Source organism: Prunus avium, chromosome 2, assembly GCF_965620075.1.
Source record: "Prunus avium chromosome 2, drPruAviu1.hap1.1, whole genome shotgun sequence".
NCBI lineage: Eukaryota > Viridiplantae > Streptophyta > Magnoliopsida > Rosales > Rosaceae > Prunus > Prunus avium.
In genome coordinates this window covers 29451106-29512231 of record NC_142285.1, presented here as the reverse complement: position 1 = coordinate 29512231, position 61126 = coordinate 29451106, and the positions used below count along the sequence as shown (strand labels likewise).

At 36.8% G+C, this 61126-nt stretch overlaps 7 protein-coding genes and 2 pseudogenes across 13 annotated transcripts in view; 3 read left to right on the top strand and 6 right to left on the bottom strand.

The window, feature by feature from the left end:
* The first annotated feature begins 1898 nt into the window (after positions 1 to 1898).
* LOC110764163 (uncharacterized) lies at positions 1899 to 8755 on the top strand. 5 transcript variants are annotated; one of them, XR_015833685.1, is made up of 12 exons: positions 1902 to 2188; positions 2300 to 2560; positions 2685 to 2762; positions 3595 to 3747; positions 4148 to 4260; positions 4482 to 4560; positions 5236 to 5264; positions 5763 to 5856; positions 6391 to 6480; positions 6590 to 6767; positions 7712 to 8064; positions 8229 to 8755. XR_015833685.1 is itself a non-coding variant. In XM_088248430.1 (10 exons), the coding sequence occupies exons 2-10, from the start codon at positions 2730 to 2732 to the stop codon at positions 7816 to 7818; spliced, it is 876 nt and encodes a 291-aa protein (XP_088104556.1). In that variant the 5' UTR covers positions 1902 to 2560; positions 2685 to 2729; the 3' UTR covers positions 7819 to 8755. The 5 variants fall into 5 exon arrangements, 1 of the variants encoding a protein (XP_088104556.1); XR_015833687.1 differs by having other exon boundaries at positions 1899 to 2560; positions 6391 to 6513; positions 6654 to 6767; XR_015833686.1 differs by having other exon boundaries at positions 1902 to 2560; positions 7712 to 8059.
* LOC110764164 (cytochrome P450 714C2-like) lies at positions 8168 to 10617 on the bottom strand. Of its 2 annotated transcripts, none has more exons than XM_088248428.1 (4): positions 9823 to 10617; positions 9319 to 9527; positions 8759 to 9000; positions 8168 to 8559 (listed from the first exon to the last, which is right to left on the bottom strand). In XM_088248428.1, exons 1-4 carry the CDS (start codon positions 10151 to 10153, stop codon positions 8181 to 8183), a joined length of 1161 nt encoding a protein of 386 aa, XP_088104554.1. In that variant the 5' UTR covers positions 10154 to 10617; the 3' UTR covers positions 8168 to 8180. The 2 variants fall into 2 exon arrangements, with proteins under 2 accessions (XP_088104554.1, XP_088104555.1); XM_088248429.1 differs by having other exon boundaries at positions 9325 to 9527.
* Positions 10618 to 15450: 4833 nt separating this feature from the next.
* On the bottom strand, positions 15451 to 16217 carry LOC110764182 (sphinganine C4-monooxygenase 1 pseudogene; annotated as a pseudogene).
* Positions 16218 to 17480: 1263 nt separating this feature from the next.
* On the bottom strand, positions 17481 to 19873 carry LOC110764181 (cytochrome P450 714C2-like; annotated as a pseudogene). Its single transcript, XR_002527866.2, has 5 exons — positions 19597 to 19873; positions 19125 to 19315; positions 18732 to 18972; positions 18194 to 18566; positions 17481 to 18014 (listed from the first exon to the last, which is right to left on the bottom strand). The product of XR_002527866.2 is annotated as a cytochrome P450 714C2-like (transcript).
* Positions 19874 to 22916: 3043 nt separating this feature from the next.
* On the bottom strand, positions 22917 to 26304 carry LOC110764154 (cytochrome P450 714C2-like). The gene is made up of 5 exons (XM_021967070.2): positions 25850 to 26304; positions 25025 to 25254; positions 24656 to 24897; positions 24112 to 24484; positions 22917 to 23511 (listed from the first exon to the last, which is right to left on the bottom strand). Exons 1-5 carry the CDS (start codon positions 26163 to 26165, stop codon positions 22984 to 22986), a joined length of 1689 nt encoding a protein of 562 aa, XP_021822762.2. The 5' UTR covers positions 26166 to 26304; the 3' UTR covers positions 22917 to 22983.
* Positions 26305 to 35957: 9653 nt separating this feature from the next.
* On the bottom strand, positions 35958 to 40336 carry LOC110764152 (cytochrome P450 714C2-like). Its single transcript, XM_021967068.2, has 5 exons — positions 38697 to 40336; positions 38188 to 38414; positions 37689 to 37933; positions 37068 to 37443; positions 35958 to 36636 (listed from the first exon to the last, which is right to left on the bottom strand). Exons 1-5 carry the CDS (start codon positions 39004 to 39006, stop codon positions 36211 to 36213), a joined length of 1584 nt encoding a protein of 527 aa, XP_021822760.1. The 5' UTR covers positions 39007 to 40336; the 3' UTR covers positions 35958 to 36210.
* A 5000-nt stretch (positions 40337 to 45336) lies between these two features.
* On the top strand, positions 45337 to 49154 carry LOC110764165 (putative casein kinase II subunit beta-4). The gene is made up of 5 exons (XM_021967081.2): positions 45337 to 45943; positions 46358 to 46576; positions 47732 to 47841; positions 47931 to 48096; positions 48741 to 49154. The coding sequence occupies exons 1-5, from the start codon at positions 45685 to 45687 to the stop codon at positions 48869 to 48871; spliced, it is 885 nt and encodes a 294-aa protein (XP_021822773.2). The 5' UTR covers positions 45337 to 45684; the 3' UTR covers positions 48872 to 49154.
* Positions 49155 to 53743: 4589 nt separating this feature from the next.
* Positions 53744 to 57442, top strand: LOC110764166 (uncharacterized). Its single transcript, XM_021967082.2, has 3 exons — positions 53744 to 55155; positions 56079 to 56340; positions 56823 to 57442. The coding sequence occupies exons 1-3, from the start codon at positions 54149 to 54151 to the stop codon at positions 57000 to 57002; spliced, it is 1449 nt and encodes a 482-aa protein (XP_021822774.1). The 5' UTR covers positions 53744 to 54148; the 3' UTR covers positions 57003 to 57442.
* A 2453-nt stretch (positions 57443 to 59895) lies between these two features.
* LOC110764188 (large ribosomal subunit protein eL43) overlaps positions 59896 to 61126 on the bottom strand; it is a 2066-nt gene continuing 835 nt past the window's right edge. Inside the window, exons 2-5 of the mRNA XM_021967101.2 lie at positions 60900 to 60939; positions 60474 to 60562; positions 60237 to 60319; positions 59896 to 60142 (exon numbers count right to left, since the gene is read on the bottom strand). Of these exons, the coding sequence (XP_021822793.1) occupies positions 60079 to 60142; positions 60237 to 60319; positions 60474 to 60562; positions 60900 to 60939 (276 nt within the window). The 3' untranslated portion in view covers positions 59896 to 60078. The remainder of the gene's footprint in view (positions 60143 to 60236; positions 60320 to 60473; positions 60563 to 60899; positions 60940 to 61126) is intronic.

Genomic DNA, 61126 nt, shown 5'->3' with positions numbered 1-61126 from the left:
TTCCGGAGAAAAAATTAAGATATTGGAGGATGCTAAAAGGTTAGTGTCTGGGGATATTGCAGCTTGTTGTATTAATTATTATCATGATAGTTACAAGATTAGCAAGTAACTATTGAAGTGGTAATTGTCCAGTTTCTGTGTTGCACTTCCTAGTGTACAAAGTATACATGAACGTAGCATACCCTCCAACAAGAAACAAACTAATTTCTATTGGTTTCTCCAACACACATTACTCCCCATTTTGTTCAATGATGATTACATTTCACTTGATAATATATGCTTCGCGCGGTCGCACTAGCTATTTTTGTCCATTTCGTTCTTCTGGTTTGTGTAAAAAACATGAACATAGCTCTTAGATTTTCCTCAAAATCTCAAAATTGGCGTGCATGAGTCGGTTTGTTAAGTGTATTGGTTAGATTTCCAATCATGTAATTTAATAATTTAATCCAAATATAAGGGCCGTCCCTACATATACTGACAAATATATTAGACAATCATATTCATATGTGACATATAAGATCATCCATACATTTTGCTCTTTTGCATTTCACGAACATCGTTTTATACTCTTTCAAGACAAAAAAAAAATTAGAAGTGAATTAATATTTGCACGTATTTGCGCGCAACTTGGTTGATGATCATTTTGCAAGAGAAAAAGTTTCAAAGCACTGTGGTCATGTAAAGTCTTGAATAATCGCAAGGTTTCTCATCCACACATTGTGGCCAAAGTGATCTTGATATTTTCCTTTCCTCACCTTCTAATTTATTACTTCATAAATGTCCCCAACCCAATCGTTTAGGTATATACTATGAACTTTTCATTAATTTATAGATATTAATTAATAACAGTATTTGATTAATTTTGAATTAAATTACGTTGCATATAAAACCGTTTGATATTTGACAGTTGATGATATATGCAATGGATGCAAAAGAGGTTATTACAAGCTTTCAAACTTCTGAGCAAATGTGGTCGGTGGAGGGTGCTTTAGTAGATAAAGCCAGGGGCCTTTTTAATCTTTTTGCTCGCATTTTTTGTCGATTTGCTCCTTGGGCGGATCCACAGAGGCGCAACCCTTGCTGGAAAAAGCTTTGAAGTCACCGGAGTTTGCCCCTCAACTCTACCTTGGAGGTGCCCACCACCTGTTCGAATAAATGCCTCAGCAACCCAGCGACCTTTCTTTTCTTTGTTGCGATGCTGCGCTGAGTGCAGCGCGAGTTCAGTTTTTTAAGTCCTGGGCAAACGATGTTGTTTGGGTCAGGCAAATTTTTTTATTTTATTTAATAGCAAACCTGAAGCCTTATTTCCACAGAACTAGGGATGGCAAAAATTCCCGCGTGGGCGGGTCCCCATCGGGTCCCCGACCCTAACGGGGGGAGATTTTGGGGCCAAACGGGTATCGGGTACGGGGATCCCCGAACTTGAAAAATCCTCGACGGGTATGGGGAGGGGATGGTATTGGCGTCCCCATCCCCGAACCCAACCCGAAAATATATATGTTTATATTTAAATAAATAAATATATAATTATAATATTTATGTTTAACCCTAAGTTAACCTCCCTCTCCTAATTCTTCCTAATCTTCCCTGGATTTTCATATTGATGTGATTTTGAATAGTTGAGTTGAACTTTATAGTTAATTTGAATGTGTTGAATGATAATTGAATATGAAACTTAATGTTAAAATGTATGATAAGTATTTTTTATGCAAAAAAATCGGGGATTCGGGGCGGGTATGGGGGATAGTCTCCCGATCGGGACGGGGACGGGGATTTCTCGAAACCTATTAAACGGGGATTGGTTCGGGGATGGAGAGTGGGGACGGGGATGGTATTGTCATACCCGGCCCCTACCCGGCCCGTTGCCATCCCTACATAGAACAGAGGAGCGTGTTCTTGGAGTCCAAGTTGGAATTAAATGGACCAAGGGATGCTTTGCTTTGAAGTCTTGATTCTTCACGAAGCTTTGCGTGCTCCTGAGTCTTGCTGCAGATCCATCCCTCTTCTCCAAGTTTGAATGTTTTTTTTTCCCATTTTTGTTTCTTCTGGTTTTTTTTCCTTCTGTTTTTAAAAATATTTTTTAATATGTATTTTAATATTGTTGTTTTTTTAGAGATATTATTTTTGTTTTCTGATTTGGTTATCTTTGTGTAACCATAAACCCTAAATCCTTTTTTGAATAATTCAGGTATTTCTTTTGAGTTTTTAACCTTTTAAATGTTGCCCTTCCCAGGAAAATTCCTGGATCCGCTGCTCGACCTAACTCACATCACCACTGACCTCACCATCTCTATTTCAGGCGTCTCTATCTCGACCTCACACTCTGTTTCAGTCGCATCTCTCTGTCGACCTCACCCTCTCTGTTTCAGTCGCGACTCGCCTCTCTGTCGACCTCACGATCTATGTTTCAGTCGCCTCTCTCTCTCTCTCTCTCTCTCTCTCTCTCTCTCGACCTCACCCTATCTCTTTCCCCAGAACCCTAACCTAACACAATCGAATTTCATCCAAAACTTCTTTGAATTTTTAAGGTTTTTTGAGAGCTCTGGGTATTTCAATGGAGGTACGATACCCCTATTTTTGATCTGTTGATTAACCATATTTGTTTCTGGTTTTTATTTATGTTCTTGTATCTTATTTGAATAACGATTTGTTGATGGCGGAACTGTGTTAATTTTGTTATGCAGGTTTCGACTGTGTTAATTTTGTTGATGGTGGAACTGTGTTAATCTATGGAAGGTTTTGAATTTTTGGCTTCAATGAAGGTAAATATTTGTTGCTAACCTTATTTTTGTTTTGTTTTGAGTGTGTGTAATATGTTGATTTCTGCTGCTAGCTTTGAATCTGTTTCTGATTATTTAGTTTAATTTCTGATTTCTGATTTCTTGTTATTTAGTTTAATTTCTGATTTTTAACTCTGTATTTTGGGTTTGATTGTTAGCGTTGAATCTGTTTCAATTTATTTAATTGAGCTGTCTTGAATCTGTTTTTTTTTTTGGCTTGGAATCAGCCTTTATCTATATAGGATCCATATGATAAAAATATAAATTTCATCGTTTACCTTTCTAATAGATACTTTTTGCTTAGGTCTCTTCCCAGTGATACTTTGAAAACAGCAACCCAAAATATCCTCCAGTTTAGCGGATTGTAAAAGCTTCAAATCCCTCCTTACCTGACATTAAAAGAAAAGAAAAAAAAGTGAGCCAAACCACGTACGTACATACATAGCAGTAAAGTAAAACATAGAATAGATAATTAAATTGTAAGATTTAATTGACCCTAATAAGCTAAGCAACCCAAAATTAGTCAATTAACTGCTACTTTGCCTGAATGTATATCGAAATTCAGTTTTTCCTTCATCCATGGAGAGTTCTGTCACTTGGTTTGAACCTATTTATTCTATTCCTATGACTGTTCAGTGATGGGTTTGCTCCTTTTAGGTTTAGGTTTCTATCTCATATCGTGTTGTGGGTATTGTACAATTTGCACATAAACTGTTTGTTAAAATGCCTGAATAGCGTTTGTTGAATTTTATTTTCACGCACGGATATGATAGAAGTTTCCGATCATACTTTCTCTAACAATAATAATCTGCAGTTTGACTCAATGGATTCAGAAGCAGAAGCTCTTGAGGAGAAGTTGACATCTTTACTTGGACAGCTCCAAGCAGAGAGTGCCATTCTGGAAAGAATGGTTTACAAGAACAAGAACCAGCATAGGCGTGGCTCGTATTTCCAGTACCTTATGAAGGTTTCAAATTCCACACCTTGTTTATAATCACAAAGCCTTTACTCAGTTGTTTGGTTCCTGAGAGAATTGATGAAATAGAAGGAAAATAAAATACTTTTTACTCTCATTGAGTATGCTTGATAGCAGTGAATGCTTAATTAGCGAATTTGGGTGGCGGGTTTTTGTTGCATAACGTCTTACTCTATTGTTTGCTTGTCGAGAAAAATTGATGGATGAAGGAAAAACTGAATTTCAATATACATTCAGGCAAAGTAGCAGTTATTTGACTAATTTTGGGTTGCTTAGCTTATTAGGGTCAATTAAATCTTACAATTTAATTATCTATTCTATGTTTTACTTTACTGCTATGTATGTATGTACGTGGTTTGGCTCACTTTTTTTTCTTTTCTTTTAATGTCAGGTAAGGAGGGATTTGAAGCTTTTACAATCCACTAAACTGGAGGAGATTTTGGGTTGCTGTTTTCAAAGTATCACTGGGAAGAGACCTAAGCAAAAAGTACATCTATTAGAAAGGTAAACAATGAAATTTATATTTTCATCATACGGATCCTATATGGATAAAGGCTGATGCTGCATCCCCTTTTTTCTTAGTTATGGATTTATTCAGTATGTTATATAAATGTGTATATATATATGCTCCATTAATTTTCCCTTTTGTTATGGATCTGGACCTTTGTCCCCAATTTGAGTACGTAGTTTATATTATGATCACTTACCAAATCATTACTTCACAGCTTGAAGAGAAGGAAATGTGAGAGTGGAAAATATAATTTCATGGACCGACTTCTGGGAGCTGTACGCCTTCTGTCACAGGTGTGTTCTTGTTTTCCTAATGATTTGTTAATTTTGCCTCATTTCCTTAAACTTCATAGTGGTGGTTAACATTGTTTTGTTCTGCTTTATGGTTATGCCTGACTGGATTTGAGGATGTGGGTATCTGACGTACTAACTTTCAAAAGTTCAAACATGAGGTCACGTAATCTCATATGTTTCCTTTAGATTCATATAGATGTCTGTATCTATATTTCAAGATATCTTTACTTGTAAAAGAAGTAAATGTCCACATATGTCAACATATTGCAAAAATAATGATGAAGTACAATTTTCTTGACAAAACTGTCCAAGACATTATTAATTTCCCACTCTTCTAAACCAATGAAACTGCATCCAAAGAAACTGCATCCAAAGAAATGTATGCTTATTGGTTAGCAATCAACTGATTTATCTATTCGTTTATTTTTGTCTGTGTGTGGGTGTGGATGTTGTCTGTCATAGGACAAGTTCTTTACTGTAGATTTGTCTACTAGGTAAACATCCTTCTTGATGAGCTGATAATCCAAGATGGAATTCTGTAATAAAGTAGGCTTTAGTTGTACTTAGATCTTGCAACTAATTATATGTTTGTGATGAGGACTTCATTAGGTGGTCCAGCTTGAAGTACTTGCTTTAATTCTAACGTGTTAAAAATGTGTTTTGTTTCTGCTGCAGATGGTTGAGCCAATGTTGAAGGCAGCCATGTATCCTTTGCTTACTGGTTACATATAGGAACTTTCTTGTAACGTTTATAAGATCAGAAGTAAAATTTGAAATTTGATGGTTTTGATGTCGTATATATGGTTGCCCGATTGACTATCATGAATTACCGTATTTCTAAGGCATCCGAGTCTAACCTTTAACAGTAGTTTATGTACTCTTATGATATACTTGGAACTGGAAGTCTTAGTAAAAAAATTTGTATAACAGAATTGCATGGTTTTACAAGTAAGCTGTTAAGTAATTTTACGTGGTATTAGATTTGTGATGTATCTTTTTATATTGACAAAAGATATATTTGTTTCTTATTGAGGCATGATTATTTTTACTGTTGCTAGGGTGTTTATATTCTACTTTTCATCTGTAGAGAAAATTCAAAAACAGGTCTTTGCCATTATGTATACAGTAGTTTAGTGCTTGGATCACCAAGCATAAATTGAAATATGCATCCTGTGAATTTGTTACCCTTGACTATTCTACAGAGAGATATCTACACTGCTCGCTCGATCATTTTTCATGGGATTTTCTCTGACTATTTTAGCTCTGCTTGCACGACTTCGAGTTTTGGTTCAACAAGTAAGTTCAAGTCTTTTTTTCCCCCAATACATTTAAAATTGAAATGTACAGATTATTTATTAAATGTGGGTAGTTTATGGAAAATGTGCTCATGTCCTTATCATTTCAGATGGGTTCAAGTGCTGAACCTGTTCATAAATTCGCATAAACCTGGAGAGCACTGTACATGGAATTGAGTTATCCAACAAAACAGTAATTTCCTTGTATTCAACATGGAATACAAGGCAAGCTAGCCAAGTGGGTAGTTTGTGTGGATTTATCATGAGTAAAAACAAAAAAGAAATGTAGATGCTGCAGCAGCATTTGGCTAGTGATACAGTGAGAAACCTAGGTGACTAGGTCTTGGTATTAAACATGGAGTTCAGCTATTGAGCGAATTAATCATGTCTAGGATGTGAAACTTGTCCATGTGGCTAGCCCTCATGAATGCGTCACTTACAAATTTTGGACATTTCAAACTTTGAGTTCTTCCTTAATAGACTGCTAGTAGTTGGACTGATTTGATGAACTTTTCTTTTGCTATATGTTCTACAGATTTTACTTGATGTTGTTTCCGTATTCAACATGGTTTCTTCTCTCTCCCAAAAGAAGCAATCCGTAAAGATAAATCAAGGAGGACTTGAGGTCACCCCCTCTTTTGTTCTGAAAATTACTCTGGTAACATATTGTTGTTAAATGCATTCTAGCTTCTATGTTATTTACTGCTTTTTTTTTTTATGCACAATTGATACAGGTCTTTAGGGAGTTTTACCCAACAAATGAGGAATTTATCATTCTTGAGTGTGTGTTGAAATCAGATAAGTTTGAATTGCTCGAGAGCACACATAAGAGTGAGATTGCAAGTCATGATGGGGATCTTGCTGTAGGGGCATCATCTGTACTATATCAAAGTGTTGAGTCTTTCCTTGGAGGTCAGTATGTTCATGGTGTTTTCTTAGTTTATCTCTCTTAAATAATGGTATAAGCAGCAAATATTGTACTTTATATTTACATCATTCTTACACAATGATATCCTTGTGTGCATATCTCAGTTTTCCCCCATTTGCTCTGTTTATTATTTTGATGTGACATAATCGACTTTACTGCTTTTTTAATGTTTGTTGCTTATGATATTATCACTGCCACATGGATAAGGACATTCGGGGGGGCTGGCTAATTATTTTCTATCATCAACATGACCTTTTTATATGACAGAGTAGAGGCTGTTAATAGGCATCATTGTGGGTTTTCGATTTCATCTGATTTTTGGTATATACCATTCTTCCTTATTCATTTTGATTGGAAGGAAAAGATTAGTTAAGCTTTCTATTATGTAGTTTTCAAATGTTATATTGTTATTTTGCTGTTCCTTTGACTTTTTTGATGTCTTTAGCAACTGGTAGGTTAGAGGTTCTGCACATTTTTAGATGAAGAACCCCTGCTTGTATCTTTCGTTGTATCCCATCAATAAAATCTGTGTGGTCATAAAATAAGACCTTTTGGATTTCTGTGTCTCTGCACAAAAGTGCTTATGCATCTGTCTTGGAGCGATAGGAATACATCATATGTTTCCCAACACATTTTCCTAAAAGATGTAATTCTAGTTGTATGAATTTCTCCTTAGGTTCGTTTGTTCAAGTTCTTGAAAAGTCGACAAGAAGTCATAAAGAATTTGGTTAAACAAGGGTCCACACTCAATCCACTTGGTTTACTCGTGATACCAGATAGAACAAAAGATAAAGTAGTACATAGTAACTTTCTTCTGAAATTTTGTTTTTACTCCTCGTATATTTTGTTGTTTTGGTTTCCTGTAGTTTAATGTGATTATGGAGATATTACTTGTTGAGATTCTTGTTAAACTTTTGGTTTGTGCCAGATGATGAAAATATTCCCCAGACGGCAGAAGCAAGAAGCACCTTAAGTTCCGTCATAACTAAATGTTGGCCAACACAGATACGAGGACCTGTTCCGAATGGCATGTAAGCCTGCGGAGACCGACAAGCCTGAAAAGTTCCATTGGCAAATCTTTCTGGGTTGAACTCATGCGCATCGGGCCCCCATATGTCAGGGTTGTGCTGTAAAAAGGGGATTGGTATTTGAAGGATCACACCCTTTGGAATCACAATGTTCTTGAGTGTGACAGTTTCAAAGGCCTAGTTACAAAGAATGCAGGCGGGTAAAGACGCAACACCTCCTGAATCACCATTTTCAGCTGCAGACAATTGTAAGGTGGCAATCAAATTCCTTGTGTCCATAAAATTTATAGCATTAATTTGAGGCCATTTGATCAATTCTTCATTTCTTTATGCTATGCATTTTTCCTTAATTAGTATACAAGTTTATCTTTATAAGAGATAATTTCTTATGTGACATACCACTTTCATGCTTCGAAGCATATCTCCGTCTAGAGGTTTATCCCCGCAGATTTCGAGCACCTCAGCGCGAGCACGAGCTTGCCAATATGGATGTGCAGCTAGTAACATCAAGCTCCATGATGCTGCAATGGAAGTGGTCTCATGGCCAGCAAAGAATATAGTCTTGCAGTTATCGACAATGAACTTCTTCTGCGATAAGCCTTTGGAATCCCCAGCACCGGCAAGAAGCATTTGGAATAAATCTTCCTCACCTGAAGCTTCAATACGTTGTTTTACCAGCTTTAATATCATTGACTCAGCTTCCTTCTCTAATCTCCATGTTTCTCTATTGTCATTTGTAGGCAGCAATCTGTCACCATGGTGCAAGAGCAGACATTCATATCAGATGTATGTTTGTATGCTAAGGCTACAAATTTTAGATATCAATTTATTTGACAGAAATAATTTGAAGTGAAACCACTTATGAGCAAAAAATTATACTGTCACACTAATTGGTATCCAAACTCTTAGAAATAAAATGTCATGAAGATCTTTTTGTAATATCATACCTCAAATCCGGAAGCGACATGATTCCCTTTCTCAAAACTTTTTGCAGAGCCCTAAGTTTATTGAATATTTCTGCTACTTGATCATATCTGTTATTAAAACAAGCTCTTGAAATTATATCTGCAGCTAAGTTTCTCAAATACTTATCAACTTTAATTTCTGCAATTCCGCCCTTGCTGTCGATTTCATCTTCCCAACTTCTTAGCATTGAGGTTGTGGAGTCCACTATTAGGTCCACCATGCCCTTAGAAAAGAGTTGAACAAATGATTTATAAATGAATTGAAAGCATAAAGAGTTAGTGTCTTAATGCTGTATTTTATTAGAACGTGAGCATCCAAACCAAAACCAATTAGTTAAGAGTAGAGATGTCCAAAATCATTTAAGATGTTACACAAAGCTTTAATTTCCGGACTTGGGATTCGCACTATCAACAAATTTAGCTCATTGGAATTATTTTCAAAACAGGTTAACGCACAATCTATCGAAGATATTATGTTGTTAAACCATCAATATATGGTGCACATTCAAATAAGAATTTACCTAATGAAGAACAAAACAAACCTTAACCTTATCAAGATATTGCTCGGGAGCAATAATTCCCCTTTGATGGGCCCAAATTAAGCCATTCGATGATAAAAGGCCTTCGCCCAATAGTGGCCCAACAACCTTGGAAGTTAAAGAAGCCTTCCCTAAGTTTAGAGACTCGCATAGGCCAATTTCCTTCGCCCATAATTGTTTTACGTGTGCACTTGCATACATAAATATTTGCCCTGCAACAAATACCTACTAAATCAAGATGTTTGACCCCCAAAAAATAAAATAAAAAGGAAATTGGGAGCTCAAATTGAATTTGTTTTTAACACGAAGGATATGAATGAAGCATACATGTCACTGAATGGATTGGTTTGGTTTGATTATTTTACTATTTTGAGCATGAATCGAACTAATTGGAACTGTGATGTTACACCAGTTCGGTGTGCGGTTAGAGACTCGAATCAAACCGGACCACATCTAGCCCTGAGCAATCCAATTAATTATGCTATATGTGCAAGAGAGTGAACCTACCATATTCATTTCGCCACTGCTCTATGTAGGGGAAGATTTTTGAATGCCATTCATGATCAATAGAAGCTACATCACCATCATGATGGAGTTTTGTTGGATCAGCAGTCTTTGTTGCTGTTGACTGGCCCTTGCTTTGCAGCCTCTTTATTGCAGAGAGGTTCCCTAAGAGAAATGAAGGAGGAGGCCCTCTAATTCCTTGCTTCCCAAGCTTTGATCTTAGCCCTCTAGGCCTCAATAACACAAGTTCACAAAGGTATAAAAACAAGACCAAAAACCCACCCAACAATACTGACACTATGACCTTTGCTGCTACTGCTGCCTCAGCTTCCATTTTTCTACTAATTCCTCTGCTTCTCTTGCTTTCTGTCTATTCTTTTTTAGTATCCAATTTATAGCAAAAACTCCCAACTATGTGACTATTATTGAATTTTTTGCGAAATCGTTGGAGTGTAGCATCAAAGTCAGCCTTTTGTTTCTTATGGTTCCATGGACCATGTCAACTCTTAAGCATACGTCACTGCAAATAAGCAAAAGACAATAGAAATGACAACCAAAGAGATTACAACCAAAGAGGATTAACCCTCTCACCTATTTAGGAATGATAGAGTTTAACTCTCACAGCCCAAATCCCAAGTACAATAGAGCCAAGACAAAATCTCAGATTCTTGCTCACAAATAGAAAGAACCAAACCAGAGAAATTACAAGAAAATCCTCTCTGTTTCTCCTCTCTCTGGTGCGACAACAAAAAGAGCAGCAGTTCTCAGCACTATGGTGCACACGGCACCTCCAAATGGTGAGGCACAATGCCGACTACCAAATTGATGCCCACTCTCTCACTTTTATTGCTCTAGGTGCACACAGCACCTCAAGTGGTGTTCATACACAATGATGGATTTAGGAATTTTCATTCCGGGGGTCAACGTGTAAAAGGTTAAAACAATTTCTATACAAAATAGACCCATTGAAATGAAACGATAATACTCTAATTCATAGTTAATAGATAAAACCATACAAAATACTCATGTTCATTATCAAAGAGAACTGCATCAACTTCTAAAAATAAACACACATCGCAATACACCAGAAATATCTCTAAGAATGTGATAATAAACCAAAAAATTAGTGCAATCATCTTCGCCTCCCAAGGCGTCTTATCTTATTCGACATAAGAACTGGCATATATTAGCACAATCCTGCTCATTTTAGGGCATTTACGTCATTTTTTTTAGGTTCGTCGAAGTTTTGATTTTGGGCTTTATCTGCATTTCTTTTGGGTTCTAGCTCTCAAACTTTGGACCCTTATGAGTATTGTCTTAGGGGGAGCTTATTCAAGCAAATATTTCTTCAATATGTAAGAGTTAGGTTATTCTTGTAAAACTCTTTGTGGATTGAACATCTAAAGCTTTTTACCTAGATTGATTTTAGGTCCCTTCATGCATTCATATCATATATGAAAATTTGTTTTATGTAAAAATATTGGCTAAGTATGAAAAATGGTTTTTTAGAATAATCATTTTCTCAAGATAATTTTTGGCGGCTTTTATTCCTTACACATCAAATAAGAAAACTTGATTTTATGGGATTTTAGTATGAAGTATATATTAACTTAATAAGCCAACATTTTTAGCCTAAATCATATTTTGCACTAAAACCGATTTTTCATATTTTGATTTGGTGGGAATTTGATTTTCTAGTATTTTTATTTGAATCCAAATGAGGGGTACTTCCTTATTTACATTGTAAACTTAAGTAAATGTCTTTGAAAATGAAAATAACGTAATCTGCCTGATGTGCTCTCTGGAGCATTTCATCAAGCAGTTTATGAGCAATTTTCAGGGGTCAACATCTTCGCCTCCAATGGTGGATTCCGGACTTACAGAGGTCAATTGGCCCCTCTTGCCAATATGTGAATCCGCCCCTTTTCATACCCACCAGCTCCACTACTCTCTGTCTTGTCCCACCATGTAGTCAAAAGCCAAAAGAAAGAGCCACAAAGAATGGCCAGTAGCACCCAAATATTCAAAGCTTTTCCACATTATTTGTGGCACCACTTCCCTTTGTCTCCTGCTTCATCATCACGAACACTAAACTCCCAAGTCAAAACTTGGAGCTACGATATCACGGCAGAAGCAGATTGGACTGGATGGTGGATATGAAACCTATGAAACAACAAGAAGATAAAATACAGAAATCCAAAAGACACAAGGATTTTTACTGGTTTGACCCGTGTGTAGCTTACGTCCAGTTCGAAGTCAGCAAGAAATTCCACTAGTATCCCAAAAGAGATTACAACCAAAGGGAATTAACCCTCTTATCTATACTAGGAATTACAGAATTTAACTCTCATAGCCCAAATCCCAATTACACCCAAAGTCACCAAATACAATAGAGCCAAGAACAAATCTCCGATTCTTGCTCACAAATAGAAAGAACCAAACAAGAGCAATTACAAGGAAATCCTCTCTGTTTCTCTTCTCTCCCCCGCGCACAACAGTTCCATGTCAACTCTTCTATGTTGTAAGTCGTTTTGTATGGCGACAAGTGCACAGGGTTTTGTATGTGTTAGTCTTTGTCTACCCAAAACTAAGCTGTACATAATACGTTTGGTATTTTGTTCATGAGTTTCCAGAGCAAAAATTACCAACTTATCTTAATCTTTCAAACAAGATAAAAAAAGAAAAAACAAGATAAAATCTCAAAAGAACATTTGTGCCTTGCAATTTTTCCTTAGATTTCCCCAGAACTTGTTCAAAGTCTGGAATTTTGAAGTTGGTTATATTGTGTAGCATGTAGATCTTTTCCATGGATCTCGTCTTCATGACAAGAAAATAAATGAAATGCAGACAAAGAATAATCGTTGTAGCCAAATTTGATGGTTGAATAAGCATGTATATTGGTCCAGATACTTAATCCAGCCCAAAATGAAGAACAAGACAAATACATCAAAATTTTCTTTTGTTTTCCTGACCCGTAGAAGTCTTTTCCTCTGCCTTTTAGTGACGGTGGAATGTATTTTGCGAATAATGCTTCGATCATCTAGCCAAAAAAATGCGCATGGATAATTTGTAAACAGCATAGTCTGACACATTATTTGCAGATACAAAAGCAATTTAACATACCGAGCCCTTGAGTTTATGAAACAAACATATCAAGAAGTAACTCTCAAGAATACCATGTTGAGGTACAGTAGCCAAGCTAAAAGCAGGGGAGTTCTGGTATGCTGGTGACAAGGAGAAGCAAAACTTCGACAGAATCATAGCAAGAATCACCTTAAGCTCTGTCATAGCTAAGTGTTGTCCAACACAGATTATGAGGGGCATATAAGCCTGTGGGGACCGGCAAGCCTTTTCCGTTGACAAATCTATCCGGCTTAAACTTATGCAGATCAGGGTTTCTGGGGTAAATAGGGGATTGGTATTTGAAGGATCACACCCTTTGGAAGCACAATGTTTTTTTATGTGATGGTCTCGAAGGCCTCTCTTGCTACAAAGAATGCTGGCGGATAAAGACATAATAATACGTCCTGAATCACCATTTTTAAGTGCAGACACAGATGCAATGCAAGGTGGTAATCCAACTTCTATTGCGCGCGTCTTTGGATGAAATTCTCATATTATTGAGCCAGATCTGGACACCAAATTTCTCTCCACTCTCTTTGCCTGTTTGCATTTTGCACTTGGTTAACGCATATTTTATAAGTGTGTAAGTGTGCCGGAATAAATCTCATATAGGAACACTGGTACAAAGATTCCTAATACTTCATCTGAGATTTGAAATCTCATATTCTATAATTTGAACTTATAGAATATGAATTAACAAAATAAAAAATGCAAACATCAAAGAAACAATAAGCAAGCTAACATATTATTCATATAAAAGTTGTGACAACACGTGACCTAAAAGTTGCAAAGATTATGGGAGCCACCGAAGTTCATAACTTGGAGTATATGTCAGATGATAATTGTTTGGAAATATTTAAGCAGCATGCATTTGTGAACATTAACAAAGATAGACCACCAAATTTTGAGTTGCTTCAGAAAAAAATATCAAAGAAACAATAAGCAAGCTAACATATTATTCTGGGATGGAGACCAGAATTTGTTGGTTGGTGCAGTTTGGTAAAATGCATGGTTATGTGTATGGTTGAGTAATCAGTTTTTATTCCAGCACAGAATGAAAAAGGCAATATATACAATGGTGAACTACGAGATATCCACCCTATGGAGGCATTTGCCCCATTGTGGGTCAAGGACTTCTTCCGCTTCTAGAACTAGAACAACAGCAGCAAGCCAAACTCCAAGTCTTATCCCGTGACAGAGAAGGGAACGATGATCAATGACCGAGTTCGTTATTTTTGCTTGTCTTTTATGATCAACTTTTGGCATATAATAGGTACCAAGTATATCATCGCAAATCACAAAGAAGCACTGAGACAAGTTATACTTGGTTACATGCATATGAAGCTAATTAATGGTGAATAGCTTGGTAAGCACTATTATTTTTGAAACATGCATGTTCTTACCATGCTATTCACCATCAGCTTCAAGAAACCAAGTATAACTTCTCTCAGCCCTTCTTTGTGATTTGGAATAAAATACTTGGCACCTATTATGTCCCAATCTTCCTATTATTGGATTTACTAGGCACACTTCAACTTATAGAATATGGAGTTAACAAAATACAAAATGCAAACATCGAAGAAACAATAAGCAAGCTAACATATTATTCATATAAAAATAAAATAATTCCATTTACAATAGGTGTTGCTTTTTTCGTTTACACTACCTACTTTTATAGATCTTTGTGAAGACTTGTAACAATTTGTGAGTGTATAAGGGTCTTCTCTGCTTGTACCATGAGAAAAAATTAAATTAAGGCGTGCGCTATGTGCAGGAAAGTGTTATTTATATTCTCCATTTATATGCTAAGTGCGCAGGGAAGTGCATATCATTTGTGTGATGAAATATATTAGGGAAAGCACAAATAGCACTACTTGGTTTCACCAAGCTATTCGCTCTGTCCATAATATATTTCGTCATACGAATAGTATGCACCACACTTAGCACACTAATGGAGAGTGCAAATAGCACCTCCTTGCACATAGCAATACGAATAGTATGCAGAGACTTTAATCTCTCTCTCTTGGTACAAAGAGAACCTTATAAAAGTAGGTTGTGTATAGAAGAAAAAAGCAACACCTACATGATATGTGATGTGCCTATTTTGTATTTGGTATTGTTCTATTTTGTTTATTTATAGAAATGTACCTACATTTACTTATATGATATGTGATGTGCAATTCCCAGCAACGGTAGGCAGTTCAAATTCCCACCAATGTCACATGATATGTGTGTGTGTGTGTGTTTTTTATTATTATCAAGATACCGGAATGATTGCCGGAGGATTTCGTAGATAATAAAAGGAGGGAGGAACGAGAACTTGTTGGTTGGTGCAGTTCGGAAAAATGCATGGTTATGTATGGTTGACGTTTCAACTAGTACCTAATTAAACTAAAATGTTGGCATTCATCTGTAATAGTGTTTAAAGCTTCTATATTATAATTCGTAGATTTCTGTTTTTTTAATAATGCAATGAAAGGAACATAGGAGTTTGCTCGCGTATAGTAATTAGTTTTTATTCCAGCACAGAATGAAAAAGGCAATATATATCCACCCTATATGGATGCATTTGCCCCATTGTGGGTCAAGGACTTCTTCCGCTTCTAGAACTAGAACAACAGCAGCAAGCCAAACTCCAAGTCTTATCCCGTGACAGAGAAGGGAACGATGATCAATGACCGAGTTCGTTATTTTTGCTTGTCTTTTATGATCAACTTTTGGCATATAATAGGTACCAAGTATATCATCGCAAATCACAAAGAAGCACTGAGACAAGTTATACTTGGTTACATGCATATGAAGCTAATTAATGGTGAATAGCTTGGTAAGCACTATTATTTTTGAAACATGCATGTTCTTACCATGCTATTCACCATCAGCTTCAAGAAACCAAGTATAACTTCTCTCAGCCCTTCTTTGTGATTTGGGATAAAATACTTGGTACCGATTATGTGCCAAAAGTTAATCATAAAAGCGAGGACAATCAAAAATAATACGCTCAGTCATTGATCATCGTCCCACCCCCCGCTCATCCATTGCTTTGATAGTTGCAAATGAGAAGAAGAAGATGGACGTTTGTGGAGACATTATAGAGACGAGAAAACTTATGCCCCCGCCCCTGCTCATTTTATCAACCATAAGTCCCAAGAAAGGGTATTGTACAGAGCTCCAAATGCATAAGGAGCCACTAGCCTGTGAAGATGTGACCAGATATGCCTGTACAAAAATTTGTTGTGATGCATGTATCTATGCATGAAGTATTGCCACGTGTCCGTTACAACATGTCAATGGCAAACTTAATAATAAGTATCTTGAAATAGTTATAGACAAAGTTCATCAATTTTGTCTATAATTATTTCAAGATACCCAATATTAAATTGCCACTACAATGTTGGTAAAGGACACGTGGCAATATTTCATGCACAGATACATGTATCAGAACAAATTTCTGTACAGACATATCTACTCACATCTTCACAGGCTAGTGGCTCCTTATGCATTTGGAGATTTGTACAATCACCCTTTCTTGGGACTTATGGTTGATACAATGAGCGGGGGCGGGGCCATAAGTTTTATCGTCTCTAGAAATGTCTTTTGGAGACGAAATATGAAGGATGAAAAAAAAGGTTAAATGTGAAAGGAAGTCTATGCTTTCCAAAGGGCTAAGATGGAGTTAAAAGCAAAAGAAGAAAAAATGAAAGGGTTGTGAGGAGCATACATTTTGGAGACGCAGTATAACATTGAGATATCAGAGATTCTAGCAGCGCTTAAATACAGGGGTGTTGACGCTTTGCCATTGCTTCTCCTACTCTCTCTCTCTCACGCTCTTTCTCTCCCTTCGGAATAAAGATTGTGAACCTTTTCTCTCTCCCTTTGGAATAAAGACTGTGAACCTTTTTAATTCACCAATATAAGTCTCCTACAATTTGAAAGCTTGTGGTAATTTAGTCTGACACCTTGATTTTATCAAAGAATATTGAAGAGAAGTTTGTTTTATCAAAATAAATTGAGACCCTCTACTGTTTGGAATTGAAAAAAAAAAAACTAATAAAGTATGACCACCATCCTCTTTTCCCATTTTGAAATATGGAATTGGAATCTGAAATTCTATATTGTATAAATATGGAATCCGAGAGTATAAATATTAATTTGTTAGGTGGATCAAATTGACATATGATTTTGATTTTTTGAAGTAGCAAGATGCTCTGGTTGACTTTTGTTCATGTGTCTACCAAAACCATCTCCACTAGGATATATTTATCCATCTTCTTAGTGAATAGTTGATCCATTGGTAGATGGCTCTGTAAATCATTTTTTTGCTTGATTGCTTTCTGCATTTTGTTTTTCAACAAACTTTACTTGAAAAAACACAAGAGACTTATTGGATAGAAATCGTAAAAGCTTAAGCTATTAGGTGGAGAGAAAAAATATATTCATAACCAAAATCGAACAACTATACTTCACCCGCAATGTTTCATCCCACATTGCATCTTACATCTAGCTTACAAGTAAGAAGAATGAAACAAAAAGACCTCTTCCTTCATATTTCTTTTCAATGTTCACAGTGAAACACAGGTTAAAAATTGCCAATATATATGCGCAATGATAAAGTCGGCCGTCCACAACATGCTATTACAGAACTAGTATCACACTCTCCTCACTTGGAGACTTACTCCATGTTCAGGTTCAATAACCATACTAGCAGTTGGGCAGTGTTGGTATGCAGGGGAGAGTGTGAAGCAAAACTTGGATAAAATAAGAGACAAAATCACCTTCAATTCTGTCATGGCTAAGTGTTGGCCAAGACAAATTCGAGCACCAACTCCAAATGGCATATAAGCCTGAGGAAACTTGCAAGCCCCAAGAATTCCATGCTCAAATCTTTTTGGATTGAAGTCAAGGGCATCAGGCCCCCAGATATCAGGCAGCCGGTGCAGTATTGGGATTGGAATCTTCATGTTTGTTCCTTTGGGAATTAGAATGCCGTTAAGCTCAATATCGTCCAAGGCTTCTCTTCCAACAAACATTGACGGCGCGTACAAGCGCAAGGCTTCTTGAATCACCATATTCAACTGCCAACATGTATATAATTAGTTTAGAATACAGTTCACATCATTATGACAGATTATGTATAGACTTTGTGTGTCTTCGATAGTGTTTCTGTTACTCGGTATTCCTTTGTTATTAGCACTTTTTGGAGTGTGAATAAAATCTCCCTTTTATGTATAATGTAAATAGTAAAGTAACATACTATTCTCATGCTTCGGAGCATATCAGCATCTGGAATGCGATCCATGCAAATTCCAAGTACCTCAGCACGGGCACGAGCTTGCCACTCTGGATATGCAGCTAGTAACATCAAGCTCCATGATGCTGTGATGGCAGTGGTTTCGTGGCCAGCAAAGTACATACTCTTACAATTATCCACTATGAAATTATCCTGGGAGATGCCTGAAAATAGGCTGTCAGTATCTCCATAATTTTTGGCTCCCTCGATAATCATTTGGAGAAGGTCCTTTTCATAAGTTGCCTCAGCACTGCGTTGCTTCGCTACCCTTAATATCATTGAGTGGATCTCTTTCTCTAATCTCCAAATCTCTCTGTTGTTTTTGGTTGCCAAGTATCTAAAAATTTTCGAGACATTTAGTTTACTGGACTGTTAGCATGAAACCAGTGAGGAATTTGCAGAAACAGGCATAAGCATTTATGAAGAAATACCATCCTGAGAATACTTTTTATGCATAAAGTATGATGACCATAAGCTTCCTTGTATTATATATATGATATACCTTACACCTGGAACCCCAATGTGTCCCTGGTACATGATTTTCTGAAGAGTTCTGAGCTTTAAGAAATTTCTTTGCCTTGTGAATAATTACTTCCAAAGGATGTTCTTGATATTATATCTGCTGAAAAGCTTCTCAAATCCTCATCAACTCCAAAGACTGCAATTCCTCCCTCGCCTTCGATTTTACTCTCGCAAGATCTTAACATGGTGGTTGTACAGTCCACCATCAACTCCACCATACCCTGTAATTTAAGCAGTGAATTTTCAACCCATTTGAGGACATGAAATGCATCACAAAAATTGCATTCAAATGGTATCTTACATTAGAAATTAAACCTTAGAACAGAAATAGAAAACTAACTTAATAATTCTTGTTGAGAATTCAGTGACTTACCTTAACCCTATCAAAGTAGAACTCAGGAGCAATAATCTTCCTTTGGTGGTACCAAATTGGGCCATTTGCAGCTATAATGCCTTGACCGAAAAGTGACTTGCGATCCTTAGATACATAGCCAGGCTTCCCTAGGTTCAAATCTATCACTGCTAATTGCTGTATGCTTCCACTTAAATAGGTGAAATTTGGCCCTGCCACACCAGTATATACAAATTAGGAACATATGAGTAACAACAGGAAGATGGCCAAAACAAAAATAAAATTTTGGTCACCTCCCCTATGTTATTTTCATTTCTTCTCTTCATCCAAAGAAGAAAAAGAAACATGTACAGTTTTCAATCTCCTGGCCCTTGGAAAAACTGTTTATATATTTGCTTCTACTTGTAGTTTTAAACCAACACTATTGCTGTTATATTATCTCCTTAGAAACTCCAATGGAAAATCAAGTTCAAAGAGAGATGACAGAATGTACCATATTCATTTCCCCACTGGAGCAGATAAGGGAACAGCTTTGAGGCCAATCATGAGCAATGGAAAGATGGCGGTCCTTTGATTTCATCACCTCGAGTTTGACCATCCTCTTCATTTCTGGGATATTTCCCAAGAGAATTGAGGAAGGAGAAGGCCCTCTGATCCCTTGCTTCTCGAGCTTTGATCTTAGCCTCTTTTGCTTTAAAACTAAAGACTCATAGAGGAAGTAGCAATAGCACAAGCCCTCCAAACAACACTGATACTATCATCTTTGCTGCTAAGACAAAGATGATAGTTGAAATTTGAAAGTGGGTTTTTATAAGCTGACGAAACTCATGTTAGCTTGCTAGTTATGTGTGCCATTTTTTGGTGACTGGCAGGAGCATAATATGTCATCTTGTAGATGATGAGAGAAGCTTCTAAGACAAACCCAAACCTTTTTCATTCCATTAGGCAAAATAACAAAAAGAAAAGAGAACCTTTTTATTATTTTCTCAGCTAAATTCACATATCGAACCCCTGTTTAGTTGGAAATCCCTCCTTGGTGAAGTCAAGATGTGCGGCTGTTATTTTTCCCTTTTTCAAAGCACATGAATGCATGTATGGGATATGCATGCACGAAAATTCTACGCCTTGGGGAAAAGGAAGAGAAAAATGGGGGAGCTGCGCATGCTTTCTGCGCCTTGGGTTCCCTCCTTATTGGAGGAATAGTTTTTTGTCTTGAATGATGATGTCTTTGGTGGGAGACAAGGTGCAAAGATGGGGGAGGTTTTTTTACCAGCATCATTGTGGCTTCCTTGGGCATGCGGCTGGTTTCTTTGGCAAGCACGTGGGATGGTTTTTTGGAGATAAAAAATCAGCCTTTCATTTGGTTATATAATGGGCATGCAAGGGTGAGTGGCGTGTGTGCATGTGAACCGCACCAAGAAAAGGCACCAGAGAGAGAGCACGGCAGAGAGGGAGAGTGGGTTGCTTGTGAGATGCAAGCAAGCAGTCCATAACTGCTGGAGGATGTTTCAGCTGGAAGTTAGCTGCGTTCATCAAAGGTTCAAGGGAGGATATATCTCTTGGGGAGTGACAGTGAGTTTTGGGAAATACTGTGAGTGGGTGGGTGTACAAGGGACTCGGGTTTGGGTATAAAACTCTTGAGTGTTAAATTGGGTGATGTTGATTTAACTCAGTATGTATTTTGTACAGTTACTATTCTCATAGTGAAGAATTGACAATACTGTTCGTGGATGTAGACAGGATTATCTGTGTTCTCTCATGTATTTACTCTTTGTCATCTTGAGCTTGTTGGTTTGTTTATTCATTTCTTCCATCGGGTTATCCTGTGACGAGGGGGAAATCGGTGTTTTCCCAACATGTTTATCTATGCACCTCTTTGGAAGGGGAATTGATTGGTAACCCCACATTCACTCCTTGCTTACCCAAAATGTTTCCTTAGAAATAATTTTACACCCACCATATTTTCTCATTACTTATCGAATATTTCTCAAGTATTCGGTTTTGGTGCACTTAACGAATGTTTCTCAAGCAGACGCACCCCCAAAATTTCAATATCAACAATAATAAAGGACTTTTATATGAGATTTGAATCAGTCCAACAATTATAGGCTGTCAAATGTTTGCACCTCTCAACAGAGAGAGAGAGAGAGAGAGAGAATGGAGCACAACATCTGGGTTGCGTTCCGCGGCGGTGCGTGGCTAGGGTGCTGAGCGGTGGGGGATGGGTCTGATGGGTGGGGTGGGATCTGGGATGGGGAGGGATGGCAACATATGTTGGTGGAGATCGGATCGAGTAAGAGAGAGAGAGAGTTTTGTTTTTGTTTGAGTATTTTATATTGTTTATTAATTTATTTAATAATATTTTATTATTTACTTGGTGTTGGAAGGATAATGGGTAATTTAAGAATAACGATGAGTGAAAAGATAGGATTGTGTTTTTTCAAATTTACATAGTGGGTGGGGAAATAGAACAGGGGTGGAAATAGTAACACTTTTGGCTAAAATAGCTCATGCGTCACAGCAAAGTAGTGAGTTGCACTTGTCATGCCGTTCTCTTTGAAATGATAGATCCTGAGCCCGATTATGAGCTCGAGGCCTATACTTGCATAGATTGGGCTTTGCTGCCGCGACGACATGCGCGTCTGTCCAACTGTTCCTCGATCAACTCGACCATGTGTTTTACATCAATTTTGATACAAAATAACCAAAATACCTCTACATTTGTAAATTACCAAAATCCCCTTGTATGAATGATAAAAAAAAGGAATCTAAAATGTGGACAGCAGCAACCCACTCTCCCCCAATCTCTCCCCTTGCCTCAAGCTTTCAAATCCACAGTCATTTTGGAGATGAGTTGGTACCTTAATTTGGTGGTGAGTCATTAGCCTAAGATATGAGTTGTAAGGCTACAAGTTGGTTACCTTTTTCTTCTTTTAAATTTATTTCTTAGATCCTAAGAAAATCCAAGAGATAATAAAGAGAGATGAGAGAAAATGGGGTGATTTTGCCACTGCAGCATATAAGGGAACAGATTTGAAGGCCAATCATGAGCAATGGAAAGATGCTTTTGACACAGTTCTCTTTGTGTCTTTATTAGCTGTTGACTTCATCACCTTGAGGAAGGAGAAACCCCCCTGATGCCTTGCTTCTCAAGCTTTGATCTTACCCTCTAGGTCTTCTGACAAAAAAAAAACCTCTTGGGCTTTGATTAAAACCAAAGACTCATAGAGGTAAAATAGCATTAGCACAAACCCACCTAACAACACATTGATGCTAAAATCTTTGCTGCCATTTTTGGCTCTGCTTTCAGTTATTTGGCCCCTCTCCTATCTTTCTTTCTTCCCTTCTTTCCTTGTTTTAGCAATGGACCAATGGTAGTGTTAATTAATAATATTATCATTATTATCACATTTGATTACAATGGACCTATAGCATTGTCTCTTTTTGGCCTCTTCTGATTCTCCTTACACCTAACACCCCTTGTTTTGGTAAGTAGCTTTGGAAAGGACAAATAAAGTGTGATCATCAACTTCGTTTCACTAATTAATGGGTTATTCATTTAGATAGAAAAAATCATTATGTCAATGATCATTTCGTCTAATGTAGTTTAGTCTCCACTTTATCGTACGAGGTCCTGAGTTCAACTCTCCGTTGTTGAATTAAAGAAAAAATAATAATCTATTATCATTCAGTAAGCTTTAGTTTTTTTTTTAAAAGGAGAGTAATTGAATATCAATCTTAAGAGCTTAAGCTATTATGTGGAGACTAATGAATATTATTGCCAGAACAGATATACACAATAAAACATAATTTTTCATACACCAAAAATGGTACAACAAATTAATAACTAAGTTCACCATCCCCCCATTGCATCTTACATTTAGATTACAAGTAAAACAAGAAAAAATAAAAAGTAAACCTCTTCCCTCTTTTTTAGTTCAATGTACATAGTGAAACACGTGTAAAAATTGCCAATGTTCATAGTCACTCTCCTCACATGGAGATTTAGTCCATGATCAGGTTCAATAACCAATCTGAATGCTGGGCAGTGTTGGTATGCAGGGGAGAGCGAGAAGCAAAACTTGGATAAAATAAGAGACAGAATCACCTTCATTTCTGTCATGGCTAAGTGCTGCCCAACACAAATCCGAGGACCAAATCCAAATGGTATATAAGCCTGAGGAAACTTGCAAGCACCAAGAACTCCATGCTCGAATCTTTTCGGATTGAATTCAAGGGCATCAGGGCCCCAGACATCTGGCAGTTGCTGCAACATTGGGACTGGAATCTGAATGTTCGTTCCTTTGGGAATCAGAATGTTGTTGAGCTCAATATCTTCAAAGGCTTGTCTTACAACAAACACTGCCGGTGGGTATAGGCGCAATGTCTCTTGAATCACCATATTCAACTGCCAACATATATATAATGAGAATGAAGTTCATATCAATTGGTATGGAGGAAATCAGTTCTTATTACAGATCTGTATATGTATAGTAGTAACATACTGTTTTCATTAGCAGAGTATGTAAAGAATTTGAACGTGTTTTGAAGTGCTTCTACATGAAGCACTTGTACTCAGTAACTGCTTTTGTTAGTAGAACTTTGTACATAAAAAAAATTTCACTCAAATACAAGGCACATTCACCTAAAAGCACATCGAGCACCTATTGTGTGCTTCAGTCAGGAAGCACTTGAAGAGATCGGCCATCCCAAGAAGCACTTTTATCTATATGAGCTCGTTTGAGAGTAATTCTTGGAGGTCCAGAATCACTTTTGGGGAGAAGCACCCCCCACGTGCTTCTCCATATAATCACTTGTGATTTTAAGCGATTCTCTATAGAAGTGATTATTGGTCTATCTAGAATCACTCCCAAACAAGGCCTATATCAAACGCTATGAAAAGCACTTTTGGCGGTATTGCCAAAAGCATTTCCAAACAGGCTCATTAGCAGAGCATCTTCAATAAGTAAAATAACGTGAGTGTAATGTGTATGGTAAAGGATTGTACTGTTTTCATGCTTCGAAGTGCATCAGCATCTGGAACGCCATCCCTGCAAATTTCAAGCACCTCAGCACGGGCTCGAGCTTGCCACTCTGGATTTGCAGCTAATAACATCAAGCTCCATGATGTTGTGACAGCAGAGGTTTCGTGGCCAGCAAAGTATATGTTCTTGCAATTATCCACTATGAAATTATCCTGGGAGATACCTGAAAATAGGCTATCAGCGTCACCATAATTTTTGGCTCCCTCAAGTATCATTTGCAGAAGGTCCTTCTCATGACTAGCCTCAGTACTGCGTTGCTTCGCAACCTTTAATATCATGGAGTGGATCTCTTTCTCTAATCTCCATGCCTCCCTGTTGTTTTTTGTTGGCAAGTATCTAGCATTTTCGAGACGTTTAGTTTAATGAACCATTAGTGTGACATTGATACCAATGAAGAATTTGGTAATGTGGTACATTAGAAAAACAAACCATCAGAATGCCTGTTATGATGACTAAATTCATAAAGTATGATAAACATCAGCTTTTCTTGTAATATTATTTACATACCTTACACCAGGAACCCCAATGTTTCCCTGAGACATGATTCTCTGAAGAGTTCTGAGCTTTAAGAAAATTTCTTTCCCTTCTGAATAATTACTTCCAAAGCATGCTCTTGATATTATATCTGCTAACAAGCATCTCATATCCTCATCAACTCTAAGGACTGCAATTCCCCCCTCACTTTCGATTTTGCTCTCCCAAGATCTTAACAGTGTGGTTGTAGAGTCCACCATCAAATCCATCATACCCTTGAAATTAAACAGTGAATTTTGGACCCATTGGATTTTGATTGTAATTGAAATCCATGAAATGCATCATAAAAAGCAGCAATAGAAAATGAACATAAAAATTCTAGGATGAGATTTAGTCATTTACCTTAACCTTTTCAAAGTAGAACTCAGGAGCAATAATCTTCCTCTGGTGGGACCAAATTGGGCCATTGGAAGCTAGAATGCCTTTGCCAAACAGCGGCTTACGATCCTGAGATAATATGTAAGCAGGCCTCCCCAAGTGCAAAGATTTGCACAGGCTAACTTCCTTCACCGTTTCTACATCTGTAAGAGTTAATTGCTGTATCCTTCCACTTAAATAGGTGAAGTTTGGCCCTGCCACCAATATGTACTGGATAAGCATAACAAAAACAACAGGAAGAGCTCCAAAACAAAATGAAAAATGTGATCATCTTCCCTCTCTTATTTTTATTTAACTAAAATGAGTGCATTTAGGTATGGATTTTACATTTCTACAGGAGACGACATTATAAGCAAATTAATCTTCCAAAAGTCCAGCATAAGGTGACTAATCCTTGGCTAGCTCTCAATCTGACCTGACTAGACTAAAACTCAATTGGAGGAGCACAATTTTAAACAAAATCATCTGACAGTTAACTAACCGATAAAAGGAAAAAATACTTACATGCCCCGGTGCCACTATCCCTCTCTTCCTATCTCTCTCCCCATGTCACCTATCACATGAGGAGAGAGATAGGAAGAGAGGAGCAGGGTGGCAACCGAGCAGGGAAGTTTCTCTCCAGTAAAAAAGAGGAGGACAAGATGTTTTTAGCAGTACATGCATTTGTGTACAGTGTACCCTTTTGATCCAAAAGAACAAAAAATACAGCTGCACTTTTCCAATTCTAATTTTAGGCCAACACTGTTATTATCATATACTAAAGAAATTAGGCTGACTTAAATGGTGTACCGTAGTCATTTCGCCATTCCACCAGATGAGGGAAAAGGGTTGACGTCAAATCATGGACAATAGTAAGAGGGTGGTCCTTTGAGATAGTACCACTTCTTGTTTCTTTAGCTGCACGTAACTTCATCTCCTTGAGTTTGATTCTGTTCATGTCTGGGATATTGCCCAAGAGAATTGATGAAGGAGAAGGCCCTCTGATCCCTTGCTTCTCTAGCTTTGATCTTAACCTCTTTGACTTTAAAACCAAAGACTCATACAGGTATGCTAGCAATAACACAAACCCTCCAAACAACACTGATAGCATGATCTGTGCTGCCATTGTTGGCTCTGCTTTCAGTTCTTTGGCTCCTCTCCTTTCTTTCTTTCTTCCCTTCCTTCTTTGTTTTAGCAATTAATAAAACTGGACCTTCTCACTCTCCTTACAGGCTACCACACCTTCTGCAGTTTGGAAAGGGCAAATAAACTATATACTATAATTGCAAAGGACAAAAAATCTAATATACTATAATTGCCGTCTTTGCGCTAAGTATTGGTTCGTCCAATTAGATTAAAAAAATTGAAATAAGGAATTTGATCTGACTTTCTAATGTCTATTGTATAATTGGACTTAGAAATATTAATTCTTTTGGTGGAACAAATCTTAATTACTGACCCTTCAAAATTCATGGAACTTATGACCCTTGAAAATGCTTGCAAGCCACCTTTTCCCCCTGTCAATACAATTGTAAGAATATAACAATAGGTCTATCACCAACTGGTATTGGTGAAGTGGTATTATTCTTCCTAATGTTGCAAGATGTCTGATCGGTGCATATTTACATATCATTTTGTACCCTTCTAGCTTATGATTTGGTTATGTTTTTGAGTTAAACTTGTGCTTTTAATCCTTTTTGTGTTTATCTTTCAGTTCATTGAGCTTTAGGTAATAATGAGGGCTTTGGATAGTAAATGATGCAATCCATGCATGTTAGGGCCTAATTTGGATGAATGGATGAAGAGCTTAAAGACAAACTCAATTTTGGCTACAGTCCCCTGCCAGCCCAGTTTCGTAGGTCATATTTCAAGCTTTGTTTCAGCAACCTACATAGCTCGGATGAGGCCACATTCTTCATGAAAGTTGTTCCAATGGGTGTGTAATATAACATATCCAAAATTCAGCCCCATTGGATAAATATGGAGTCTGTTACCTAGCAAACACAGAGCCATGCTCAGGATGGATTTTATCAGCGCGCAAAATGAGTTAGCAATTTGTTTTGGCCTTAACTTCCTCCTCCGACCTTGGATTGGCCCAAATGATATATGGCTGGAAAGAAGACATTCTGAACTTCAAGTTTGAGTGCTTAAAGTCTTAATTTGCTTAAGGGAAGCCCAATTCGTAAGCCCTTGAAGTTGCTGGTCATGCTGACCTCAGGATGAGCTATTATTTCTGGTTGGAAGCTTGGTCATGGTGACATGAAGATGAGCTAGGGCTGCTGGTGGGATTTATTAGTGAAGTGCATCAACCATTTCAGATTTTATAATGGAAGTGTTGTATGCATTAGTGAAGTGCATCAACCATTTCAGATTTTATAAAACAAGTGTTGTATGCATTAGCCATACTTAATTCAGATTTTCAGCTTCCTTAGGCCTATATATAGTGAGGTTTCCCAAGCTTGTAAACACACCCCAAGGGGGGGAGCTCTCAAACACTTCTCTAGAGCTCCCTTCCCTTCTCTCCCTCAAATTCTCTTAGTTTCTCTTTCTAGTTTTCAATTGTTGTAATGAAATCTTTTGTGTTGAAATTTTCCTTAAGTTTTTCTTAGTTCCACTTTACTTTTCATTATGTAAATTCTTTTCTTTAGTCTCAAGTTTGATTAGTTTCCAAGTTTCAATTATGGTTCATGTTCTTATTCATTATGCTTATAAGTTAATATGCTAGTTTGAATGATTGATCACCATTAAGGCTTGCATGTTAGCTATCTTGGTTTGAATTAAGAGTATACACCATGCTTTAATTCGAATTGAACTATGAATAGGAAGAGTATGTATGGACATTCGACAACAGGGATTAGATACATGCTTGGTTGTTTAAATTGTTCTTCTATGCTTAATGGGTTCCTAATGCTTAATTTTAGGTTAGACAACAAATGATCAAATTAGGGAATTAGGAACACAAGGTTATGACCACACACCATGGCTTAATCATACATTAGCTAGAATCAATCCGTTAATCTAATTGAACTTGGGAACTTATCTGCTTGAGTTAGTTATTTTCTTTCTTCCTTGTTTTATTTATTTCCCTTCTTTTTCATTTCTGTTTTGTGTAGGGAAAATGAATTGAATCATTCAATCACCAATCCTCGTGGGATCGACCTCGCACTTACATACGCTATACTACCGAACGGCTCGTGCACTTGCGAGTATCACAAGTTGAGGATGCAGCTGAATCCATTTTGGTGCAGCTGTATCTACGCAACAAGTTTTTGGCGCCGTTGCCGGGGATTGGCAACATAGTTTGGTTCTATTTCTTTTCCCTACTTGTTTTATTTTTATTTTTCATTTTCATGTTTTTCTAGACAATTTCAAGTTTTTAAGTTAATGACGTTAATGGACAAGTTGTGTTTGTAGTCCAACAGAAAAGGACAATTGCCCAACAAGCAAGAGAACTGGGTTTAAGTCCCAGCTTACACAACCCATTGGTGCTTGTTACTTTGAAGCATGAAATTGGATGTGTGTTGATTTTCCTTTTCATTTTAGTTTTTATTTCCTAATCTTTTAACTCTGTTTCAAGTTTTCTATATTTGTTTTAAGCAATTTATGACAGCTTAATAAAAATGGAGAGAGATGGCAACCTCAATCATAAGAATGGGAAGTGTGGAGCAATGGGAGAAGTCGCGACCTCCAAGTGCATCACATTCGACCTAATCGCTTCAAGGGGGAGCATTTCAATCCTTTCTCTTCTTTGAATTCTGTTTATTTCCGTAGTTGTTTTTGCCTTTTGGTCCGCGCAGAGTTCTTTGTTTTTCTATGCTGAATCCAACCATATAAAGAACGTAAAATTTGGACTTACGGTTGGAAAGTTATAGCCTAAAAACTGAACAGAGGTCGAAGCTGAAAAACATAGAAACGAATCTGTCCAAATGGTGATAAACGGGTGATAGAAAGTGCTGTTTGTTTTTTTTTTCTTTGGTTTCTTGGTTTGTTTCTTTTAGTACAACAATTTATGTTGTTTGTTTGAATTTGTTTAGAGTACTTAGTTCATTTTCGTTTATGGTTTGTTGTTCCATTTTATCTTAATTTGTTTTTGTTTCTTATCTTAAAAATTTTAAAAAGATTTTTCATATGAGCTGACTTATGGTAACTCCAGTGAGCACTTCCGTCAATACAGTGTCTAGGAGTTCTATAGGCGACACCTTCGGTGTCTAAGAAGTTTGGGTTTTAAGCGGGACCATTGTGACCCCTCCAACCTTCCCGGATCCCCTGGCTGTGTTTTCTGAGGCCCTTAACTGGTCATCCGTGAGTTGCTTGTATATTTGTGTGTTTTAAAAACAATAATAATAAATATAAAAAATATAAAAAATTGAAAATTGAAAATTGGGTTTTTATTTTTCCTTGTAAATTGCAATTTGGAACTTCTTTGTTTTCTTTTATGTTTTTTTTGTTGTTTTATTAGGTTAGTTTATTTATTTACGTGGTGTGGTTAATTAGTTTATTTCTGAGTGTTAAAAACACATTTTTATTCAAACATTGCATTCAAAAAGATAAAAAGTTAAAAAAAAACAAAAAACAAAAAAAAAAACAAAAAAAAAAAACAAAAAACATTCAAGTAAATTAAAAATAAAAACAACTTCTTCATCTTCATCTTCATCTTCATGGCATGCCTCTGTTTTCTCTTACTTGCAGAATCTGCAGCAGCTCCACATGGTCCTCATTTTTTCTCTGCAGTGCTTCCACGTGCTGATTGGCACAATAGAGCCGCTTCTGCAAGTCCGCCACCATAGCCTTCAAGGAAGTTATTTCCTCGCTCATCGCGGCACACTCCCGTGTTCTCGCCAGCAATCGCATGCCCAAATTGGTAGCCGAGACCGCGTGGAGTACAGTTAAATTGTGGGACTCCTCCACCGCTGCCTTGTCAGACCTCTGTGCCACATGCAGATGATCTGTCGGTGTGAGCTTGTTACCAATCATGCCTCCCAGCAGCGCTGCTCTGTTCGGCATTGCCTCAGAAAAGTTCGGTATTATCTCAGCAAAGTTTGAGGCCGTACCGTGATGATATGTGGAGTTTGGGAAGACAGGAGTTGGAGGAGCCCTTGTCTGGGCATTTGGTGGTGCAAGTGAGAGCTCAAGGTTGAGATCATCAAGGTGAGTGCATGAGGATGCCATTTGTTTTGCTTCTAAATTTTTTGATGTTTTTCCTTGAGTTTGCAGGAAGAAATGCTGGGTATCATCCGCTTGCAGAGGTGTGGTTTAAATAGACATATGCTGATGAAAGAGAGCCAACACCATTTCGGATTTCCCGGGCATGCTCGACCTAATCGCTTCAAGGGGGAGCACCTTTACTTTTACTTTACTTTTCTTTTTTCCGTGTTTTCTGGTGTTTAATGTTTTTGCCCGTTACTTTCATTTTCTAGAGCTTTGTGTTTTTGCTTTTCCCTTTCGGCTATCATCTTTATCTTATTTTAGTTAGGGAAATGTGTTTTCTTTTCCGTTTGTCGTTTTTTTTTCTTTTTTCTTTTTCTTTTTCTTTTTCTTTCTGCAACCTTACTCTTTTATTTCCGAAACAAAATAACGAAAATACAAAAACAACAAAATAAAATAAAAACAACAATAATGCAGTAGGAAATCATTTCTTCTCGATGCTTGGTGTCTCGACCATTGGAGCTTTGAGTTTGGCCCTCTGGCTGTCCTCTTCCGGGGCTTCACGCACAGCTTCTTGGGGCTCATCACTTGAGCTCCCAAAGATCGCAATCTTAGCTTGAGCGTAACTACTCTCGCGATCTGCTTGTTTGCGTTTACCCGGTCGGTCTAGGTCCTCCAGCTGCTTTCGCATGTCGCGAGAATACAACTCTACCATCTTTGATAGGTTTTTATTCTCGTCCCGCAATACTTCTAGCTGGTGTCGATTCACCTCCACTATCCTTGACCTTTCCCTTTTCAAGCTTTTTATAGCACTCTGACAATCTTCAACCATACTTCGCTCCGCCGCCAACTGAGCTTTGAGCACCTCTACCTCATGGGACTTCGCAAGTAGGCGATGACCCAAACTTGCGACTGTTGCTGTACTCTGCACGCTCAGTGCCAGGGCATCGCTCACGACCCGGTTGTCATCCCTTGTCCCCAGAACACGTATATCTTTAGGAGTCACTAAATTTCTAGCCACTCCAATGGCAACATCGTTGTCCAGGAGTATTGAGTCAGTTACTGTCACAGGCCCCCGTGCGGAAGCAAAGTAGGGCATCCATACTGGTGCCGCTGCTTGGCCTCGTGTCTGAGTCGGTGGAGCTAGGTTGAGATCCAACGAAAATGGGTAGTTAGAGGCCATTTGATTTCTCACTCTCTTTTCTTCTTTCTTTCTTTTCTCTTTTGTGTGTTTCTGAGTTTGCGTTTTTTTTTTTCACCCTTTCTTATAGACTTAGTCTTTGACAAACCCTAGCCATTACAGCATCTGAGCATTTTCTGAATCTCCAGCATTCCTTGAGTCCCACAACCTTCTCGCCTTCCAACCATACCCAACTCATTTATCACGACGTGTCTTTTCTGAACGAACGCGTTCAGTAAAGTCTTCGCGCCTTTCCATGAGCCCGTAATTTTTGCTTGTGGAGTCTGCGGCGCCTCTACGCGTCAACACGTGTCTCGCCCTGTCAGTTGGTCCCTTACACTGAACCGAGACATCATGACCCATGTTCTCTTAAAAATAAAAAATAATAATAAAAAAACGTGTGGGCTTCGGATTTCATTGTGGGTCGGGTTTTCACCGTTGTTTAGGTTTCAAGGTGGGTTAACTTTCTTTTGGGTTGGGCTTTCAATTGTTTGGGTTTTGGTTTGCGTAAGACTGTCTGTTTAGGGCTTACTGTTTTGTCTGTTTAGGGCTTTCTGTTTCGAGTGTTTTACTGTTTCATTTTTTTTTCTTTTTTGTTTATTTGTTTGTTTGTTTTGTAATTTTTATTTTTGTAATTATTTTATTTGTGTTTTTTATTTTTTTTTTGTGTGGTTTATATTTACTTTAGTACCTTTCATTTCTTATTATGACATTGCTTGTTCCTAATTTTTAAACATTGAGGACAATGTTCATTTCTAGGTTTGGGGGTATTGGAGTTTAGCATGTAAAATTGGTTTTTCCTTAATTTTATTTAATTTTTTTTTTATTTGCTTGTTTTTATTTTTATTTTATTTTGTTAAGTCTTGCTTTTATTTTGATTTTGATTTTATTCACTTTTCGAACACATTTGATGAGATTGTGATAAATGTTTGCATGACTTAAATGAAAATTGAATTTTATTTATTATTTTTTTTTTTTTCCTTGTAAATTTTTATTGTAAAAAAAAAAATTTAATTAATTGATTAATTTGGCATCATTCTAGCATGATATGTTCGAAACCTTCTTTGCACTTGCCATTTGTTTCATAATTCTCCAATTAAAGGATTTGCATGACCCAAAGAATTGTATCAAGCATAAATTAGACTTATATAACCATAAATGTGAGCTTTTGAGCCTTGTGCTTCATTTCATGAGTGTTATACATATACTCTTATTTTCTTGTCATCAAAGTTGTTGTTTGATCTCATTATTCATTGATTTGGTTGAATACTTAAAAGTCATTCATTCTTTTGCAATTCGATTTCATGACATTTAAGAAATGATATTAGGCCCTCTTTGGATCGTTTGTACCTTTCAAGCTAACCTTATGCATGCTTAAGCATGATTTTCCATTGTTAACCATTTTGAGCCTACATGTAAACCTTTTCTTTCATTTACCAATTATATTTCCTCGCCTTAGCCTGAAAAACAAATATTTACCTTTCTAAGGAACTCATGAGCTTTAATTGGGATGTGTTTTTCATACTAAGTTTAGGAATTGGTGTTACATTTTGAAGGGAAAAAAAAAAATCACACAATTGGTGAAAGAAAAGAGAAAAGTTGTGATTAAGTGGTGGTTGAATGAAATTTCATTTTTGGGTTTCATTTTTGGGCCTTCAAAATAAATTGGTGTTTAAGGAAATGAGTGAATCAATGTAAATGAAGGTATAAGGAGTTTTGATCATGTAAAAGAAAAATAAATTCTCATTGTGATGATTCGAAGTCTTGTAAACAATTGTTTTATGCTCTTATATTTTGAGTTCCTTGGACTTTGTTTTATCCATACCTTTCATTTCTTACTCACCTTACACCCTTGGCCCCATTACAACCTATGTTAAAGACCTAAATTGATCTTAAATGTCATGTGGTTGAATTGCATTCATTTTTCTACTTTTAAGTGTTTGGCATCCTTCTTGAGATCATATTAATGCAAGTTCTTCATCTTTCTATTTCGAGTTAAGTCTTTATGGTTTAACTCTAATCTCATGTTTATAACTGAGTGTTGCATTATAGCCCTCTTCCGAGTGATTCCTTTGTGAGAGGACAACTTTAGTGAGATTTGAAGTTGAACTTGTGCTTTGTATGATTTTTGAAATTGTGTGAAAACTAAGATTGGGGAATTTGTTGCATTTGGCTATCACACTACCACACTTTGAGCATATTATGTTTTGAACTTTGCCGCTTTGTGAATAATGTTTAAAATTGAGCTTTTATTGTTAAAACTTTTGAGTCATGTGCATGAGTCATTTCTCTTCAGAAAATGTTCGGAAAGATTGTTTTGAGTTCTTTTTATTTTTGTAATTTTTTTTGTTTTGTTTTGTTTTGTTTTGTTTTTTTTGTTTTGTTTTTGTTAATGTAATTATTTTTTTTTGTTTTTGTTTTTTATTTTGCTTAAGGACTAACAATCTTTTAAGTTTTCTAATTACCTTGTTTTACAGAGTCAGTAAAACGTTTGTGGGTATCGTATCTGTTAAACCCTCAGGAGACACAACTCCTCCTACTAGGGATGCCTAGAGGTTTAAAGGCTTGTTGCATATGCTCAATGCAATCGAGTTACCTACGAAAGTGGTCTAGTTAACTTCTTGTTTGTTTTTATCTTTGTTTTCCTTTTGTTTTGCTCGAGGACTAGCAAAATCTAGGTTTGGGGGTATTTGATCGGTGCATATTTACATATCATTTTGTACCCTTCTAGCTTATGATTTGGTTATGTTTTTGAGTTAAACTTGTGCTTTTAATCCTTTTTGTGTTTATCTTTCAGTTCATTGAGCTTTAGGTAATAATGAGGGCTTTGGATAGTAAATGATGCAATCCATGCATGTTAGGGCCTAATTTGGATGAATGGATGAAGAGCTTAAAGACAAACTCAATTTTGGCTACAGTCCCCTGCCAGCCCAGTTTCGTAGGTCATATTTCAACCTTTGTTTCAGCAACCTACATAGCTCGGATGAGGCCACATTCTTCATGAAAGTTGTTCCAATGGGTGTGTAATATAACATATCCAAAATTCAGCCCCATTGGATAAATATGGAGTCTGTTACCTAGCAAACACAGAGCCATGCTCAGGATGGATTTTATCAGCGCGCAAAATGAGTTAGCAATTTGTTTTGGCCTTAACTTCCTCCTCCGACCTTGGATTGGCCCAAATGATATATGGCTGGAAATAAGACATTCTGAACTTCAAGTTTGAGTGCTTAAAGTCTTAATTTGCTTAAGGGAAGCCCAATTCGTAAGCCCTTGAAGTTGCTGGTCATGCTGACCTCAGGATGAGCTATTATTTCTGGTTGGAAGCTTGGTCATGGTGACATGAAGATGAGCTAGGGCTGCTGGTGGGATTTATTAGTGAAGTGCATCAACCATTTCAGATTTTATAATGGAAGTGTTGTATGCATTAGTGAAGTGCATCAACCATTTCAGATTTTATAAAACAAGTGTTGTATGCATTAGCCATACTTAATTCAGATTTTCAGCTTCCTTAGGCCTATATATAGTGAGGTTTCCCAAGCTTGTAAACACACCCCAAGGGGGGGAGCTCTCAAACACTTCTCTAGAGCTCCCTTCCCTTCTCTCCCTCAAATTCTCTTAGTTTCTCTTTCTAGTTTTCAATTGTTGTAATGAAATCTTTTGTGTTGAAATTTTCCTTAAGTTTTTCTTAGTTCCACTTTACTTTTCATTATGTAAATTCTTTTCTTTAGTCTCAAGTTTGATTAGTTTCCAAGTTTCAATTATGGTTCATGTTCTTATTCATTATGCTTATAAGTTAATATGCTAGTTTGAATGATTGATCACCATTAAGGCTTGCATGTTAGCTATCTTGGTTTGAATTAAGAGTATACACCATGCTTTAATTCGAATTGAACTATGAATAGGAAGAGTATGTATGGACATTCGACAACAGGGATTAGATACATGCTTGGTTGTTTAAATTGTTCTTCTATGCTTAATGGGTTCCTAATGCTTAATTTTAGGTTAGACAACAAATGATCAAATTAGGGAATTAGGAACACAAGGTTATGACCACACACCATGGCTTAATCATACATTAGCTAGAATCAATCCGTTAATCTAATTGAACTTGGGAACTTATCTGCTTGAGTTAGTTATTTTCTTTCTTCCTTGTTTTATTTATTTCCCTTCTTTTTCATTTCTGTTTTGTGTAGGGAAAATGAATTGAATCATTCAATCACCAATCCTCGTGGGATCGACCTCGCACTTACATACGCTATACTACCGAACGGCTCGTGCACTTGCGAGTATCACAAGTTGAGGATGCAGCTGAATCCATTTTGGTGCAGCTGTATCTACGCAACAATGTCCCAATTCAAATCCCCTCCCCATTGATAAAGAAAAATAACAAAAGAAGTCTAATCCTGCATTGGATAATTGGGTGTCCACTGGGTAAATTATTTTGCAAATTATTGTTTTCTTTTTTCGTTTTTTCTGGGCCTGATGGTTGCTTTAATAAAGTTTAGTTTCAAACAAGACAAGGAATGTACTGAATGTCCTAAAATAAGCTAGGTGGAGAACCCCCAGTTAGCATTTGCAGCCTTAATGAACTTTAAAAAAAAACTTGAACACAGAACAAAATAATGTAATAAGTTAAGAACTGTAATTCTCCCACAATGTATCCTCCTCACATTGCATCCTACATCTAGATTACAAGCAAGAAGAAAGAAAAAACCCTTAACCTTTCCTTTTTTCTTTCAATGTTCACAGTGAACCACCACAGGTGTAAAAATTGCCAACTCTTTATTCCCTACCAAAAAAATCGACCATCTGCAACATTCTTTTACACCTTTTAAAAAAAAGGTCACACTCTCCTCACATGGAGATTTACTCCATTTTCAGGTTCAATAACCAACCTAAAAGCTGGGCAGTGTTGGTATGCAGGTGAGAGTGAGAAGGAAAACTTGGATAGAATAAGAGACAGAATCACCTTCAATTCTGTCATGGCTAAGTGTTGGCCAAGACAAACACGAGCACCAACTCCGAATGGCATATAAGCCTGAGGAAACTTGCAAGCCCCAAGAACTCCATTATCAAATCTTTTTGGATTGAAATCGAGGGCGTCAGGGCCCCATAGATCAGGCAGCCGCTGCAGTATTGGGATTGGAATCTGAATATTCATTCCTTTGGGAAGTAGAATATCTTTGAGCTTAATATCTTCCAAGGCTTGTCTTATGACAAACACTGCCGGTGGGTACAGACGCAATGTTTCTTGAATTACCATATTCAACTGCCAAAACAGTTATACAATGAGTTTAGAATGGAATTTCATATCATTTTGGAAGAAAGGAAAGAAATTCCTATTACAAATACATGTACAGTAACATACTTTCTGAATTAGCAGAGTAATTGTGTGTGTTTGAGAGTGCTTTTGTGTGAAGTGGTTCAGTTTTAGCACTATGTTGGAAGTCTACAAAAAGATTCACTAAAAATCAAAGTGCTTTTCTTGCAATCACTTCTTCAGAAGCACGCATGCACTTTTTGAGAAGCACTTATCATATTACTTATTCAGTAAGCACTTGGTCCTTATGTCATCCCAGAAATCATTTTTGTCAATTTATGTCAAACATTATTAAAAGCGATTTTGGCATGTATTGGCAAAAAGCAAAAAACTTTTCCAAAGAGGTTCGTTCACAGAGTATTTGTGCTAAAGTAACATACTGTTTTCATGCTTCGAAGCATATCAGCATCTGGAATTCCATCCCTGCAAATTCCAAGCACCTCATCACGAACACAAGCCTGCCACTCCGGATTTGCAGCTAATAACATCAAGCTCCAGGAGGCTGTGATGGCAGTGGTCTCATGGCCAGCAAAGTATATGTTTTTGCAATTATCCACTATGAAATCTTCCTGGGAGATACCAGCAGAAAATAGGCTATCTGCATCATCATACTTTTTCGCTCCCTCGAGTATCATTTGCAGAAGGTCCTTCTCATGAGTAGCCTCGGTACTGCGTTGGTTTGCAACCCTTAATATCATTGAGTGGATCTCTTTCTCTAATCTCCTCATCTCTCTGTTGGCTTTCGTTGGCAAGTATCTGTCGTGGGGAATTTGCAGATCTAGTGAGCATGTATATAATAAAACTATTGTACTATATTTACTAATGACATCTCAGACAGACTGCATAGGCCAGCGATAGGACTCACCTATGCAAATGGGTTACCTATGTAAGACACGTAATTGGCAACGTTATAATGTGTTATATGCAGCAAGAACTACTTAAACAAAAACCATCCCCAGAACCTATTATGGTGATTAAATGAATAAAGTATGATAATTTACCTTAAGCCAGGAATCCCAATGTTCCCCAGCTGGGACATGACTTTCTGAAGAGTTCTGAGCTTTAAGAAAATTTCTTTCCCTTGTGAATAATCACTTCCAAATGATGTTCTTGATATTATATCTGCGGACAAGCTTCTTAAATCCTCGTCAACTCTAAAGACTGCCATTCCTCCCTCACTTTCGATTTTACTCTCCCAAGATCTTAACATTGAGGTTGTAGAGTCCACCATCAAGGTCACCATACCCTTAAAACAGATTTGCATGAAGAAATGTTAGCTAGATCGAACGAAAAGCCTTTTTTTTTTCACTCAAGTTCTTTAGAAGGTAGACTATCAAGTTTATGCCTTCGCCTAATCAACACACTGAAGCAATTTTTTGATAACTAGAGTGGATATACTAATTTTAAACAGTGAATTCTGAACCCATTTGATTGTGGTTAAAAGGGATGAAATGCATCAGAAATAACAACAGAAAGAAAAATGGAAATTTAATGATTTACCTTAACCTTATCAGAGTAGAATTCAGGAGCCATAATCTTCCTTTGGTGAGACCAAGTTGGGCCATTTGAAGCTAGAATACCTTGGCCTAACAGTGGCTTGCGATCCTTAGACAGATAAGCAGGCTTCCCTAACTTCAAAGATGTGCACAGGCTAACTTCCTTCGCCATTTCTATATCTGTAACACTTACTAGCTGTATGCTTCCAGTTGAATACATGAAGATTGGCCCTGCCACCAACAAATACTAATCAGGAAGAACGCCAAAAAATAAAAATAAAAATCATCCCCCTCTGTTTTTTTTTTTCAATTAATTTATCTAAAATTAATGTGTCTGGTTATGCATGTATGATTCCAAGAGGAGAGAGACTGAAAGCAAATTAATCTTCCTCAGGCCCAAACTAGACTGGAAACTCTGCATGTTGTTTGTTTTTCAATTATTTTCACATTTCAGAACTCAAAATACAAAATAAATTATGAAATTAAGTTGACAAACAAAACTAGGTTTATTACCATATTCATTTGTCCACTGCACCAGATGAGGAAAGATGGTTGAAGGCCAATCATGAGCAATAGAAAGATGGTGGTCCTTCGACTTGATGCTACTCCTTGCTTCTTCAGACTTTTTCATCACCTTGAGTTTGATGCTCTTCATTTCTGGGATATTTCCCAAGAGAACTGATGAAGGAGAAGGCCCTCTGATCCCCTGCTTTTCAAGCTTTGATCTCAGCCTCTTTGGCTTTAAAACCAAAGACTCATAGAGGTATAAGAACAGTACCACAAACCCACCAAGCAACACTGATAATATCATCTTTGCTGCCATTGTTGCCTCTGCTTTCAGCTTTTCTCTCTCTTTTTCTTCCCTTCCTTCGTTTTAGCAATGAACTTATGGTCCTCTACTAATGGTGTAGACGTTTCCGATACTCTTTTTTTGGTTTTTTGTTTCAATCATTATTACACATTTAATGTTGACAGAACTGCAAATGTTTTTTTCTTTCTTGGGCAATTTATAAGAATAGGATTAAGACATGTTTGTGCAGACCTTCTGACCAAGAACCGTTCTCTATTTTTTTTGGTAAGTGGCACCCTCGGCCGTGCGGAAAAAGAAATAAGCTAATAAAGAAATTAGATAAAGTACTGGGCCGTCCATTTGGATAAAACAATTAAGCAACAATTAAATAAGGAATTGGATTTGAGTTTTCATGTTCATTGAATAATTGAACTCAAAGACAAGATAAGGATTTTGTTGTAAATGCATAGGTGAGAGTGTAGGGCGGTTCAATTACCGCAACTTTTCAATGAAATTGTGAACTGATTGACATATTGCGATATACTATAAAGATAAATTGTGAACTAACTAACAAATTGCAGTATACTGCATATCAATATATCACAATTGTCTGTATATTGCGGTGAATATTTCCACGACACATAACCTTCATTGTCTAATTAAGAAAAACTATACTTAAAAACCACGGTCATCATCGTTAATCTCCACTTTAAGGTAATGAAAAAATAATTAACAAAGGGAGCTGATTTCCCTACTCCCCTTTTCTCCATTACACTCTCTTTTGTTTTTGGGTTAATTGGTGATTTGCCCCTGAATTTGTACCTAGCTTTCAATTAATCCCCTATCTTTTTTTTTAGAAAATTAAGGATGTGGACTTCTTTTTTTTTTTTCCAATTTCCCCCGCACCATCTAAATCCTCAACATTTCATCCAATTTTCAATTAAATCATTTTAAAAATTTATTTTTTTGGGAAAAAAATAAGAAGAAAAAGACAATTCCAACACATCAATAACGAACCTTAATGGCTTTTTTAGGTCCAATTCCATCAATTTTTGTTGAGGCAATTCTTACTTGTTCATCGGCAACTGATCTAGCTCCTGAACCACTTCTTAGACGAAGACCAAGAGGTTTCATCATGCAACATGATAGCGGTGGGCCCTGCTTTGGCAAAGAAAGAAGATGGAGAGAGAGAGAGAGAGAGAGAGATATAGAGAGTTTTCAAGAAGAAGAATGGGTTTTCTAGGTGTTGAATCACCCTATGATATTGGGGGAGAGTATTTGGTTCCTTCACATTCTTCTTTGACATCAATGACCAGACACACCAGTAATTCTAGTTGTTGCTTCTTTTAACTCTCCACCCATTTCCTCCCATCCCCAGTCGAGACCCACCCCCAACCCCAGTTGAAACCCATCCCTAGCCCTAGCCGAAACCCATCCCCAGCCATTGCTCCCAAGACCCAGACCCATCCCATTCCCAAGCCTTGCCCCCCTAGCCAAGACCCATCCCCCAACCCCATCCCCACACGAGCCTGCAAAAATAGAGAGAGAGAGAATTTCAATTTTTTTTATTTTTATTTTTTTCAATTTTTATTTATTTTTAATGTACAAAATGACTATTTTGCCCTCATTTTTAACGGCAAATTGGATGAAATGTTTTGAATTTAGACGGAGGGGAGAAATTGGCCAAAAAAAAAGTTCATATCCTTAATTTTCTATAAAATTAAAAAAAAAAAGATAAGGGGTAAATTGAAAGTTAGGTACAAATTCAGGGGCATATCACCAATTAACCCTTTGTTTTTTAATACTTTGTAATCAATGTTGTTCTTTTCTGTTCTTTATCTTTCCTATATTTTACTCTTGGTGACGTGGCAAGTGAGATACCCATTTTGATGCAGATGTGTGAAAAAAATAATAAAGAATTCTTTAAAATAATATTTTAAAAGGTAAAACACAATTTTGGTCGCTGAATTTAGACCAAAAACACATTTTGTCACCGACGTTTTAATTTTACCAATTTGATCACAGTATTTCATATCATTAGCAATTTAAGCTCAAATTTTAACTTCCGTAATCTAAAATTTAAAAATAGAAAATAAGATTAAAATACAAAAGAAACTTGGAAAAAATAGAAACAAATGATTATAGCAAGCAACTACCGGCCCTATTAGTCCAAGCCACCAAGCCACCACCTCTCTCTCTCCGATTGATTCCGAGGGGTGGCCGTGGTGGTACTGGATTTTTTTTGGGTCATAAACAAGATAATTTCATTAACCTCACCAAAATACAAGGGAGAAGCCTTTAAAAAACCGAAGACAAGAAAGATAAAATCCCCACAGCAATATCAATCGATAAACCAGGGAAGCACAACCGCAACCTAGAAATGACATCGCAAAGGGAAGCCATCCAATATTACCTCAGGGATTGGGGTGGGGTTTGGCTGCCCTTTATTTATTTATTTATTTTTTTGGATCTTATATATATATATAACAAAAGGCAAAGAATGGTAAAACATTCAAAATACTAAAAAATGTACTTGATTAATGCAAATATTAAGAATTGAAATTATTAATTAAATAAGAATAATATGGTAAATTTACACTTTTTCATATTAAATAAAATAAAATTAAAAGAAAAATCAGATAATGGATCCTATTTTTATGGAATACAACTACACCAAAGATAAGGATAAAATAGGTAAGAGTAAGAATAAAAAATAACAAAATTGATAAAAAAAAGTATTTAAAAAAACAAAAGAGAGTGTAAGTGGATAAAAGGAAAGTGAGAAAATCAGCTCCCTTAACAAATACACCAAAGATAATTACCAAACCCTTTACCAAAAAAAAGAAGATAATTACCAAACCCAGAAGACCCTTCAAAATCCATCATCACTTAGCAATATTCTATAGAAACTCCTACTGAAAGACAGTTTGGAAGAAACTTAAATATCAAGTGCCCCATTGAAACAGTCATACAGAGCTCATCTGTCAATGGCTAACATAGACAAGTACTACACTATATTGAATCAGCCCCTGCATTTTTCTTTTAATTTCTTTAAGTAAATATGTATCCTTAGCAAAAAGAAAATTTCAGCAAGTGTGCTGCTGAAAGACACTTTGCTTTGCAAACATAAGAGCAATATTTAATAGGGAGTTTCACTAAAACACCCAAAATGGGGGTTGAAATTATAAAAAAACCCAACACCCAAAACACTTTATAAACACACCCAAAACCCATCATTACACACACACAAGACCCATTTATAAACACACCCAAAAAATATACAATTGTTGATTTTGGGGTTGCTTTTGGGTGTGTTTCTATATTTAAATAGTGCGTGGGTTTTTTTATAAATACATGTCTAGGATTGGGTTTATTTATAATAATCTATATTTAATATATCTTAATGTAAAATTGCAATTTCAATCTCATCTTAACGAGATAAATGAAGTCCAACGGCTATGATTGATAGAAGATAATAAATCATAGTCGTTAGATTCATCTAAAGGTTGTTAGTTAATATCAAATATTCATAAATATTTATTTTAATAATTAATTAAATTATATTGCGGTATACATCAATCTTTGGATTTGCGGAACTGCATTGCCAACTGTAAATTGCGGTCGGTCCAAAAAACTGTAACTTGTAGTCGATTTTCCAGACATATCGATATGCGGTCGGTTTAGTTTTTGCGGTTTCTGGATTGAAAATGTCAACCTTAGGTGAGTGGTAGGGCTCGCATTTAGTATGTTTTTTGGTTCTCTTAGAGCATCCGCAATGAGCTCCCTAAACCACCTCCTTAGACAAATTTTAAGAATGAATTGTAAAAATGCAACTTCAACCATGCTCCCTATCCACCTCCTAAAATAGGGAGTCATTTAGGAGCTCCTAAATCTGAGGAGAAAGAAAGTATTCCTAGTGGCTCCCTATAATTTAATGCTGCCTTATTTAATGAGTATTTCAAACCTTTATTTAATGCTAACTATTTTTTTTTTTTTTTAATAGAGATGGACCAATCAAAAAAGAGTTATAGCATTTATGACTCTCCAAATTAGGGAGTATGGTTGGAGTTAAAATTTTTTAGAGAGCTCCTAAAATAGCTTTCTTATATTTTTAGCTAAATTTTAGCTAAGAAATAGAGAGCATCATTGCGGATGCTCTTACAAACTAACTCAGCTCAAACAAAAAATTAGGCTCGTTAGAAAAAATGAATCAAGCTTGATTGCTGGTATACATGACTCGTAAAACTCATGAGCAACTTCTGTCTTCTTATGAATTTCCTTCTTTAGTCAATTCTAGGAAGTCGCTCCTAAATTGCATCCTTTCCAAATTGGTAGGCGACTTGGGGGTTTGGACTTGAGTGTGGTAGAGTGCAATGGAGGAGGTTATGACTTCCTTTGATAAAGTTCTTCTAACTGAAGAAGAGACCGAGGATGTTAGAGCATTTCCAGCAATGCAGCCAAGGGGAGGGCTGGGGGGGTTTGGGCCAAAAAGCTGTTTCCAGTAACAAACTATTGCCCGAGCTGATGGTGGGACCCAGCAGACTGGGCTGGCCTGAGGGCAAGGCTGACCCTAGTGCTGGCCCGAGGGCAAAACATGACATCATCAGCTTCTTCCACGTGTCGCACTCTGGGCTCTCCGATCAGATTTGTTTCCTCCAATCCAATGGCAGCCAATTTGTGTGCAATAAAAAAAATGAAAAAAAACTAAAAAATTACTGAATTTTTTTTTATATAAATACCAACCAATACTCTTCACTTTTAACACCAAATTCTCATACATTTTATTCTTCTTTCTACTATTATTCAAGTTTTGAAATGTATCTTAAATTTGAAATTTGAAATTTATCTGAAATTTGATTTTTGAAATTTATCTTAAATTTGAAACCGAAAATCTTATCCGATATGAATAGTATTGACAGGTAGGAACCCAAAAATCTTACCCGAAAATATTATCCAAAATAATTGTTTAAGTAAAAAAAAGTTGCGAAAATAACAAAAAAATAAATAGTAGTTGCCATGGCAAAGGGCAACTGCTGGAAACACACATAGCTTAATATGGCAAGGGCAGCCACTATTTATGCGAATAGTAGCTGCCCTAGCCCCCCTTGCCATTGCAAGGGGCAAACTGCTGGAAGTGCTCTTAGTGAGAGGGTGTGAACAATTCTAGGGCCCCTCTTGGTTTGCGAAAAGAATTTGATGAGAAATCATTTTGTGTCCTTTTCCAAGAAAATGGGAAATGGAAGATTCATTTCCCAAGTAACCAAGAAATACTAATTTAGTTCCTTTCTCATGTTTGGGTTGTGTAGGAATGGAAAACAAACGTTAGGCCCCGTTTGGAATTTCTTTTTCACCAAAAATTTGCTTCACTGAAAAGTTAAGCAATTTAAAGTGTTTGGTAAAACAAAACATCCAAATTATTTTTAAAGCAATGGCTTCCTAACAGCAGCTTATAAAAGAAGCCTCTAGGATCCTTTTGAAAGCTACTTTCACAAGAAGTGGAGAAGAGCCTTTAATAAATTTTTTCAATTCCTGTAATACCATCATAATTTTTTTAAATGACATCGTCTACCTTTTCCATGTAGTCTATGAACAATATCTTCCACCACGTCCATCTCCACCACCACCACCACCACCACCACCACCACCACCACCACTACCAATTCCACCACCACTACCAATTCCACCTCCATCATCACCACCGCCAACACCACCACTGTCACAACCTCCACCTCCACGTCCACTTTTATCACCTTATTAGCACATACCATACCACTTTGAACACCATGTCCATTTGAGTCATTATCCACAACTACAATAGTGTTATATTAAAATTTACCGAATATATTTTTTTTGTTATCGAAAAATTTACCAAATATATTGACACTGCTTTTTATACTCACATCACTAAAAAATATTATTTACCAATGTGGAATTGCTTTACTTTACAATTGATTATTTTCAAAGCATAGTAGAAGAAACTTTTTTAAAAAGTGACAACAATCTCAAACTGGCATTTAGTCCCAACTTATATCCAACCAAATAACAACTCTAGCACCACTTCTTTTTCTTTTCGGTGAATCCTAACTGTACTTCTTGTTGTGCATCCTTTCTGTCTCTTCCAATTCATCTCTTCACTATTTATGTCTTCTTCACCTTTTCCTCTCTTTCTCTTCTTTCAAACCGAAAATGGACTAAACCAAATAGGAACTATTTAGAGTCCAGTTGATTTGACTCTTTTAAACATTTTGTACGAAAACCAAACCAAATTGGACCCTATGTAAGTTTTAGTTTTAGAACCGAATCAAACCGATCCGAACCATACCCACCCTAGAAAATAAGAAGGAGAAAAAAAAAAAAAATTAAAAGAAGAAGGGTGAGACACCAAGGACAAGAAAACAAAGAAGAGACAGAGGGAACCTAAGAGCATTTTGCTCAACAGCTCGTGTACCTCTCGCCCCATCCCTCCCTCCCCCAAACCCTAGCTGTCTCTCTCTCTCTCTCTCTCTCCCTCTCCCTCTCCAATCTTCGATCTCTCTCCGCTCCGATCCTCAGGACCTCAAAAGTACCTCCCTTTATCCCCCTTTCAAAAATCTAGGGTTTTATTCAAACTCTCCAACACACCATGGATGTCCAGCACAGAGCTTGACACTCTTCTCTCTCGCTCCAAATCCAAGAGCCAAAATTTACCCAAAAGGGGTTCGAAATTAGACCATGTATAGGGAACGTGGAGGTGGTGGGTCGTCGAAAACGGAGATTGTTGGTGGGCCGCTCGACCGCAAGCGCATCAATGATGCACTGGACAAGCACCTAGAGAAGTCCTCCCCATCCACATCGAGAGCTTTGGCTAATAGTAAAGATAAAGAGAGGCTCTCTGTGCCCTCCACTTCCACTGGTAAATCTCAGCTCGATCATCGTGCTGCCGCTGCCGCTGCCGCTGCCGCCTCGCTCACCAAGAACAAATGCTCTGATGGTTGGTGTCATTTTATTTTGCTCTCTCATTGTTTTGGTTTTTTATATTGAATTATTTGTTTACGAATAATTGGTAACTCATTTTCTTGTCATTTATGTCAGAGAAACTTTGTTATATGATCTGGGTTCGCTCCATGTATGCTGTTTTTGTTTTTTAATTGCAAAGCCCTTTTTTTTAGGACTAAGATATTGGCAAAGTAGAAAGTTCTCACTTTTGCTTATTTTTGTTGAGGATTCTTAGCCGTTCTAAGTCTAACAATTTCCAATTTTAATTTTTTCCCAAATCCAGTCTTTCACACTTGTGGAATGAATAATTCATAAGCACTAAAGCTGTAGAAAAAGACACAAAAATCTATCTTGAATACTTGGATTAGAAAATGCACTCTCATTCTTACATGGTTTGCTTTCAATGCAGAGGAATCTGAAACAGACAGTGAAGAATCAGACGTCAGTGGTTCTGATGGAGATGACACATCTTGGATTTCATGGTTCTGCAATTTGCGAGGAAATGAATTTTTTTGTGAAGTTGATGATGAATACATCCAAGATGATTTTAATCTCTGTGGTTTGAGCAGTCAAGTTCCATATTATGACTACGCACTGGATCTGATTTTGGATGTTGAATCTTCACATGGTAAGAATTTTTCTATGCTAATGGGGTTTTTAGTTTGAGAATCTTAAAGCGACGTAAATATATTTTTTATTCGAACCATTTTTTCTTTACATAACTCTTGAAATAAAATTTATGACAATTGAATGCTATTTGATTGTTGAGTTAGGCCACTGTCTTTTAGAAAGTTTCATTGGGTTGAAAAACTTTTAGTATTTGATGGAACTTAACCTATGCTCCATGCACAAGCATTACTTGGCACTTCTTAAAATGGTTAGTTTTAGTTTTAGTTTATCTTTTAATTTCTCAAACAGTATTTATAAGAAACAAAGAATACAATTGTGTGTGAAGAAGTAAAAAAAGAATACAGTTGTGTGGTTGAAATATAGAAATTGATTTTGAGACAAGCCACAGGTAATATGTTAAATGAGGCGGTGGTTTGTGTTTGTAATTTAGTTGATTGGAGAGGTTCTTGTATGTAAGAGGGTTTTAGTTATGTTCCATGGAAAAGAAATTGTTACAGTTATACTGGTGAGTTGAGTATGAATAAATAGTTTAGGAGAGTACGGATTGATATTAAACTCATGAACATAGTTTGTGAGTATGCTGAACGTAAGAACTGCAGAATGTGTGCTGGCACATTCGGTGAAATATAACCTAAATCAATTATGAAATTGAAATATTGAAATTTAGATTAAATGGTATCACACTGTTTTTTTCTTGATTTGGTTTTGTATTTAGCACTCAAGGTGAGAAATAAAGTTTCTTAGATTAGCTTTTAGTGTGGTTGTCAGAACTAAAAAAAGTCTTTAGTTCTTTGTTATTGTTACTATTTATTTTCAATTTGAGTGGGATATTGTATACTTCATATTTCGCCAAAATTTAATGATTGTTTAAGAAAACTACATATATTGTTATTAGTATGAAATATGAATTCTTAATTCCAATTACATTATCTAAAGTTTTGAGAACTTAATAGAAGGTTAGATTTATTGCCCGTGGTGATAAGAAACATTTATGTCATTTTTCCCTCCACATTCTAAGGTTAAAGACAATTTTATTAAAATAGTGGTACTGATTATGATGAAAAAAATGTATCAGAGAGCCAGTTCTCTGCCCTGAGTGTGCTTTGTTGGTCTTTTATCATTGAGGCACATAATACATTTGGTTTTTGTCCAGGTGATATGTTCACTGAAGAGCAGAATGAGTTGGTTGAATCAGCAGCGGAGATGCTATATGGTCTTATTCATGTTCGATACATACTGACTACCAAAGGAATGTCTGCAATGGTAAGATTCTGATTTATTTTACCTTTGCAATTTTTTTTCTTTCTATTATATCTTGTTTTGTTAGAATATTGACCTTAAAAGTTCTACAGTTGGAGAAGTACAAAAACTATGACTTTGGAAGATGCCCAAGAGTTTACTGCTGTGGACAACCCTGCCTTCCAGTTGGTCAATCAGACATTCCTCGTTCAAGCACTGTAAAAATATACTGCCCCAAATGCGAGGATATATATTACCCTCGATCCAAGTACCAAGGCAGTATCCTTATATGCTTAAACCCTGCATCTGCACTAAAGTTCTTTTCATAGATTTTGCTTTTCAAAGTTGGCTTTCCAATTAATTGATGAGTCCTTATTTCTAAACTCCTATGAAGTTTGACAATAGGAGCTCTTCACTTTTAGCCCTAAGTTCAGGTTCAATGTTTCCATCAGCATGATTTTTTTACCCTTTTAAATTCCAATTGACAGAGTCTAGGATGTTGCTCTCGTGGTCTTAGAAATTTTCAGCAGTTATATTCTGGTGTTGCCATTGGCATGAGGATTAGTGTGACTGTAGCAATCAGGACTGTAGTTCAAGATTAGGCTGGGATTTTGGCGGGGCTGTGGTATGATGATGTCTTGTATGGGTATCGTTTCTCTTTTAAAAAAAAAAAAAACATGTCCTGTATGGAACTGTGCCTAAGCTGATCAAGAATAGACCTTTCATTTACAAGCCCAATATCAGGATCAAGGAATTCGAAAATTGATTTCGTTTGATCATTGAATGGGAAATGGGGAAATGTAACCACTGGGTTTGCAGACATTTGAATATCTATTGGTGGTTATAAATGCATTACTTTTTTTACCATATTCTAGTTTTGTTTGGCATTCTGACTTTATATTTCAATTCCTTGACATTTGAAGATATTGATGGGGCTTATTTTGGTACCACATTTCCACACCTATTCTTGATGACATATGGACACCTTAAGCCACAAAAGGCGACGCAGAGTTACGTTCCAAGAGTTTTTGGCTTCAAGCTACACAAGCCGTAACCACAATGCAAACGGCTAAACTTGTGATGAGATCTTCTATTGACCAGCCTCGGATTCTTGTGATGCTTCATGACTCCATTGGTGAATGGATTGGCTGTAAAAAGTGAGGTAAAATGCAATAGCTCAGAAAGTACTACGGGTGATCTACCATTGGAAATGTTTAAAGTGCAAATTGGCGTATTAGCAGAGCAAATCTGTCTTTGAATTTTAATCTTGAGATTAACAGAGCGCTTGTAAGATTATTTCATTTTCTTTATTGAGATTAATGTGCTTTTCATTTTCAGTTCCTGTTTATCATTCCTTTTACTATGATAAATCATGCTCCGATCTTTATGCCCCTTGACCACAGCTTTCCTGTTCATATATGTAATGTACTACTATCATTTTGCTTGAGGGATGTAATGCCAAGAATGGTAATACTTTTTAAGTTAAATCTATTTTCCATTAGGACTATGTAGTTGGATTGGATTTCATTTATAATCAAAGCATGTTACATTTTCACTTTGAAAATGTCAATTTCTAAAGTTGGGGTAAAAGAGCAATTTACCCGTGATTTACTGTCCGGCGTGTGCTTTACATGACATTTCTGTCTAAATTAGTGGACTTTTCATTTTCTCCTTAATTGAAAGCAAAATTTTCATTGCAGATGCCCGACTGAAAAAAATTGTCAATGGGTTCCCACCACAGTGGTGGTAGCTTCCCCCTTCCCCCATGGCACCCCAATTCGAACCCGGGTCGAACGCCAATGTAACAAAAATAGAAATAAAATAAAATAAAACAAGTATAGATTGTCAAAGCTGTTTTAAACATGTGCATCATATGGCTAATTTGGGGCATCAGTTATCTGTGCTTCCACTGCGCATTGTGGAGGATGATTCATTAAGCCGAGCCTTGGCTCTTGAGTCTTGACATTGTTTGCTAATTTCTTGTTTTGTTGGGATTGGCCCGCGGTTTAACCAACAAAGAAAAAGATAAAATTAGAGGCATCTAATTGGAAAAACATTCAAACATTCCCATAAACATCTGTGCTTTTGCTTCACAATGACGCTTTCTTCTTATAAGGGCATTCCAAATCTAGGGATTTAGATGAGATTATAAGCTCAAATTATTTATTCAGCTTCTTGCACTTCATGTATGTCATGATTTGAATAAATAAAAAATGAAACAAACAAACGAATTCCAAAACACGTTGCATATAATAATTTCAAATTCCTTCCAAATGTAGTACATCTGGTTATTTCAAATACATTCAATTTCATATTTTCTTTAGCAAATTTAGCTTTATTGTCAATCTTTTTTTTTTTTCTCCTTTCTTCCCAAATACTTCCATCCAAACGGGACCCTTAGGACTTTGAAACAGCCAAATTCTTCCAACTAAACAAATATATTAGAATAGAATAATCATATGACCAACTTTGGAACAATCTAACTTAGCGGCGATATCGAAATGGTCAAAATATTGTTGGGAATTCAGCTATGTGACTTTGGCTCTCTAGGTCTAGGGGGCTTTTAAAAGTTTCATTTGATATATGTAAAATATGATTATGGCCCCAAGCTATATATAAGTAGGACGAATCTCCAGTTCTTTTTCATATTCTTGCTAGGAGACCTTTTGAATTGATTGTTGTAGATAAAGAGAAAACTTTCACAATCGGATGTGTAATTTTTTGTATTTCCCAAACACCATTTTCCTGCGTCAACATTTTTCTTTTCTCTTTTTTTTGGTCGGAAGTGGATTTCATTAAAAATCCACAAAAGGGCATGACAATACAACAAAAAGTGAGACCCAACCAACTGAACTCAACAACAAAGTGAAAATGTCATAGACCTAAATAAAATGTAAAAGAACCAACAAGAAGTTAAAAGCCTTGAAGGCATTAAGCCCACACGCCCAAACCAAGGCGTTAACATTTTTCATTATCATTTCTCATGCCATGAATGAATGTTTCATGCTCGTTTTTGGAAGATATGAATGGTTGGAACATGCCCATTCTAGTGTTTGGCAACGCTAGAAAATGGTGTGTATGAAATATCATTTTTCTCATTTCCATATTTGGTTTACGCAGTACTAAGAGTTAAAATTTGCTCAATTTTTCAATAATGCCCTTGCATTAAATTGGTATCAAAGCATTCACAATGGGCTCCCTAAACCACATTTTTAGACAAATTTTAAGGAGGAATTAGAAAAATACAACTCCAACCATGCTCCCTATCCACGTCCTAAAATAGGGAGATCTCTAGGAGCTCTTAAATCTGATGAGAGAGAAAGGATTCCCAGTGACTCCCTATAATTTAATGCATGATTGTGGATGCTCTCATAAATTTGCAACAATGATAAATTGTAAAGAAACAAATGCTTTATAAATGATTTTCCACGCTATGAGAAAAGTATTAAATTCCCAATCATTTTTTTACTTATAAACGTGAAAATGGTTTCTGCGAATGTTGCTATGCTTGAAAAATGCCCTCTATAAGATTCTGTCGGCATACTTAAACGAACTTGTCTTTGGATCTTTTTGACTACAACATATCCTATAACTTGTTCATCAAGAAATGGAACCATCAATGATTTGATTATTATGTGACCCCGAAGACTCTTCTTCCACACAATTTTGAAATTCATGAACCAATTTTGAACGTACATATACTTTAATTTTAGTTAGATAGCACCATTATTTCGAAGGCTTGACTAAACAAATGTCTATTCATTTGTCCACCAACCCTAGCTGGCCGTCCATGTTTCACGTCTTGGGTCAAACCAACCAGCTCTGTTCTTCAAATTTGGGTTCCTAAAAACCTTCAAAATCAATGAGTTGAACTTGTCCAATCACTGGAGGTTTTTATTTTATTTTTATATAAGCGATATTCTACTTTAATCTAACCTAAATTACACGAATGTGAATTTGAACTAATGTACAAAATGGAGAGTATCTTTACTTTAGCCAATTTAACTAAGCCCGTATCCGCCCAATCATTGAAGCTTGGTTCATGCACACGAACTAAGACAACAATAATCTATTTGCTTTATTGAAATGGCAAGTGTTTGAAGTGGACGTATATACTTTTGTTTTGTGTTAAATGTAAAATAATCAATAATATCTTTCTTCTCTGATTACTTCAGCAAAATTATCAATTGGCTTGTTTCTATTATTTCCTGAAAATATGACACTGTTTGGGAGTTTTAATGTGAATCTTATGAATAAAATATAGGCCAGTAGGCAAATGATTACCTATTTGCCTTTTGGTTTTGCACCCATATGGCACTTTATTGGCGATGAACTCTTTTGTAAAGTTGAAACTTTTTTTTAAAGCAAAAACCTAGGTCAATCTTTTTATGATTATATATATTTTTAATTAGAATTGAGGGAGATATTTTCATAACACCAAAAAAAAAAAAGGTTCAAACTCATTTTTTGTAATTTATTTTGCCTCGAATTAAATTTTGGTCACTTTTATATTTTTTGTCAAAGTCGTCACCGTGTTTCGTTTTATTAGTACAATTCTAATTAACTTCAAATCACAACCAAAAACTTGTTTAAGCTCGTGAATATTACTAAGGTATGGTTGGAAAATCATGTTTATAGTCTTGAATCTCAATTTCAAACAATAAATCAAAAAATCCAAACGTGGAGTTAAAACCCTAAAAATTATTCGAAACTCAATTTCTTTTTGAAATAAACACGAAAGTTAATATTAAAATTAGTTTTTCAAACCCCCAACAATTTTTTTTTTTTCAAAAACAAACAAATTGTTGAGATCTAAACCAAAACTGAAATTGATACAAAACACACAATAACCAAAAATGCATTTTACCCAAAAAGAAAGTAGCTAAAGTATTGGCATATGGCCAAGTTGCACATACACTTTACCTCATTTTAAATTGCATCCGTAACAAAAGCTTCACAGATATGTTAAAGTGCCGCCATATGTGTCTGTGGCTCATGTGAACATGATTTGGTTATTTCTATATTTACATATAATTATAAAAATATCTGTGAGCTCTTTATCTCTAGGTTTAGTTGATTTCCCTTGTCATTTCATGCCAAATCATGGATAAGGGGATTATGCTTGGTTACTATACATGGAACCAGAAATACCTAAAGTATATAACTTGGTTTTTTTTTAAAAATATAGTAACAAATTTTAACCGCAAATACAGATTGCGATAAATTTAAGAAAAATTGATATGCTATGCTTTTGTTAATATTTTGACAAATAACTTCATTTCCAAATTCAAATACAATACAATCTTAGACAGTCAAACTCATTGTTGTTGGTTTTCTTGGTTTTGAATTATACTATACGGGTACAATATATTTTTCAAAACATACAAAAGATTCACTTGCGTATTAGGTTTGCTTCATTACTGATAAGAAGGAATGTGTTGATGTATCTCTCACTTATAAAAAGAAGCATCGGTGTCAGAGAGTTGATCACAAAGTGAAAAATTCTAAACAAAGCAAATTCTACAAGTTGTAGAATCAATATAGCGAATGCAATTCTTCTATCATATTTTTCGTTACTTCACCTTGATAAGCCTTAGATGAGTGATTATTCTTGTATCAAACATAAGGTCAATATGGCAATTTATCGGATTACTAGATTATAGATACGCTTTGTCTATTCTAAGCGCTATGAATTGGTCGTAGGAGTCCGTTGACCTCTTCTTGAGGATTGTAAAACCCGTTTGATCTTTTCAACAAAATACCGATTACTCTAAAAACATATATAGATTTCTTATGTAAATTTAAGAAAACTTAAAAATAGAAGTTTTTTTTTTCAAATACATGTTTTAGGAATAAAATACGCGTATTTACTGTTTGAGGAGAAGGAATATGTATTACTTTCACCGAATTATTTGTCGCTTTGAGTTGTCAGATATAGTCCGTGGACCTCTCTCTCTCTCTCTCTCTTTCTCAGACTGGTCTCTCTGGTTTTTCAAAATTGGAAATGGACGATTGTATAACACTCCACTCTTGGTTCAATATTTAGCCATAAACTCAGCGCACACATCGCTCTTCCCAACATCTCATCTTCCTCTTCCTTTCCAGTCATCCATAATACTACTCAAAAATCCAAAAAAAAAATTGGAAAAAAATAAAGAGAGAAACATTCGCCTAACCCCACATTCACATCCCCACCACTCTCCTTGCAATCAAATCGAAAACCAAAAAGCAAAATCCAAATAAGAACAGAGGAAACGAAACTCCCTCTTCTTCTTCTTCTTCTTGTCTCCGTTTTTGTTGTTGCTATGATTGGTATTGTGTTCCTTATGTAATGCATCATAAGAAATCAGAAGCTCAGATCGGAAAAGAAAGCATTGGCGTCTCTTCCGATTTCAATCCAATCTCAGGCGCAGCACCACCACCGCCACCTTCTTTCTCTTCTTCAATTTCGCACCAATTCAACCACATCTCTCAGTTTCCTCACTACCCATCTCAACATTTGCCCCAAAATGACCCTCCAATCCCTCAAACCACACCTTACAAGCGACCCCTTTTGACCCAAACCCACTCCTCCCTCTCCAAATCCCCAACCCTTTACAAATTCCCACCGCCCCCGAAGAACCCACCTCTCTTTTCCCCTTCTCTTGCCGCCAAAACCGCCTTTTTTCGCCTCATCCGCCGCGTCAACCGCCTCCGCCGCCTCCTCCTATTGCTCTGTCTGCCCTTCTTTTACTTCTTGGTCTCTCACCCAAGCCACTCTTTCTTTCTTGACTTTCTCTCCGCTTTTGCTTTCTCTTCTGCATTGCTGTTCTCGCTCAATCTCGCCCTCCCTCGCCTCCCATCAATACGGCTTTTCCTAGCCAGGTCTTTCCCAATCAAGCTCAAGACCTCGTCTTCCTTGTCTAGACCGCCTTTGCCGGTGTTTTGGTCAATTGGGTCTCGCCCAAAAGCTGAGAACAGAGGAAATTCGGGGTGTTGGGTTCAGGTTTATGGCAACGGAGACGTGTATGAGGGTGAGTTTCACAAGGGACAGTGTTCAGGAAGTGGGGTGTATTACTATTACATGAGTGGGAGGTACGAGGGAGACTGGGTTGATGGGAAATATGATGGTTATGGTGTAGAGACATGGGCAAGAGGAAGCCGGTACCGCGGGCAGTATAGGCAGGGTCTTAGATATGGTTTTGGAGTGTATAGGTTTTACACTGGTGATGTTTATGCTGGGGAATGGTCTAATGGGCAGACTCATGGGTGTGGAATTCATACCTGTGAGGATGGGAGTAGATATGTTGGGGAATTCAAGTGGGGCGTCAAGCATGGCCTTGGTCACTACCATTTCAGGTAAATTTGGCAATGGAGTTTGTGACATTGCTTATTTTATGATTTTTTGGGTTATATTTTTGGTTATTCTGATGATGATGATGTTATTTCCACTTATTGTCTCAGATTTTTTTAGTTCTTCTGTTACTTGGTTGTGATTTGATTGTGAAGAAGTTGTTAATCATGGATTGCGCCACTTGATGTGATAGTTGAGTTTTCTGGATTTCACTACTTTCGTTTGGTTTTACTTGGGGAATATTGTGGATTTGTAAACGTTAAGAACGGGACAGAGTTCTTTGTGTTAATCTTTAGAGTAGAGCTAGAAAAGAATGGGCGTTCATCACTGTTATACTGTAGGCACCTGAGATAATTGTTGCCAGAAATTCTGGGAAGCGTGGGAAAAAAATTAAGGATGGTTACCTTAATTTAAATAAACAGGTGTGAGTGATGCTCATGGAAATTCAAGATATAAATCCACAAAAAAAAAAAAGGGGGAGTTGAATTTTAGGTATTCTACCTAGTGTTGATTTGAACATCTTACCAAAACATGTGAAAACATGTGTTGTTATTCATGTTGTTATTAGGTATTCTACAGAGTTGAATTACGACAGTTGCATCAATATATACACTTTAGTGCTGTTATTCACATGTTTTCTAACCATTTGTGTTTTGAGATAGAGCAGTTATACTAGTTAAATAATAAAATGCTATGTGCAGACTTCAGTTTACTTCGCCTTTCATCTGATATTGAGATATTGGGATGGTTTGCTATGCAAGTACGCACACAAATACACATCCATGCTCCTTTTGGCATTTTGTTTTGTGTTTAGTTTGGGCCTTATATCTATGGATACCTCAGTTGTGGCTAACTACACACCTATATATAAATGTTCAGTACCTTTTTAGAGAAATTCTGCTAATTTCTTTTATTTATCTTTATTCAGAAATGGGGATACATATGCTGGAGAATATTTTGCGGATAAAATGCATGGGTTTGGAGTCTATCGATTTGCAAATGGACATAGGTATGAGGGAGCATGGCATGAGGGTAGAAGACAAGGGCTTGGTATGTACACATTCCGAACTGGGGAAACTCAGGCTGGTCACTGGCAAAATGGAGTCCTTGATGTTCCAAGCACACAAAATGCAACTTATCCTGTATCTCCGGTTGCTGTTAATCATTCCAAAGTACTCAATGCGGTACAGGTACTTACTATTTACACAAATATTTGCATAAGGCACACATGTTTTCTATGGAATGCAACAGTAGCAGATGTGTTACAAATTTGTGCCCACAGTACAGCTACAAAAGAGTTTGTTGTTTTGTGGTTCCATGAGGATATGAATTTCTGGTCAAGACTTGTTTGGTTTTAGTGCTCATCCGTATCACTTTTGAGTCAATTTAAAGAAGTGTGCTCAAGCAAAAAACTTATAGTTAGCATGATGCTTAGAGTTCGTTTTAGTTCACAATTTCTAACCTATGCAATGTTCAATAAATGTTTGCATGTTTATTTTTAATACTTGTTAGCAACGAAGTAGCGCTATACCAAAGCACTTATAATTATCTTTGATTTCTTCAGTAGTCACGTTCTTAGGGAAGTGGGAAATGGGTTGACATTTAGTTATTACAATATGAATAGCCAATAGAATTTGTTCTTAATCTGTTTTATTATTCATGTTACAATCAGGAAGCACGAATAGTGGCAGAGAAAGCCTATGACGTCGCCAAGGTGGATGAAAGAGTGAACAGGGCTGTAACAGCAGCTAATAGGGCCGCAAATGCAGCTAGAGTAGCAGCAGTGAAAGCTGTCCAGAAACAAATGCAGCACAATAGTACTAGTGACAGCATACCAATTCCAATTTTATGAAAACCTCGATGAGGACTCATTTATCAGTGCAAGTTCATGAGATGTGAGAACAAGAGGAAGCTTTTATGGTTTCCCTTCTAATGTAGCTTCAAGTTTTAGGTTCACATCTTCGGCATCTTGCCTGGAGAGGATGGTGCGTATTTGAACTCATATGTGGGGAGTGTCAAAGTTTACATCTATATATATTGTTTCTTAGATTGTGTATACATATAGGGAGGGAGAGAGAGAGAGAGAGAGAGGAGGAAATGCTGGTCGGCATCCGGATGCTTTACTAATTTTCGCTTTGCAATCCTAGTGCGTATTGTGTATAGATGAGGTAGATGTAATATGTAAGTGATGGTGTCCAGGTAAAACCTTGACCCAGCCGCTGTTGTGTGTGAATTGTTAGTATTTTTAACAAGGTGAGAAAATTTTCAGTAACCATTAACCATTCCAGCCCACGTACTTGCATTCTTCTTTTGTTAATCCATGTAATTATAGCCAATCGTGAGCTTGAGCACAAAGTGAATCATAGTGAAAGTTTTCCAAGTTCCTTGATTTTTCAGTTACAAGTATATCCTCTTGATCTCACCTTAACAATTGAGATGACAAGTTATTGTATTGGTTTTTGCCGCTCATTTTTGTGACTGCGACATATTAAGAGTGCAAATCAATTACCCTTTCTGTATCTTCATTCAAATTGATGGCAATGGTAACAAGAAGCATGGTTTTTATTATGCAGTTTCAGGGTTGTTGAAGCATAAATTCAATCCAAACTAGGGTTGTTAAGGAACCTAAGAAACCTGTAAAAGGGTTTTTGACCAAATCAGTTCGTTGGTTTAAATTAAGTAATTTTGTGCTATATGTGGGTGAAGAAAGCTGGATCCAGAGAACTATAATTTGACACATTTCTATTTTTACTTAAGGGTAGACTAGTGATTTATCCCCTAAACTTGTACCTAATGTTCGATTTGCCCCCTATTCTTTTTTTTAAGAAAATTAAAGACCTCAATTATTAGTTTTAGTCAATTTCCCTCTTACCGTAGATTCACTCACATTTCATCCAATTAGTGTTAAGAATGGTCACATGCCTTGTGACACTTAATTAATTATAAAATAATGTTATAAAACAATAAAGAAAAAAAATAAAAACAAAAACAATTCCTAGCCCCATCTTGCTCCCACCAATCCCTAGCCTCCCCCACCGTCATCCCCTAGCCAACCCACCATAGTCTCTCTCTCTCTCTCTCTCTCTCTCTCTCACAACACAACAAGCACAAAATACACAAATTTACTTGCCCTTCAAAGCCAATCAAGAGCCACCATTCTCTACTCTTACTATCACTGCGCAGGCTTTTTTTATTTCCTTGTTAATTTACTAAAAATAGAGAAACCATGCCTTCCACTGCTACAACAACAAGCACATGGGTTAAGCCTGTTACTACTAGAAGACACCACCTTTCTTCTACAAACTCTTCAAATTTAGCTACAAACCAATTGGGTTTTTCCCCCTCTTCCTCCTCAAGATCAATTTTCTTCAGCAGAAAACCCATTGACAGAAAATCAACCCCAAACACACTCCCTCGCCCTCTCTTCTCCAAATCCCCAAACACACCCCTTCATATCAGCAGCCTTCCTCATCTTCATCAACCACCCTTTTCACTTCCTCCACCACTTCCAACCCAAAAGAAAACACGACCCAAAAGTCCCAAATTTCTTCTAAATCCTCAATGCCAGTGCCCCAACAATGGAACTTCCTATAGAGAGCAGCAGCCATGGCCTTGGACGCAATGGAGAGCGCTCTGCTATCAAAAGAGCAGCAACACCCACTTCCCAAAACAGCTTACCCAAACACCCCCACCACTTCCCCCTTCTATATTTTTTATCCCCCAAACCCAGCCCAGACCACCTCTCCTCCGGGTTTTTCTTCTCCTCCCATTCCCCCATGACCACCATCCTCTACTCCCAAACCAATCCCCCACCCCACAGACCCCTCCCCTCACCTCCCCCTTTCTGTTTTTTAACTCCCGAGCCCAGCCCCCCTTGGGTTTTCTTCTCCTCCCATTCCCCATGTGACCATCACCCTCCACCCTCAGACCAATCCTCCATCCCCAGATCAATCCCCCACCCCACAGATCCCTCCCCCCTCCCCATTCTTTTTCTTCTCTCCCCAGCCGAGACCCATCCCCCAGCCCCAGCCCTTGCCTCTAGACCCATCCCTCCTTGCGCTCAAGGTGGCTGTGAGGTGCTTTACCGGAGAATCCCACCTTAGGAAATTGCAGATTGGAGCAACATTTGGAGCTTCTAGGCAACTACACCCTCTGCGACAAATTACGAGAGAGAGAGAGAGTTTATTTCAATTTTCTGTTTTTTATTTTATTTTATATTTATTATTTATTTTTAATGTACAAAATGACCACTTTATCCTCATATTTAATGGCAAATTGAATGGAATGTTGCGGATTTAAACGGTAGGTGGGAAATTGGTGAAAAAAAGGCTTTCATATCCTTAATTTTCTTAAAAAACAAGATTGGGAATTAATTGAAAGCTAAGTACAAGTTCAAGGGGCAAATGACTAATATACCCTTTACTTAATTTATCCGTCAAACTTCGCAAGGGTAGTTGAAATTTGCCTGTTTGGTAATGACAACTAATAGTGGAGTGGGCTTTGCGCTTTAGAAAACTTATCTGCAAGTTTCACCTCCACAAATAATTCATACAAATGTCCAAGGCAATTTTCCTTGTCAACCAAAGAATTGTTCCTTTTTGAGCTTTTGTATGAAAGGGGTTCATATATTTCTTTCACATGTACAAAATTTAATAAATGAACGAATTGAGAACAAACAACCTTTTGATTGAATCATAGAATGCAATATCACCCACACAAGAAAACTGAACTTTGCAAGGGGTCTGTGATCTTAACCAAAACAACTATAATTTACTCTAACCACTTACTCCGCTTTGTCAAAGATAAAGCTCCGCATACAAGCACATAACAGAATGTAAATAGAACATTACGAAAAGGATGGTTAACTAGGTTTACATATTGCATCATGAAAAAGATAGATTTCAAGGAAAACAGAAGAAGTCTGAGATTTAACTCTCAGTCTGCTCCCTGAGCCTTCGGATGGTACTCCTAACAGTCACGGCACTTGCGGTACTGCAGCATATACCAAAACACAACAATTATAACCCAAGTACAGAATGACAGGAATATATGTTACAAACAAAGCCCATAATGAGATAGTCCTTACTTTAGGGTGTAGGCGCCACCGGCTTTCACTTTTCCGCAATCTTTGCAACCCCAGATTCCGACAGCCTTACGCTTCACCGCATACTGCAATGGTGCGCTTTTCATAAGAAGGATTGCATACATATAGAAACCTATTTTTACTTTAAATAGTTTTTCCATGGCTCACAAAACCAACTACTCATACAAAAACCACAAGACTGTAGAGAATAATCATAAAATACCAGAGTAGGGTAACTACCTTCCCACAAAACTCACAGAAGTACTTGCTGTGCTGAGAAACTTCCATCTTCTTGATTTGCTTCCTCAGACTAGCACCATATCGAGTGCCTGAATAGATACAAAATGAGTAAGGCCACCTTTGTAGGTCAAACAAAACATTAAATTTTAATTATTGTGACATACCATGACAGCAACAACACTTCCCTTGTTTACTAATACAATCTTTAGCAACAACACTTGACAGTTCTAAATCCATTTTTTATATATAATACAGCTTGATTGTGTTTCAAAATCGTTATAAACCTAAACTAGAATAATCATTCAGCACTACTCTCTGCATTCCTGCTTGCGTGAGTACACACAAACTAAACTGATTCCCCTGCAGTATTTCATTTCCAATGAAATTAAAATAAAGGAAGAAAAAAAAAGTGCAACAGGAACATACCATACTTCCCAACAATACCGGCCTTCTTGGTTCTCTTTGTCTGCACAACAACAGAGGAAAAAAAAGTGGAAAGTAAAAAATCAAATCCATGTTGGTAGTGGAATAGTTTATGGTCAATATAGTGGAATAGTTTAGAAAAAGAAGAAAAATTAAAAACACAATCTATAACCATAAAGCTAAAGCCGTTCATATACACAATCCACATCAATTGAGATGCAATCACCGAG

Excerpts from the sequence above, each read along its gene's own strand:
- LOC110764163 (XM_088248430.1), top strand. The coding sequence starts at position 2,730 with ATGGAAGGTTTTGAATTTTTGGCTTCAATGAAG. Across the intron at positions 4,561-5,235 it reads CTGTACGCCTTCTGTCACAG|ATGGTTGAGCCAATGTTGAA; the intron begins GTGTGTTCTTGT and ends TTTCTGCTGCAG. Across the intron at positions 5,265-5,762 it reads CCAATGTTGAAGGCAGCCAT|AGAGATATCTACACTGCTCG; the intron begins GTATCCTTTGCT and ends ACTATTCTACAG.
- LOC110764164 (XM_088248428.1), bottom strand. The coding sequence starts at position 10,153 with ATGGAAGCTGAGGCAGCAGTAGCAGCAAAGGTCATAGTGTCAGTATTG. Across the intron at positions 9,001-9,318 it reads AATATCTTGATAAGGTTAAG|GGCATGGTGGACCTAATAGT; the intron begins GTTTGTTTTGTT and ends CTCTTTTCTAAG. Across the intron at positions 8,560-8,758 it reads ATGTCGCTTCCGGATTTGAG|ATTGCTGCCTACAAATGACA; the intron begins GTATGATATTAC and ends CCATGGTGACAG.
- LOC110764154 (XM_021967070.2), bottom strand. The coding sequence starts at position 26,165 with ATGGCAGCACAGATCATGCTATCAGTGTTGTTTGGAGGGTTTGTGTTA. Across the intron at positions 25,255-25,849 it reads GGAATGGCGAAATGACTACG|GGCCAAACTTCACCTATTTA; the intron begins GTACACCATTTA and ends TATTGGTGGCAG. Across the intron at positions 23,512-24,111 it reads CACTTCGAAGCATGAAAACA|TTGAATATGGTGATTCAAGA; the intron begins GTACAATCCTTT and ends ATATGTTGGCAG.
- LOC110764152 (XM_021967068.2), bottom strand. The coding sequence starts at position 39,006 with ATGGCAGCAAAGATGATATTATCAGTGTTGCTTGGTGGGTTTGTGGTA. Across the intron at positions 38,415-38,696 it reads GCAGTGGACAAATGAATATG|GGCCAATCTTCATGTATTCA; the intron begins GTAATAAACCTA and ends TGTTGGTGGCAG. Across the intron at positions 37,444-37,688 it reads ATTGGGATTCCTGGCTTAAG|ATACTTGCCAACGAAAGCCA; the intron begins GTAAATTATCAT and ends TCCCCACGACAG.
- LOC110764165 (XM_021967081.2), top strand. The coding sequence starts at position 45,685 with ATGTATAGGGAACGTGGAGGTGGTGGGTCGTCGAAAACGGAGATTGTT. Across the intron at positions 45,944-46,357 it reads CAAGAACAAATGCTCTGATG|AGGAATCTGAAACAGACAGT; the intron begins GTTGGTGTCATT and ends CTTTCAATGCAG. Across the intron at positions 46,577-47,731 it reads GGATGTTGAATCTTCACATG|GTGATATGTTCACTGAAGAG; the intron begins GTAAGAATTTTT and ends GTTTTTGTCCAG.
- LOC110764166 (XM_021967082.2), top strand. The coding sequence starts at position 54,149 with ATGCATCATAAGAAATCAGAAGCTCAGATCGGAAAAGAAAGCATTGGC. Across the intron at positions 55,156-56,078 it reads CTTGGTCACTACCATTTCAG|AAATGGGGATACATATGCTG; the intron begins GTAAATTTGGCA and ends ATCTTTATTCAG. Across the intron at positions 56,341-56,822 it reads AAGTACTCAATGCGGTACAG|GAAGCACGAATAGTGGCAGA; the intron begins GTACTTACTATT and ends TGTTACAATCAG.